The sequence below is a fragment of the Ruditapes philippinarum genome, unplaced genomic scaffold (assembly GCF_026571515.1).
Source record: "Ruditapes philippinarum isolate M1 unplaced genomic scaffold, ASM2657151v2 ctg1271_1_1_1_1, whole genome shotgun sequence".
Lineage (NCBI taxonomy): Eukaryota > Metazoa > Mollusca > Bivalvia > Venerida > Veneridae > Ruditapes > Ruditapes philippinarum.
In genome coordinates, this window is record NW_026862369.1 from 271341 (window position 1) to 332288 (window position 60948).

At 32.5% G+C, this 60948-nt stretch overlaps 4 protein-coding genes across 4 annotated transcripts; 3 read left to right on the top strand and 1 right to left on the bottom strand.

Annotated features, from left to right (window-relative positions):
• Nucleotides 1-60: 60 nt before the first annotated feature.
• LOC132718847 (acetylcholine receptor subunit alpha-1-B-like) lies at nucleotides 61-2177 on the top strand. Its single transcript, XM_060702585.1, has one exon. The coding sequence runs from the start codon at nucleotides 107-109 to the stop codon at nucleotides 1370-1372; it is 1266 nt and encodes a 421-aa protein (XP_060558568.1). The 5' UTR covers nucleotides 61-106; the 3' UTR covers nucleotides 1373-2177.
• A 2808-nt stretch (nucleotides 2178-4985) lies between these two features.
• On the top strand, nucleotides 4986-6002 carry LOC132718840 (acetylcholine receptor subunit alpha-1-A-like). Its single transcript, XM_060702579.1, has one exon. The coding sequence runs from the start codon at nucleotides 4986-4988 to the stop codon at nucleotides 6000-6002; it is 1017 nt and encodes a 338-aa protein (XP_060558562.1).
• A 2648-nt stretch (nucleotides 6003-8650) lies between these two features.
• Nucleotides 8651-9916, top strand: LOC132718841 (acetylcholine receptor subunit alpha-like). The gene has a single exon (XM_060702580.1). The coding sequence runs from the start codon at nucleotides 8651-8653 to the stop codon at nucleotides 9914-9916; it is 1266 nt and encodes a 421-aa protein (XP_060558563.1).
• Nucleotides 9917-16218: 6302 nt separating this feature from the next.
• LOC132718858 (atrial natriuretic peptide receptor 1-like) lies at nucleotides 16219-59731 on the bottom strand. Its single transcript, XM_060702597.1, has 23 exons — nucleotides 59451-59731; nucleotides 46484-46595; nucleotides 44652-44796; nucleotides 43611-43798; nucleotides 42832-42972; nucleotides 35726-35877; nucleotides 30824-30896; nucleotides 30032-30167; nucleotides 29048-29134; nucleotides 28407-28550; nucleotides 27483-27604; nucleotides 27018-27241; nucleotides 26320-26433; nucleotides 25521-25640; nucleotides 25012-25102; nucleotides 24558-24645; nucleotides 23240-23379; nucleotides 22605-22754; nucleotides 21825-21923; nucleotides 21109-21200; nucleotides 20017-20401; nucleotides 18290-18421; nucleotides 16219-16300 (listed from the first exon to the last, which is right to left on the bottom strand). The coding sequence occupies exons 1-23, from the start codon at nucleotides 59481-59483 to the stop codon at nucleotides 16263-16265; spliced, it is 3006 nt and encodes a 1001-aa protein (XP_060558580.1). The 5' UTR covers nucleotides 59484-59731; the 3' UTR covers nucleotides 16219-16262.
• Between the last annotated feature and the right edge of the window lie 1217 nt (nucleotides 59732-60948).

The window sequence follows — 60948 nt, forward strand, 5'->3', positions numbered from 1 at the left end:
GCCAAATGTTTTTGCTTAATGACTGAAATCCACATTTCATCATTTTGTAAATAGCTATGATAGAGAGAGCACGTTGAATAAAAATTATTTTTATACATTGTACAAAATGGATTACAAATATCTTCTTGTATTAAACGCATTGTGTCAATGCTTGGCAGAAAATCCTCGTGAAGCACTGGAATCGCCTCTAATATCAGATCTTTTTAAACACTACGATGTAAAAGTTAGGCCTATATATAATTATTCGGAGCCAGTTTTTGTCACTGTAGGTCTTGTACTTAGACAAATTCAAAATTTAGATGAAATTCGACAGTCACTGAAAACAACAGTTAACCTACAACTGTTTTGGAAGGACGAGTTTCTGACTTGGAACGAATCAAATTATCATGGGATATCTAAGATCATTTTTCCGTACAACAAAAACATTTGGATTCCAGACTTGATAATAGTCAATGAAGTAAATACACCTGGTATGATTGGATTAAAAGATGCCTTTGTACGGATTTACAGCAATGGACAAGTTTTTGTGTGGACTCAAATCAACATAGAAACTTATTGTGAAATTAATACAAAGCAATATCCATATGATGAACAAACGTGCGATATTGCTTTTAGTAAATTTATGACTTCAGATGATATTGTAAAGCTTCAACCCAGGATAAATGGAATTGATTTAAGTTTCTATGCTGAAATAGCAGAGTGGAATGTCAAAAATAACTATGTTACACCAAGATTAATTCAGATCAATGAATCAGTAGACTCCTTAAATATTTTGTCTAATTATACACGTATAAAGTTCTCAATTACATTACAACGCTCCTGCAAACTTTGCATTCTGAACGTTATTCTACCAGTGCTGGTCCTTGCTTTTCTAGACTTGCTTGCATTTTTTGTACCATCTGAAAGCGGTGAGAAGACAAGTTTTCCCTTATCTCTTTTTCTTACATTAGCTGTTTTTCTTACGATAATTACACAGTCATTGCCGGAATCTGTTGATGGAGTGTCTTATCTTGGATCATATGTGACGTTCCAACTAGCTGCTAGCGGAATAACCCTAATGTCGGCAGTGATTTCTTTGCAGATTCATTACGGCGCACACTGTTCCACACGCATGTCTAAACTACTTTCGTTTGCTGATTGTCTTGAGCAATTCGGAAACCGGACGGCTCTCCGAAAGAAACATGATTCGAAAAGTAATGTATACGATCTTCAAGATCTTAAACGTGAACAAGAAATTTCAAAGGAAGTAAACGTAGAAGCTGAAACTAAATTTAAAAATGTTTCAGCACAGTTTGACCGTTTAATGTTCATTGTGATTCTATTTTGTCAAATTATTGCTCTTACAATTTTTCTTGCTTGTGTATTTTTTTAATTTTATTTCATGCATTTGTGAAATAATGTTACCAATTTCAATTTTTTATTTATGTATACTCAGTTGCAAAAACGTGTGCAGTTTGTTACATGTTTTGTTCAACCAATCTATGGATCAACGCAAGTGTTTGAGATTGCAAAGAACTGACGTAACGGCATATAGAGATGGATTTGAATGTTGTTCTATTCAAAAGTTCAAGTATTCAAAGACAATAGGCTTTACTTACGCTTTTTCATAATTCATAAACAAATCATGATAAAATAATCAAAAGTAGACAACAACTAGCATTTAATAGCAGAAACAATGTAGAAAACGTGTTTTTAACATTTGCAGTTGAAAAACCAACATTTGCAGTTGAAAAACCACAGAAGACTTACTCAAAAATATACCAATGTCAGCCTACAAAAACGCAATCTTTAAATAAGTAAATTGGGAGCCCATCAATTTGTTTTCAGGTTCAAATTAAAATCAAACTGTACTTTTCACCATTTAAATTGTGTTGCCATTGGTTTCGAGGAATTAAGTATTTGATTAAAAAGAGTTGATTTTCAATTTTTAACCAATCCTTAAGAATAGCAAATAGATTCCTGTCGAAAATGAGATAATGTATTAAACTTGATGTATAACAAGCTTATGGAAATATTTCAATAAGGATAGCTTTTGGGCCCTATAAGATCAAGTTCAACGCCACTCTTATTAAAAAAGAATAAAAGGTTTCCAGTCGATAACTAGAGTAAGGAATCATATACTGTAACAAAACTTGGTATCTAGCAAATTTATGTGGATACCTCAGTTAGGATAGCTTTTGGGTCCTCCAAGGTAAAAGGTTTCCGGTCCGTTGTTAGAGTAAGTAACGTGCTATATAGCAAGCTTATGTAAATAATCCACTAGGAAAGATTGTGAGTGGAATGACAGTCGACGTCTAGCTATGTAATTTAATTTTGCGGAAATTGCAATAACTTTATTACTTTTGGATACATTTCAGCCTCCACTTGCTATTGCTCTCAGTTGAAAACCTGGTTTATTGGCATTGCCTTGCCTTATTTTTCTAAACTATTGTCTCGTGTCTCGTATTTGGTATTTTATGAACACTTTATAAAGCTAGATAAGTTCACAGACTTAAACCTTATTTTTACCCACGTGTTATTTATACCCCTTACGAACAGTTTGTTTAATTATCTTTATTGATAGGAGCTTAATAGCAAAAGAGCAATAAGTACTTCAACGTATTAACAGGCTCGGCAAACTTACTCCACTTCAAAATTACGGTGTACTGAAAAAAAGCGGACGGCTGCCTTTATAATCTGAATACTACTTTACTGAAAAGATGAGCGTTAGGCAATTATATGAGATTTTCTCAATGAGATTGAGTGAAAGTATAGATTCTGAATAAGGGCCAAAGTATTGTTTTTATTTGTTTGGGTCGTCAGACCAAACAAATAATGGTAGCGAAATTTCTGACCCTGATGTTCTTATTTGCAAATGCCGAAAGTAGTCCAAACTCCTCGAAGCGGTTACTTCCCTTCATATGTACATTAACGCCTAAAAATTTAGGGGAGATCACTGCGTAAAGATTGTCAAATGACATGTGCATAAATTTTCGTAACAAAGAAGTAGTTCCCGATTGGTCGAAGATTTCTAATATTGTTTTATTCTTTTAGATATACATGCTTATATTGAGCTCCATGATTATTTACTTCAGTGTTACCGTAAACAAAATTCATCGAAATTAATAAGGGTTACAAACTCTAATTAAGAATAATATGGTATTCTTTAGGCTGTTATCTTATAACTCCCCGTGGTCGAGGGGTTTACACGCTCGCTTTAAAAGCGAGAGGTCCGGAGTTCAAATCCCAGTTCAGACATCTCATGTTTTTGTTTGTGTTTTTTAATTGATTAAGCCAAATAAACATTGAATTGAATACCAGTGTTGCAATTAGTCTTATAGCAATTTACTATTATAGTTATAACACTGGAAACAGAATTTGGTGACACTTTACAAACAAATTGGTTGATTATCTCACAACCTTCACCTTTCTGACATTCTGAGACCCAAACATATTCAGCGCCTTCTGTGCTTTGATTGTGTTTGGCTTCTAGTCCTGAAGTATTTTATTTCACAAATTGATCAATGCAGTTCCGTGTAGGATCGATGAAGGCTTCAAATGAACTGCTATTGCGAAAAGAAAATTAAATTAAACACGAGAAAACTTTTTCCCATAACGAAGTGAACGACGATTTTTTGAATGTTGAACTTCAAAATCATTAAAATGATATACCTTTCGGATTTATTGAAAAAGTGTACAGAAATACATATATGCGTCAAATTAATATACAATACATTAAGGCGACTCCAACCAACCAACCAACCAACCAACCAACCAACCAACCATACAACCAACCAACACATTTAACATTAAACGACAAAAGTTTTAGTCAAGATTTACCATTTTGTCAAATAGATGACTTGAATCAATTTTGATTTCTGTCCACTGGGTGCCATATATATTTCAATTTACCGTTCCTATGTATTAAATATAATAACATTTTATTATTTTCTGTGATCTTGGATTGATGTTAACTGTGTCATAATTATAGTAAACTAGTAAAACTTTACACATAAAGCAGTTGGCTGAAATGAATATGACAGTGTCACACTTCCCAAAATTAGCTTGAGAAATACGATACAAAAATAAATCACTCAGAATTGCTAGATAATGAATCATAAATGATTGAAGCTTAAAGTCTTAAAACTTCATAAAGAAGTAAGTTGTTGTAATCATAAAACATTTAGGAAAGTATCAAAAATTGTCATTATTGTTTAATAGCAATACGTTTAAAACAAATTTATAATGGAGTATACTTTACAAAAATTGCCACTGTGATGGAGATCTAATGAATTTAATAGATGTAGGAGCTTTCATGTATGTAGTCAAACCGAGTTTGAATTTAAAATTTTATTTCCACAGTTAAAGGTTATCTTAGCGCTAGCGTTGCTTATCTTTTTTACACATATAATAAATATATTCACCTTTTGAAAATAAAAATAATTCATACATGGAGTGTAAAACTACAAACTATTTAATAATGAAGCGGGATACAAAGTGATACAAATAAATAAATGATTCTTGTTTGAAAAGAAATATGATAATATAATTGATTCCATAATGTTTTCTTTCCAATCAATAAAATGTATTATAAAAATTAGAAATGATGATGAAAGGGTTTGTAAACTGAGACATTTCAATAAAATTGTTTGTTGAACGTTTGTATGTGTAGTAATGGAAGCTTAAACTAATAAAGGATTCAATTAATAAAAATCTATAAAAGCTTCGAGTATCAATTTGAATTATTTGAAAGCTTATTGTGATACTTTGGTACATTAACCAAGGTTTTTGTTTACTATGACATATGTTTTTCCCTGAACTTATGGGTTGTATTTAATGAGAGGGCAAATAAGATATCCATGTAATTGTTTGTATGACCAGCACTCAATCGCAGTTAGTTAAAAAAGGAAATCTTAAAATTTACAATATAAATCATCAGCTAATGTGTTGAGAAAACAATATAAATGAATGCCTAATGTAATTGCATGAATTAAGATTAATTTAATATGAAGATTCATATATTCGTAGCGTTGGCAATGGTCATGCAAAATACAATATTGGCACTAGAATATCCAGAACTGGAGTTACAAAATAAAATATTCAAGGGATACAACTCGAATGTAAGACCAGTGAAAAATTGTTCTAAACCAGTTGTTGTCACCGTAGGATTGGCGTTAAGGAAAGTTCTCTATTTAGATGAAATGAGACAGTCATTTAAATCTACCATGAACATTAATCTTTATTGGCATGATGAATCACTACAATGGAATAAATCCGAGTTTCATGGGATAAAGAACGTTGAAATTCCCTACAATAAAAATATATGGATACCTGATTTAATGGTTTTAAATGCTTTGGATAGGCCGGAAAATCTTGGCGTACAGGACGCTTTTATTAGACTGAATGATATTGGACAAGTTTATGTGTGGACTCAAACTAACCTTGAGACAGCCTGTGGAATTAGAACTAAAAAGTATCCCTACGATTTGCAGGTATGTGACATAGTCATCACAAAATTCATGAGCTCAGATGCTAAAATAGAAATAAGACCTTTAGAAAAACATGTTTACATGGACGACTACGTTGAAATAGCGGAATGGAAAATAGAGGATACTTCCGTTGGAACAACAGTTATTCCATTTAATATGACGCTGTCCGCGGAAGCGGATTTTCTTCTTTTTGATATTGTTAATTACACATCGATTACATATACTTTAACACTAAAGAGGTCTTGCAAATTGTGCTTTTTTAACATTATCCTACCGGTATTGATATTAGGAGTCCTTAATTTTCTCACGTTTTTTGTACCTTGTGAGAGTGGCGAGAAACTGAGTTACCCGATAGCTATGTTTCTGACCTTAGCGGTATTTTTGACGACCATTACACGATCATTACCAGAGTCGATTGATGGTGCATCATACCTTAGTTTATATGTTACTTTCCAGTTGGCAGTCAGTGCAATGATACTTCTATGTGCCGTTACTTCTCTGCACATCCACCACAAAAAGAGAAAGTCATATTGACACTATATAGTATGTCAAATTACCAAATGTTTCAGACGTCAGCAAACGCAAAAAAAAGGATGCAAAAATATGAATTCTTCTTCCGGGAACAATCATATGGAAAATGGTCGTTCTAAAACCTTATCCGAACGTAATGAGAACTTTCACTCGGATGGCTTGTCAAAAGCATTTGATATGCTTATGTTTTACGTGTTCGGATTATGTGAAGTCATTGCGACAATTACATTTAGCATATTTATTTGGAATTAAGATGTCGTTAATCAAACAGAAATCAGAAAGAAAATCTCTTTTACAATAACATTTGTATTGTGATTAATGATAGTATCAAAGGAAAAAACTGTTTATAAAATGCCAAGATCCAGATCAATAAAAATCGAATAATATTCTGTACATTACAGTGACTGGAATCACGCGAACACGATTTTACTCATGTGTTTAAGAAACTTGATTACCTCTGTTTGAATGGTTCAGAGATCGTTACACTTGACTGACTATTGGAAAGATTAATAACAGATTTAAAATGTATTAGTTTCATACTTTCTTCTTATTGCATTCAAATAGCAACGTATTTAAGATTTTTATATACAGTTCACCTAATAAAACATAAAATGTTAAAATTATTTTTATGACTAAACATTGAGGCGTGACATATGAACTTATTAAAGATTTGTTCTATCAAAGTCAATTATATTTTACTGATCCTTAGAGAAAATTGACCCCAAAAGTGAGAAAAATGAGTATACCTATAGATATGCTGCACTTTATATTGCATTATGTCAACAGACATATTTTGGGATGTGTCTTAATTCAGAATTTCACCATTTTCATGTATGTTTAAAGCAGCATGAGCCATATATTTCAAATAAAATGAAACTTGAGAAAAAAGTACTGAGAATTTTGGAAAAGAAGAAAAATTCAGAATTACAGTAATACTTTATACGTTATAAGCGATTAATGGTTAATGTTTCATGATGTGTACCTGTATTTCTACTGCGTTACTAACTTGAATCTTGAATGTATACGAGCTTTTAATGGGCAGCCATTGTAAATCGAAAAGTGCTTGCTTGGAGCGATCAAATGTTGATCTATTTAATACAAGTTTAACACACATGTGTTGGATACGTTAAAGTTTAGATAACTCAGTTTGCAAAAAACCGTACAATATGACGTTACAGTAGTCCAAATGAGATATAACAAGAGATAAAACAAGTGTTTTAGTGGCATCAGAAGACAAATACTGCCGAATGCTAGTGATCTTTAAATAGTTTAGCATAGCAGTTTTACATTTTCTTTTGATATGTTCTTTGAAATTTAAAGATTCATCTAAGAAGGCTCCAAGATATCTTATACAATGTTGCGATTCGATCTCATTAACACAAATATAAATTTATTTTGTGTAACACTTCTCTAATTGTTGAGTGCTTCCATAACGAATAAACTCAGTCTTTGTGTTAATATTCATTTTCAATTTGTTTCCGTTCATCCACTCATTGATGTCGACGGTGGATTGTTCGAGGTCTTGAACTGCAGACGCTTCTTCGAATAGTGATTTAAAGCGTTTGTTAGCCGTGTGGTCATCGGCAAATCCAAACACGGGAATAGAAGGAGACACAATGTCAAAATATCGTTCCAGCATAGGTCAGGCATGGACGTTTCTCTCGCTCTATTCATTCCGTTCATTGTATTAATAGAAATCATTCAAAATAATTGTCATTTGGTGTATACAAATAATCCGGTAATCAACTAGCACACAGTGACTTAAAATTTGTTAACATATTATTTGACAAAATATATAAAAAATAGTCCAAGCGCAGCATGCTCTCATATGATGTGAGAGGTCCGGGGTTCGAATCCTAGTCAAGGTAACAAAATATTTTAAGTGTCTTTTTTAGTGATCTATCATTTCTCTTTTTCATCGAATAAATTGTAGCCCATGCTACTTTAAAACAATTGTTTGTAGACAAAATAGACAAAAAACGTCCAAAACGCCGAAATTAAAAAATGTTGCACACTCGGATTGAGTGAGTTTGTTCATGGACTGTATTGAAGAGTGCAAGCTTTACTTCACGGCTGTTTATACAACGTTTATTATTAAACCTTTTATGTTACATGTCAGTGCCGTTCTATGAAAAGCGATGTACGATCCAAAATAAAAGAATGCATATGGCCTAAAAGGAATGATGAATAGGCGAAACTACATAAAATCGAATTTTTTGAAGGGGAACGACTCCCAAATGAGAAAATAGAATAATATTAATGTGAAAGCAACACGATAATGCCACGTCCCTTGTGAGGTGTTAAGTAATTTTGATAAATTTTGATATGTGCTATGCAAATGGCGCTAATGTAATATGATTCCGATAATGCCCATCAGAAAAAGTCATCCGGCTTGAATATTTTAGTAAAATATCTATGCAAATGCTTTAGTATACTTAAAGGTCAATGTCTGCCGTATTATTTATTCGTTTAATGAAGAAATTATAGGAACATTGCTATGGTTCGGAAGTGATTGTGTTAGCAGCTTTCTAACTCATTTCGATCGTATGATTAAAAAACGTCTTATATTTGTCAGCAGGAGCTTTTGCAAAAATCACAATTTGTTGTCTGAAAAAAGTGACTGCCTTGAAAAAAATAATAAATAAATAAACATGACTTTATATGTAATTTTAGTATTCACGTTTTTGATACAAACGGCGGTATGTGAATTAGAATTCCCGGAGTTGGAATTACAAAATAAAATCTTTAAGGGTTACAACACAAATGTAAGACCAGTGAACAATTATTCTAAGCCAGTTATTGTCACTGTTGGATTAACGTTAAGAAAAGTTTTGCATTTAAATGAAATAAGACAATCATTTAAATCTACCATTAATGTGAATCTCTACTGGTACGATGATTCACTACAATGGAATAAATCTGAATTTAATGGAATAAACAACATTGAAATTTCTTACAATAGAAATGTATGGATACCTGACTTAATGATTTACAATGCTGTGGAGAAACCAGAAGATCTTGGCATAAATGATGCTTTTATAAGATTAAATAATAACGGACAAATTTATGTGTGGACTCAAACCAATTTTGAAACAGCTTGCGAAATCAAAACTAAAAAGTATCCCTACGATATGCAGGTATGTGACATAGTCATCACAAAATTCATGAGCTCCGATTTGGAAATAGACATTAGACCTTTAGAAAAATATGTTAACATGAACGAATATGTTGAAATAGCGGAATGGAAAATTGAAGATACTTCCGTTAAAACAACAGTCGATCCAATAAATATTTCAGTTTTCGTGGACACAGATATTTCATCTGTCGATGTTATAAATTACACATCGATTACATATACTTTAACACTGCAAAGGTCTTGCAAATTGTGCTTTTTCAACAATATCCTACCCGTCATGGTACTAGCAGCATTAAATTTTCTGACGTTTTTTGTACATTGTGAGAGTGGCGAGAAACTGAGCTATCCGATAGCAATGTTTCTAACATTAGCGGTCTTTTTGACGATCATAACACGTTCCTTACCAGAGTCAATTGACGGAGTCTCCTACCTGAGTTCATACGTTACGTTTCAGTTGGCAGTCAGTGCAATGATTCTTCTGTGTGCCATTATTTCTTTGCAAATCCACCACAAAAAGAGAAAGTCTAAGGCACAAAATAGAGCATGCCGACTGACAAGATGTTTCAGACATCAGCAAATGGAAATTAAAGAATGTAAAAATTACAATGCTACTCCCACGGAAAATCATACGGACACAAAACAATCTGAAACGGCTTCTCAATGTAATGAGAACTTAAAATCAGAAGATTTATCTTATGCATTTGATAAACTAATGTTTAGCGTTTTAGGATTGTGTGAACTTATTGCTACAACAACATTTATCGTTCTCATTTTAAAATGAAATTCAAGCATTAACATGAAACAAAACTCTGCAACAAATGTTTTTGTCTTGTATGTAAAACTTTTACTTATTACAAATTATTAAACAGTTTATATTAATTAATAAAATAGGCATATTTCAAGTAAACATGCATTTACATATACTTATATGCGATACATTTTTAAATTAATATACAACGATTATATAATGAACCTCGTTAATGTTAAATGGATACTCCCAAATAACAGAATGTCATTCATTCCATTCACAGGAAGCTTTGCAAGGATCGAAACACTGCTAATGACACATAGGCTGTTGATACAAATAAATGTCCTGGTAATAACACGGAAGATAATTTCGCCATGAAGCGTTTATAGCGCTCTTTAACTTAAAACACAAAAAATTGTGTCACTGTAGTTCCAGAGTAAAATATAGCCCTTGAAATGTAGTGCAGCCTCCACAGAGTGACACGTTTAAAAACATAAACATCTTTATAAACATTTTCAGTTTTTCCTAAAGTAAGACTGAACTTTTATTTCAGAGCAACACCTTCATATAATAATAAAATGCTTTGACTCCCAAAAGGTGTTGTTGAGAAATTGTTTAATGTTTAATTAGTAAATAAAGCATGCAGGTGAAATCATTTATGTTAATTTTTTGTTTACGTAAATGCAATAAAAAACCTTGTCAGTCACATGACATGTCTGATCCGGGACTCTCAGCCTGCTAGCGTTTACGCGATTGTACCAGATGTTGATTTCTGCTTAAGCTAGCATTAATTTGGGTGTTGTAGACTACAACAGTAGGTTGCGTTTATCCCTGCTCAATAAAAATATTCTGCAACATTTTCAGTTGTGCCCTGTTGTTGAATGGCAAACTTTCTGCCTTCAAGGAAGTTCGCGTCTTTGTAAATGTGTGAAAAGATATAAGCCCTACAGTTAATGTCATCAATTGAATCAAAGGCAACATTGTCAACATTTGCGCTACGTTGCATTTAAATCCCCCAATGTATGTTAAAGTTTTGCTTCGGACAACAGTTTTTCAATGAGCTCTAAGTGTGAATTTTAGATTTAACCCAGACACCTTGTTCATGCGCGCGATACGGCTTCTGATAATGGTGGACATTTCTTTGTAGTATTAATCAAGTCCCTCTATGCTCCGGACAAACTTGGACGCCGCCCGTCCTACCGCCCGCCAAACCGTCTGCCCGCCAGGGGCGTTTCTATGATACGACCCGTTTTTGAAACGGACGTATAAAAAGCAGAGGACCAAGAATGGAGCCTTGAGGTACGCCACATTTTACTCACTTCTGCAATTGATGAATATTTGCCTGATAAATCAATGCTTTGTATTTTTCTTTGTATATTATTCTTGTAAAATCAGCGATGATTTGTTTAACATTAAATATATCAATATAAGACTGGAAGGGATTAAATAAAAACATTTAGAACTATCTGAAACATCAGTGCTAAAAATCACCTACAAGTGTACATTCTTTTTCATTAAAACAGGAACTGAAGAAAACACATTTTCTGAAATAAAACTTAAAGTTACTCTGCTTTGAAGGTCTGTCGATACATTCGCAAATAAAAAGGTTTGGTTTAAAAGATATCAGTTTTATCACTATAGTTTTACTTATCATATCGGTTTTGATCGATTGGCATTGGAAAACATTGACCAAACTATCTAGAATTACCGTTTAACCACCATTCATTTAGGTTTTAAAATAAGTAATTCTGAACTTTTCGGCAGATGATGACATGTTGACGTAAGCGTACATTGTTTGCATACAAGAAACAATAGACACACAACAATGCATAAGCAGTAAAACTCTTTTATTTACTAACTGAACAATTATTATCTACATAACCATGATATTCTGATAATCATCAAATGTACAACATATTTTTACACTGTATTCTCAAATTGGCAGTACTGCATGGAAGTAACAAACACAAAATAAGATTATTGTACAATTATGAAACGTCATTTGTAAAACTAAATTTATTTTTGGTTTAATAAGTCAAACACATTTATTGTGTTAATATATCAAAAATATTATGCTAAAATTTGATTGCTAAAATTTGATATTTGAAATTGCTGATTCATGCTATAACCGTTCCTTTTTAATGTAAAATACATGTAAATACTTTTGAGTACACACAAAGAAGTCATAATACGTTTTAACTATACACACTATAGGAAAAACAGTATAAATACACCGTAATATGAAACACCTATCAGATTTTATTTAAAACAGGACTAAATTAACTCGACCAGTAATAAGAAATGCAGATTACTAGACATAGTTTGAGCATTCTTTATGAATTAGACAAATACATTCAGAAATTTCTAGATTTCAATAAATTCTTACAATTAAAGTATTTTATCCAATGATGAGTACAGTGTATGTATACCTATGCCATGTAGTTTCAGTTAAATATGCTATAAATAAAAAATATCGTGGCAACTATTTCAATAATAATTAGTAATGTAAACATTGACTTGTCAAATATAAACGAAACATCTAAATCATGTTCTTCGTTTTGAATTTCTAATATTTTGTCTTCTTGTTCTTGCTGGTCATGTTCTAAATTCAATGTTTCTGCTGCCGTCTTTTTGTCTTCCGTTGTCAACAAATTTTTGCGACATTTGAATTTACACATTAACAGATGGATCCATTTGGGCATCATTACATTTCTTTTTTTGTAATGGAGATGCAACGAAATAAAATTTCACAACAAAAAGTTAGCACTACATAGAGTTGAAATTTACTAGGAACAAATATTTTCACGCCATCCCGTTCTGGCAAAAATTTTGTAATAAATTTTAGGAAAACTGCCAAGGTTAGAAAAATAGAAATTGGGTAACTGGTTTTCTCTCCACTTTCGCAAGGAACAAAAAAGGTCAACAAGTTCAATGTTGCCAGAATCAGAACTGGGATGATCGCATTATGAAAACACAAGTGACATGACCGTCGGATTTGTACAGTATATGTTATCATCGTATAGTTAAAGGTGTTAATTGCCGACTCGCCTGCAAGAATATCAGAAGATATGTTAAATGGCCATAATTGTGTGGTTGCTTGATTGTGTGTTATCTCCCATTCAGCGATGTTAACATATTCTGATAAATCAATGGTCTCTGACAATGGTTGTATAAATACCTTGTCGTCAGGACTGATGAATTTTCCAAAGACTATATCACATATTTGTACATCGAAAGGATATTTCTTTGTCTTAATTTCACATGCAGTTTCAACGCTAATTTGTGTCCACACAAAAATTTGTCCGTTGTTATATAATCTCACAAAGGCGTCTTTTATGCCAAGTTTACCCGGTTCCCTTAAAGCATTGTATATCATTAAATCAGGTATCCAAATGTTATCGTGAAATGGGAATTCAATGCTTGATATTCCATTACAGTGTGCTGTATCCCAAGTAAGAATTTGATCCGTCCAGTAAAGAAGAAGATTTACAATTGTCGTAAATGCTTGGTTAATTTCATCGACATGCTGAATTTTACGTAATGTAAGTCCTAACGTGACATTAACTTGACTATAGAAATTAGTTACTGGCCTCACGTTGATGTTATAATCCTTGAATAAATGTCTTTTCAAGGGCTTCATCACAAGTAAATTATTTAAGTTTATGTCGTTTGGAAAAATTTCCAAATTTTATTTTGAAGGGGTTTTACTTGACGAGTTCGCTTTTGGAATGTTGACGATTCTACATATTTTGCAGTAGACGAATTAGTAACTGACATTTCATTCAATGTTGTAATATCAGTTGCAAAGTATGACAATTTTGCTTGTCTTAGAATAGAAAGTAAAATCACGAAACGGAAATGTTTACCGATCATATTTCATTCGAGTATAAATAGAATATTAAATAGTAGTAAATGTGTAAGACTCCATGCCAAATTTCAAACTGTTGTCTTTCATATATCCCAATGTTATGATAAGTTGTTCAGACTTAAAGGTTTGCATTTATCCGATAAATACTTCGTGATATTTTGCTTTTGGTATATAATTGACATTTCGATGAATGCTAAGTGATTTGACTTTACTTTTTGCCGTGAATTATTTAAAAGCCAATAACGATTGAATATTACGCAAAGCACAAAACGCACAAACAACATCATTATAAAAGTATCATGGGAATATATATGAGCAAAAACCGTGAAAGGTTTTAAGATAGTTTCCATTATGTTAATGACTTACATCTGCAAATGTGTTTCAATAAAGCTTGATGGTCCCTAATGATTTATGTGATAACATTAGCCAGACGCACATAAATATTTTAATTGATATTTCAAATAACTGTATTTATCTACACAATTTACTGTAAATTATTCAAGGGAATATACCGCATTTGACATTTCAGATAAATAATATTTTATTGATACATATCTATTATATCGAGTTGTGCCGATGGCATTTTGTCTTTTTATGACATTGAGTTTCAAAGGTTATACATTGAACAATTTAATTCTTGTAGATTCCAAATATTGTCAAAGCCAATAATCAAATTAATAATTATATGGTTAAGAAAATTAATCTCAAAAAGACCCCCAGGTACCTCATTAAAACATTTTTATTTGTTTTGGTCGTTAGACCAAACAAATACTGGTAGCAAAATTTCAGACCCTGATGATCTAATTTGCAAAAACCGAAAGTAGTTAAAGCGGTTAATTCCCTTTATATGTACACTAACGTCGAAAATGACAGGCGCATTAATTTTCAAGCTTTCTCGAGGGAAAAAAATAGTTCCCGAATGGTCGAAGATTTCTAATATTGTGTTATTCTTTATAGATATACATGCTTATATTAAGCTCCATGAATATTTGCATAAACAACAGGTGTACCGTGAACAAAATATATCGAAATTAATAAGGGTTACGAACCCTTATTTAGAATAATATGGTTTTCTTCTTGCCGTTAACTTAAAACTTCACCGTGGTCGAGGGGATTACACGCAGGAATTTTGTTTTTAAAATTGTTTAAGTCAAATAAACATTGAATTGAATGTCACTGTTGCAATTAGTCTTATAGCTAATTTGCTACAGTTAAAACACTGGAAACAGCATTGGTGGTACTATACAAAAACAAATTGGTTTATAATCTCACAACCTTCACCTTTCTGACATTCTGAGACCCAAACAAATTCAGCGCCTTCTGTGCTTTGACTTTTTCTTGTCATATGCTTATAAAGGATTAAAAAAACACTAATATCTTAATCTTGTAATTCACCTGTACAGAACAGTTACCCGTATATACCGTACTAGAAACCGGTCTGCATAGTATTTATATACTACGACGGCGACTACAAAATATTTTATTTTTATTACACGTATTATTTATTACCTTTGTCTATATTTGTGCTGTTTTGACATATAAAGTTATGGAAATATACTTATTTAGAGGCGCTTCAATTAAAAAATTTCATTATTGCTATTCTCTTTAAATCAGTGGTACATGTACGTCAAAAAGATTGTAATACAGCTACATCGAGAAATAGGAAAAACGAGAAGCAAAGATAAAAGATACATGTAGGTGTTTTTTTGATCTACTTGTCGAAAAATTCATTGAGCCAATAAAATTAGCAAGAATTATCAGCATACCATTTATCATCCAACACAGATGTTGCAATACAATAATTACCGCGTGTCACTTAATATTTTTTTAAAACAAAATGAGCTACCAGTAAGGTACAGTATGAAGCTGTACATTTGTTCTATTTCCGGTAACAAAAAATGTTGTCATTGGAACGTTTTACAATAGAGAGAAATAAAAAAATCCCTAAAGAAAGTTAAACACGACAAAATTGAAAAATGTTGCAGGCTCGGTTTGATTGAGCCTGTTCATGGACGATAATGGAAAATGCAAAATTACTCCATAGTCAAGAGAAAAGTGTAATTTTGCTCTCCTAACAAGATATCAGCAATTTACAATGTATATACATTGCAGTTTGACATTATGACAAGTCTTCAATGTAAAAACACCGAATACACCAAACGCACACTTATCATATTTTATTTATCAATTTCCACGCTACCTTAGGTAACTCACTTTTTCTTGATTATGCTAATTAAAAATAAAATTGAACCTTCTTGTCAGTGTATTTGTTAGTAAGTTTCATATCTTAGTACAAATCTATGTTTTTGTCATGTAAAGAAGAAAAAAGAAAAGAAAACCAACGACTGATGTTAGAAAAATGTATTACAGCTATCGTCACAAATGAAAAACTATTAAAATAACTTGTGAGATAACATTAAATTATTTTCCTTGTTTAATATACATTTAAATCAAATATTGTGTTATCTTTGTAATGATTGTATTCTCATTTTCAAAAGACTTTTGAGATTATTATTCATAGGGCGTTGAATTCGATTCTTCGTCTGCATCTGAAAATTAAAAAAATAAAACATAAGAAAACGTCAACACTATTACATTTATCTGTCACAAGCAACCATCAGTTTTACCTTCAATCATTTATACCCTCATTTCCCTCATTGTAATCATCAGCTATCATAAAATTATGATTTTGAGTTATCATCCACATCATCATCATCATACTCATCGTCATAATCACCGTCGTCGTCATATTCGTCGTCGCATTTGTGAACATCTCCCAACATTACCAGTAATTGACGTCATTGCTATCAGATAAACGAAGCTGTTCTTTACAATATGTAATGTTTTGCAAATTTTAGAAAACAAAACACTTTTGGAGTAACGATTAAATCATAAAAAACATGTTAAGAAACAAAGCAAGAAATGCTTTACGTTACCTCGCAAAAATTTGAAACTGCACATTGTTACATCTGTACTTAAGCTTTACGTTACCACGCAAATATTCGAAACTGCGCATTGTTACATCTGTACTAAAGCTTTAGGCAGCACACCACACTAAAATGGATATAGTGACTATTGTAGATGTAAATGACTGGTTGTCTTTATAGTGCATTTTCAGCATGGAATTTGTTTTTGTGACATGTAATATGATCATTGGCAAATTCGAAAACATGGTTAGAAATCACATGCTGTTAATTATAGATGTCAAGGCCGCAATTGTTTGTAAACAGCATGCTCGGTGAAAACAAGTAATTTTACAGAGGGTACAAACTTTCAGCAATAGCAAAAAAATTTACAAGGCCAAGCACCTATTTCTTTGTTATATTTTGCATGTACGAGGGGTGATCAAGAATTACGTAGACTGGTTCAATATCTTTGAAACGGACCCATATAAAATATTTTTATTTATATCACTGTCGTGACCTATCTCTTTGCCATTTACAAGGAGCTGTAAATCAGTCATGCATTACTCAGAGCAGAATAACTAGCATAATTGTAACTATAGTAACGCGTTACCGGCCCAGGTGCTATTTTTATATATAATTGCTTTATTCAATGCATTATAGTTTCGACACTGTTTATCAAAATAACAGAAAAATGCGGGAATATGTTTTCGGACGTTTGTATGACGTCGCATAAAAATTTGACGTCATTTGACGTTAGATAAGGAAAATAAACAACGTTTAAACCATAGTAGTCCGTTACGCAGCTACGTTAAAAATGACATCACAAGAACGCCTTGAATTGCGTGCCAACATAAAGTTCTGCATGGAATTAGGTGAAACGCCTACAGACACATATAAAAAGCTGCAGAGGACCAGAGGAGAGAATGCTGTTTCTCGAGCACTCGTTTTTAAGTGGTTCCGGCGATTCTCTGAAGGGCGGAAGTCACTTGAAGATGATGAAGGGCGTGGAAGAAGGTCGAGCGTCAAGCCGTCAGATGTGACGTCAATTGAAGATATTATCAAGGAGGACGCAAGAGTCGCCGTTCGAGAGATATCAGAAGTAACTGGGATGAGCTATGGAACCACGCACACAATTATCTGTACCCCGTGTATTTGCAGGTATTTTTTGCCAGAGGGACGAAACATATTGTTTTGGGTCTCGGACCACTGTTGAGTTTTGGCTTTTACGGAATGTATTTTAATTTTCACTGATTTCATTATAGATTTGCAATGTTATGACATATATGTTCTTAACAAAATGTGTTTTCTTTTTCCAGGTTGTGTAGTTTGGGATCAGATTTATCAAAAATATTGCTTGTAAGACATTGACGGCAGAAACTTGAAATTAAGTGTGGAGTGCTACCTTACGTTACCTTGCAACGATTTGAAACTGCGCATTGTTACATCGGTACTAAAGCTTTACATTACCTCGCAAAGATTCGAAACTGCGCATTGTTACATCTGTACTAAAGCTTTACGTGACTTCGCAAAAATTCGAGTCTGCGCATTATTAGTTCTGTACTAAAGCTTTACATTACCTCGCAAAGATTCGAAACTGCGCTATATTACATTTGTACTAAAGCTTTACAATACCTCGCAAAGATTCGAAACTGCGCATTGTAACATCTGTTCTTTCACCACCTGCATCATCAGATTTATCGGTGAACCCTGAGTCACTGGTCAGGTTGCTGATCTTGCTAATTTTCCTGGTTTTAACATTGTTGTCTTCAATTATATAACATAATGCTTTAAAGTAAATATCGTTAACATGATTACATGATTATGTAACAATGAAACACCGGTATATTTGATGGCATTTAAATCTTTATTGTACAAGTACATGTTTATTTTACATGATATATACAGTGTACTCCTCTAAAAATTTCTTTACTGTGGGAAAATATATTCAGAATATGAAAAAATAGCAAATTCAATTTCAATAGTTATATCTCATTTATGGTACCAGATGTTTAATTGAGAATTTTTCAAAATGCATCTAAACTTTTTATTATTTATTACTATAAAATAAATAACTTTATTATATTCTTCACATAAATACAAACAATAACAAAAGTTCAATACTATGTTTGAAAAAACTTGACGACTAAAGTTAAATTTTAAAACTAAAACAGTTTAAAACATAAGAAACACAATCAAAGAAAACATATCTGTTGTTTTTAATTGCTATTAAAACAGGTATCTGAAAGTTTCGATGGAACAGTTCAGAATAACTATCATATGTTGTCATTTATCAAGGATCATCGATTTATTTTACAACAACAATTATCTAGATACAGTGCAAAATAAGGATGTTTAGCAACCGGATTTGAAAATACAAACATTTAAAGTGGTAAAGGTACCATATTTTCTCTAACTCTACACTAAAATTTACATAAAATACTATAAATATTTCTTAATTAAAGATTATTCCAGAAAAAGAAAACCGTAATCTGACCTAACAAAAAGAAGAAAAAGGTGCACAAATTGAAAAAATAAGTTTGCCCCTAGTTGGGCTTGAATCCCGCCCCTTGAAAAAGACGGTTTCCTTACTGAAAAAGAAACTCTTCAGAAAAGAGGTTCTGTATTAGGAATGTAATACCCTATTTCATTTCGTTGCATAAATGATAGATTCTACAGTTTTCCAGCTCTGGTAACAAGGAATGGCGTGTTTGATAAAATAGATCTAAACTACGGTTAATAAAGATTTCGCAAATATGAATTAAAATAGAGTTATACATGTCCCTAAATGAGTCAACAATTAATAGAAGCTATTCTGTTGTTTTAAACTATAGGTCTACATTTGAGTCTACACAGATTTTATTCTATTTCGGGATTGGAAGCGAGACAACTCCGTATAAACAAGTAGGTGTCAGGTAGTCAGAGTAAGTAAAAGTTTGAAGTCCAAGTGAACAGTCTAAAGACAGTTTGAATAACCTTTTAGAAAAGATTTGTATTTGGAAACAGTATCGTATTGTTTAAAATATGAAAGAGTAATATGACTAGTTTTTTAAAAAAATATATATATCTTATGACATACAACAGTACATGAAAGGAGCTGTAAATGTTGAAAACATTACATATTTGTTAAATATTTAAACAAGTAATGATAACATAATTTTTTTTTAACATCACCAATGTATTGCACTTCAAAAAAATATATTGATAAATCAAAATTATGTTTTATGGCCAGTATTTTTTATGATTTTATGATATTTTAGAATCTGTATGTGTGTTTGTATTAGGACCTTTAACAGAGATATCTACAAGAGTTCTAGAGAGTTCAGCTCTATCACACGTTTTTTCTAAGTCACACGTTTCACCTGCTTCCGGTATTTCAACAGGTGTAAACTGGTTGTCAATAAGCGGCGCATCTGAAAACGCAATTCGTTTTCCAATTTTAGCAACATCTTTATCGTTTGTTTCAGTATTAACCCCATTATGATCTACCGACATTATTTTCTTTGAGTATTCAGCGGGTGGGGGAACAATGCCATTTTTAAGGTTTTTCTCTTTCACAATGTCGTCTGCTGTTACAGGTTTGATGCCTGAAATATCTTCTGTGCAGTTGTAAAGTTTGGTTCGGGATTCCCGAACTGATATTAAACTGTTTTGGTTTATGTCTTCATTTTCAGTTTCTTTGGATTTTTCATCAACATATGCCGGATCAATTCCCGTCAACCACCATGTTAGCATTTCACCTTTACCCTAAAATTAAGGAAACAGTTACATAGTATATTATATCTATTTATGTCTAAAATGGCTTTAACTAGCAATTATTACATTTTCTGTTAAACTTGACGTTAAGAAATATAGGTAGCCACCTAGCTGTTACGCTCTGAACATTGTTTCAGGATGCTGATTATTTGTGCCAAATTATTATAAAACATTTCCAAATGAACAAGTTATGGCGTTCATACCAAATGTTGACTTTTGAAATTTAAGTATGTCGTTGTTCTTATTGGTAGCGATTGTTTTTGTTTTTGTTGGCGCTCTACACATCACGGTATATTTGTTATCGTTTGTACAAAGCTTATAAAAAATTCTGCTGCTTAAAGTTACTGAGCAATAACGAAATGGTTTTGCAACAGGGGATTATGAATTAGATTTATTAATGATTTCAAAAGTCTTATATTGCATGATATTGATCATAGCTAAAACTTCTAGATAATAAATCTTATTGTACATTTAACCTTTAAATCCTAAAACATGAAGAAGAATGAAGACATAGATCTAGACACAAAACACTCATTATTTTATTCAGTTTTATGCAGTACATTTCTGGTTCAGCATGCCTAATGGTTACAGTACTGTACGAGCAACGTTATCGTGAAGTACCAGCTTCTTAAAGATGATGGTGCATAGCATACTTATATAATATAATTTTAGTGTCTTTAATTTGTATCTATACTTGCCTTTACAGGAATGGTTCCTCGTTTTTCTAGCAAATATTTGCCAAACTGAACCAATTCTACGTAAGTGAAATTACTTATATGTATCTTGTATGCTAAAATGAAAACATAGAAATATTCGATCATTGTGTTAAAAAAGGTTCAAAATTAAAAAAGAAGCAGCAACAACAAAAAAGAAGAAAAAGAACAAGTACAGGTGAATGATGACGTTATAACTTTACAGCAAACGAATCGTTTTATCTTGATAACATTCAAATCTAAGGATACATTTTGTTGTCACTGGGACTGAACTCTGAAAATCTTTTTTCGTATATGTATTCATACATGTTTAACAAAATCCTATAATTATATATCCATCTTTTACTTTTCCGATGATTTTGCATTTGTTTTAATATTTACTTTTGATAGTATCATAGATGTGTTTTATAATATGAAGTGTACATTTCAAGACTTTACATCTCGTTTCAACACTTTTGTATTGCTTTTTCGCAAATGTAAATGTATCACAACCACAAAGGATTTGACATAAGAGTTTTTTTATCCAGTATATATGTCTGGTAAAAGTGTACCGTATAACTAACACATCGTCTATTTTTTGAAGTAAGATGTAGTTTAATTTAGAAAAAAACTTACATGGACATTAATAAAAATTGATAGATTATATATTCTTAAGAGCGGAAAAAGAAATGAAAGTCAAAGAAATAAAATGTATAGTTTACCTTCACCGTTAGATTCCATTCGGCTTGCAGTGTTGACAGTATCCCCAAATAAACAATACCTGGGCATTTTCAGGCCAACTACGCCAGCGCATGCAGATCCTGCAAATGATAATAATTAACACTATTTAATTGATGTAGTAAAATGTTATAAATGTCAGTATTGATGTAGTCAGTGCGCTACGAAACCTTTTATAATATCATCTAAGCCGGTGCCAGGGAGGCTAGGGGTCGAGAGATGTTGCATTTTCTATCCTGTCTCGTGTATAGTCTCAATTTAACACATTCTGCCATTTTTAACTTTTATTTTTTTTGTTTTTCATATCTCCTGGGGATCTCTTTTCCATTTTTAGTAACCTTTTTTAAGACTAATTTTCAACCAAATCAACGATATCATTACATTGTTTTAATGTCGTAATATGTTTGTCTTCAGATTACATTGCAATTATAGTCTACAATCAAAGGGTTAGGATAAGTCTACCCCAAAACAGAACTGAACAATAAAAGTCTCGAATGTTCGCCATATATTATCTATTACAAATATGAATGTGTTAAATTATATGATAAAGAAACGTTATCTGTTGAAACTAGTGCTATAAAAATTGGTATTCAAACAAAGGTCTCGAAATCAGACAATATCTGTTGTTGTTGTTGTTGTTTTTTAAGTTAATTTATCGACATGTATATCACAGTGACATTGTAAAGTTTATTTTACAAAATTAACATCAAATAATGGAAAGTAATTATATTTAATTTCTTTAATATTCTATGATATGAGCTTACCGGAATGTAATCCTACTCTTATTTTGAGAGGCTCTCCAGGCATATGAGGGATGGTGAAAATCTCACAAGCTCTGACCAGGTCTATAGACATATCAGCAATCTCTCGTGCATGAAATGGCGTGCTTATAGGTATCCCAGAAACCACCATATCTATTTATAGATATTCATAATACATAACAAACATAAAACATAACGTTATACTTGAAATCAAATGAAAACAAGTAAATAGAAAGTAAAAATTGACTCTGACGACAAAAACCAGTGTTGACACGAGTGTTGTGGAAGGAATTCTTTGTTGAGAAATTTATAATATGTCGCAACAAGCATATATTTCATTTATGAAATAAATTTCTCACAAGCATGCATTTTTATTGTGGTGTTTGCATGCGATTCTTATCACTTTATTGCTCGTGTAACTGATTGGTTTGTGTGTTGTTTCTTCATTTTTTACTTAAAATGGTCACTTTCACTATTGTAAACGTCGCACAATTTGCTTTCCTTTTCAATCTGTTCTCTTTGAAATCATAAGAACAATTGTAAATTGTTGAGTTATTTTACTTTTACTTATATTTCAAAAACACCTAATGTGTTAGCTAACATATGTTAACTAAAAGGTTGACATGAAAATGGCGTACATGCGTCTCCTATAGTTTCCACCTTGTATACGTCATATTTGTCGATGATTTCGTCAAAAGTGATGTATAATTTATTCAACAATGCTACAACTTCCAGCGCTGTACTACCTCCTGATATATTCGTAAAACCAACAATGTCACTGAAGAAGAAACTTGCCAGTTTTAACGACTATAAATTACTATAATATTAACAGAAAGGAAAACGAGGGATACAAACAAAGCTTGGTGTTAATTTGAGATCAAGTATGCTGTGTTGAACTGGTTTGTATCATAGTTTGGGGACTTTTCTGTTGAAAATGTGTCAGAGTTAAATCGTATACATATACATGCACAGTGCGTTAACTGGAGTGCAGGTATTATTTACCCGCACTGCAGAGCATGCCCATTAATTGGCTCATTTTTGCTGGGGATTACTTATTGTGACGGCAGAGAAAGTTAGCGATAGAAATATCATATTCAGATGCTTGTTCAGTGGTGATTTTTATCTGGGGTTTCATCAGGGAATGTGTTTTATGTTGACTATGATACAAAAGAGAAAGAACATCGAAACACTCGGCAATCTGATTAACACTCGGGGGCTACGCCCCCTCGTACAAATCAGATAGCCTCGTGTTTCGATGCTTTTTCTATTTCTTGGAATTCCGATACTTAAGAAAACAAAATTAAAAGCTCGAAAGCATGAATCATTATGGCTAAATTCTTCGCAACAAAAACAAATGAAAGACTTTCCAGCTGTAGTGGTGGAGCCCATCAGTGCATTAGTTCAGACACGAGCGGGTACCTAAGTATAACCACCAACGTTCCGTAAGCTAGTTGCATCTGCACCACATAATAATTATGCACGATAACTTTTTACACTTACATCAAATATTGCGCCTGCTACCTAAATGGCTATTAACTTGAGATTCTTCTCACTTTTTTGTTCTTTTAGACATGAGAGACGGTTCTAAAAGGTCTAATGACATTTTTCCTTTTTTGTTTAAAAATTTATGACCATAATAATTAAAATACAATCATTTAAATTGAAAGAAGAAACATTATGAGCCAATTTATGACAAAACCAACATAATGTGTTTGCGACCAGAATGGATCCAGACCAGCCTGCGCATCCGCGTAATCTGATCAGGCCTACAAACCCTATTACAAGTAAGAAACTGATAGTAAACAGCATGGATCCTGATCAGACTCTGCGCGGATGCTGGTCTAGATCCATGCTGGTCGCAAACGCATAATGTTGGTTTTGTCCTGGCGCAGCTCATATTTGCTTCATGAGAGATTATTATAATATTTGATATTATAATAAGTTTATGATCTTTACCTAAAATATATTGTACATCCGTCATGATATTTTGCCTCCACAGGACGACCATGCCGGAGATCGTCTGCTACTGCCTTTGGTAACATACCTGCAACATAATTAAACTCTCATATGTAATTTATTTGGTGAAATGTTGTAGCAACATTTTAAAAATGTATAAAAATAATACATTTAATATTTACATTTTTTGGGGATTATAAGCGTAATAATGGTCTTATGTATTCGAGTAAAATCGTTTACATCCCAATTTTCAAAAAGAATCACATTATAGAAACGATAACTGTTAAACTCTTTAACTTAAGTGTTCCAATATGACAGAATGCGAGAATGTTTGTAAAGGAAAATTCTTTTAAACTGTTAGCAAGACGAGAAGATCAAAACATTGTAAAATTGGGCAACATGTGTAAATTAAACATTAAAAGATGGGCACAAATTACGTTTAAAGTTGACTGACTAAGGAGTCTGTCTGTTTTGGCTTTCTCTGCAACAAGGTCTTGTGTTCGATCCGCAACTATTGCTTCCAAATGTTTTGAGTACTTTTCCATCTATAACCATTATGCATGGAATAAATGAAAAAAAAAACATGTATATATCAATAAAGACATATATAGACTCGGTCGTTTCCTTTTCAATTAGAAAAACCCAATGCCGATCATTAAATATCCTCAACTGTTGTAAATCTGAGATATGGATGTTCCCAGCCTAGTGTAGAATTTTGTACCTAATTTTATTTGTATTGCTTGTTATTCTTTTCAATTATTCTTATTGTTATTGTTTATCTTGGATATTCTTGCACACAACTGGGCGTTTCTCATACTCTTCACCGCTACGCTGCGTTAAAGAGTGTGTTACTTTAAAGACGAAGTTTAAATTTAAAATTATGCCATTAACGGACTTATTTAGTAAAAGCAAACAATTTTCCCAAAAAGTAAAACAGATGAAACCAGTTTAAACATAACTCACCATTGCCATCATCAAATCTACTGGACTAAGTTTGTTTGGGTTGATCTTGTGTATTGTCTTCTTAATCTCGTCAAATGTTGGGCGATAATCAGGTACAGTATCCCAACATTCACTCAATAACTGTTATAAACAAAATGTAATACGTGTACTCGTATTTGTTTAAATTTTCAGCAATATAAGAGGTCTAATACTACTATTGTTTATAATGGAAAAGGGAAAACTCATTTCATTAATATTAAGCTATCTTGCACATTGTATTTGAAAATGCAAAATGATGATTGTGCCTGAACATGGACGGCACTGTCAGGTATAACCTACCGTCCATACCACCTAGCAACGTCTTAACTAGCATTTATTATTTAAATGTGGAATGGTTAATTTTTTATATGTTTTATATTCTGTTTTTTTTTAAATTTATTTACACATATTTTGGACATTATTCCCTGGTTAACAAATGAGAGTTTCTCTGCAAGTGACCTACTACTTATCCCTTATAATGTTTGAATCAGCGGTGACACACTATTTGTCCGAGATTAATTTCACAAACAAAGTACGTCTTGTCCGAGAAACGAGGCCGCAGCACCTGGATTTTAACTCTGATGCTCTCCTAAATGTGCTCAGTGGCTAGAATTTTAAATTTTGAAATATCCGTAGATGTGTTGACACGGTGGTTATCATGAAACCTTGAATGTGACACGTTTGTGACATTCCATGTAAAGCGCCGCATGGAAAACATAGGCTAAAAGTTTCATACAAACGAAACAAATGCGTAGATAAGCGCATAAAAAGCAATATTTACCTTTGTATAAGCATCGGGGCACGGGCATATGTCGTCCTTACTCTCACACATATCTGGGTCAAAGTCCGGCATTGGAGGTTTCCAACCAGGCTTGACGCTAAATGCATCCTCGTCCTAAAATATTTAAATATTCAATATAAATTTAACAACATTTGAAAGCTTTGTATTATTTGTGATTCAAATATTTATTATAAGTAATTCTTATCATCATTCATTACAAAAAACTAAAGGTACGGGGTGCCCAGGATCGAATTACTCCATGATAATGCACCTGTGCACGGGTCAGCTTTAGTTCAAGCTTATTTAGAGGAGCAGGCAGAGAATTGACTTTTTGCTACACCCCGCTTATAGTCCTTGTGACTTTTGGTTAAATCTGTACATCAAATCTTACCTTCGCGGTCGCGGGTTCGAAACCCGTAGTGCAGTCGGAAAGGCTCTCTACCATTCTAAAAACAGTATAAGATAAAATGCCTTTTCGGAATGAATTCTGAGGCTGGAAAAAGTGTGTAAAGGTCCATGGTGATTATTTTGAATGACTCTAATAATAATTTTTATCTGTTATCTAATCATCAATGACGTCGGCGTAAGAACAATGTATGTCAGCTCTTTATTAATTGGGAAAAAATGAGCTAAAATCTTTTATCAATAATATTAAGACACAATCATGATAAATGTTTTTTCAGTAGAAATATCCTAACCCCATACGGATCATTCCTCGTTGCTATTTCAATTAGAATAATTGCGAACGCGTACACATCCCCGGCCGGTGTCGGTTCGTACGCTTTCTGGTCGAGATATTCCGGCGCCTTGTAGATTTGAGCTCGCTTTTCTTGATAAAACTCATCTTCATCGTCTTCAAAATCATCGTCCTCGTCAGCAAGTGTCACTTCATCGTGGGTTCTCAACGTTTGAATACCAAAATCTAGCATGATATTATAATTACTATAATCAAATTCTCAATATTCTTGAATGTTTTTTGTTGTTGTTTTTAATTGTAAGTTTATTATTTTGTTTGTTTGTTTGTTGTGTTTTTGTTGTTGTTACAGAAGCTGGTTATCATATTTTAAAATGAAAATTTGTGTTTACAACTGATTTAAAGTGATAATGAGTTATTCTAAATTCACGCATAATTAAATTTTGATTCAAAAGGGTTTCATTTTTACCTGTTATTTTTACTGTCCATCTGTCATCAACAACACAATTATTTGACTTTAATCGTCCATGATATACCTTCCGATGGTGCAGATATTGCATACCACGTGATATATCCGCAGCGAATGAAAACCTTCAAAACAGAATCGATTATTACTAAATATATAAGAGCCCCAAACCGTTAAAGCCTTTTTTGAACCAATTTTACCAAATTCATTTAAATTTGAATTTGAAATGAAATATACTAACATTATAATGCCATATAAGTCTATTTTAAGGTAGAAAAATCGCCTTTTGAACGTTTAATGTTGTAACGACGCATTAAGCTAAGAGAATTTTTACGCATACATGCTCAGATCTCACGAAAGGCATAATTTAGCATTTTATTAATGAAGCAATTTTGTTAATTCTTAATGATAGTAGATCTGTTTATAGTTCAAACCATGTATTTTCTGATTCCGTTTGGTGAATTATCGGCGTAAGTTGATTGTTATTGCAGAAAAACGTTACAATGTATAATTATGTTGGCGGCGTCCCTATAATATTTTAAGCTGTTTAGTTGAAATTGAAAAATTATTGTACAGCAACACCGAAAAGAAAATAACATTCACATCTTTTAATTCTCATAGGTTTTTAATGAACTATAAACATGACTGGATAAAAACCGTTTATATCTAATTTATAAGGTCTAACGTCAAAATATTTTCGCATAAAGCTTTCAAGTGGCACAAAATTCAACTTCAAAGCAAACCTTTAATGATTATTATCATTACTTGTTTGCTGAGCAAGAGACATTTCAATTCTCAAAAAACATCACGTGACTGCCACAAATATCTTTCATGAACTTGTTTATTCTATATAGGATAAAAACATATGAATATAACACAAAAGTTAGCCATTTGCAATGACAAAGAATCAAGTATATAATATTTTACCTGAATGCCCAGTTAAGCGGGACATCATCATTTAGAAGAACATCACTCAAACTTCCTTTAGGACAATATTCTGTCAGAATTCGAATATTTGGAGCCATAATACTAGCTCCGATAAATTTACATACATTCACATGGTCGCATGCTCTGAAAAATACAAATAAATTGCGTTTTAAAACTGCCTGTGATAAATTAACAAAATGCACATGACCAACATGATCCACAAAATACGAACCATTGCCATTTTTAACTACATTGATGTACCGATTCATAAATTTACCCAATCCATTGTCACATGGTCCAAAAATGCGAATATTTCATTGGGTACTATAATACTAGCTCCGTTAAATTTTCAAACATTCACACAAAGACATGTTCTTTGAAAAATGCGAAATTTTGGGCCAAAATAATATCTCGTATACAAAAAACGTTGAACATCACGTGTTCATGTTTTAAGAATGTTTATCAGTAATTAAACGCAAATGAATTTTATAGTAAATCATAAAAACGTTCCAAAACAAAAGATTCGTCTGGCAGAGTTAGCAATGATTTTCTTCCCTTATATACTCGCTTATTGTAAATTTACATTTCTTTCAATTTAACGGTCGTTACATTCAAAATTCAATATATAAAAGAAAACTAACCTGACTTCCCTGACTTCTAGACGAACAAATTTTGTCAATGAAAATTCTACTTTTCTTACTGCTCGCATTGCACAGGTTCTGCCTTGACTAAAATAAAAGGTATTTATAAAGAATCTGGAAAAATGGTGATCCCTAGGAAGCATAAATCACAACAAAATTACATGAAAATTGCAAACCCGGTTCGATTGAGTCTGTACATGGGAGATGTAAAAGTGTAAAAGTACTCAATTTTCAACAATTTAAAGTGCTGGAATAAAGAAAATATGAAGAAAAAAAATAAATGAAAGAAAGATATATTGGTATTTAATTCATGAACAAACAATATGACTGTAATGTGCCCTCCTCTTGAATAATGTATCAATATAAGGCCAATAATCAACGTGTTTCACTACTCTTTTCGCTATAAATTTTAAACATGCAAAAATAGAACAAAAATAAAGCTAAGGGACAAGCTGTTAAACTGAGCCTGCAATTTCGTGAAAATAATATCACAGTACACATGCTTTTTACATAAAGTTATTAAATACAAATATAACAACATATTTGTTTACTTGATTTTTACGAATCAAAATAAAACTTATTAACACAACTTGAAATTAACTGCTTATAATAACAGCTCCTTCCATATGCCAAAATAAAAAGCATTCCATAGGAGACGACGCCGCTCACCAGCGTCGCCAATCAAGTCAATGTTTGCGACACGCTCAACACATAACAGCAGGAACGATACACAAGACAACTTGAATGCATGAAAACAACAGGAGTGTTTCCATTAATCTGTAGTACCTCTACTTCTTCAAGTTAAATGCCTTTATCACTAAACATGACAAAATTACTGTTTGTTGGGCCTTTAACCTTGACCTTTCGCATCTTTCCTCCACAACATGGCAACTGCACATGTATAACATCTTCTTAAAAATACATTTTAATTAATAGAAAATATTTCACATTTATAAATCATATAACAGAGAGACTGTAACTTACTATAACGCCGTTTTAACAAAGACTTGTCTCCGAGCTGCAGACTGAGCAAGACTTGTGTTTCCATCACTGTTACCGGAAGTGCTCAAATCCATAGTACTCCCTATCATACTGCCAAATGCTGCACGCAATCCGTCATCTGAAATTTGATTCAAAACATTTTTCAGTATCCGAAAGTGTTCGACTACTTCAGGCGCATGCCTTCTTGTGCATGGAACATTACCTTAATCTTGCATGTATCAAAATAAGTTTATATAATAATGTGAAATAGGCAGGGGGAGACAAATAAACAAACTTGAAATCAAAGGGCTAAGTAAGCAAATATACAGTCACGGTTCGGGTCTTTGATTTTCCCGTAAAAAATGAAATGTTTGAAACGTTTGAAATATTATCTTAAAAATGAAAATATATGAACAGAACATAGTCTTTCCTTAAATCAATTTATGAAATCTGTCTTTTGTTTTATTATGATGACATAATTTATTTAATCATCGTTAGGCTAAGCTAAGATTATAAGAATTATATAACACATGTATAGTAACAGGGAATTATTTAATCAAAACTGTTTTATAATCTAAAGTACATGTTCAGTGCAACCTCTACAGAGAGGCCCCTTTGTAGAGCATAACAACAATATCAATTCTTTCTAAAGTAATACTTCATAATTAACCGAGCATCTCAAAAGCAAAACCTCTCACCAGCGACCAAGATCTTTGCCTTCCAAAGGGTGTCACAAAACAGAGGTTTATGCTGGAATGAAAATAGATGCAAACAAAAATTGTGGTGAGCTCTTACCTTGCTTTATTTCTTCAAATGGTATAATCCAACTTTCATCCCACAGCATTTTTCTTTTTTGGTATTGGAAATACTGTGTGAACATAATTTCGAAATTATTCAAATTTTACTCTTTTCACGGAAAAATTATATTTAAACATGTTTTAAACTAACGTTACGAAATATGCTTGACATAAGATTAAAAAGATATTTTTTTGTCGATATTTATATTTAAGAAAAAAATATGTATCATTCATATTAAAGGTGTACATTTCCAGTGAAACTTATGATTTCAATAACAAATAGGTTAGGCTCGGCACGTGACCAACTTGGATTTTTTTTCTTTTCTTTTTTTTGGTTATGCTCATATTTCGTTTGATGGTAGTAACATAGTATTTATACAGCTTGACAATGCATGTTAGCTAAAAGAGGAGAAGAGTTTCTGTGATATCAAGCTATGCAGTAGTCCGAAAATTTGTTATTATCATCTTTTTTGCCAAACTCATCCCACCTGGTCTGTTCTATCATGTGTCACCTATCTATTACAATTCAATCACCCAAAGAAGATAAAAAAGGTCAGGCTACGCAATGGTTAAAATCAAGCCAATATTTAAGATGATAACATTAAATAGGGTTGGAAATTAAGAATCAAAAGTTACAAACCTAATCATAATTTTTAATTACTTTTCTTTCAGTAGTAGATGCAATTAAGTTACAGTCAGTGACTTAAAGGGACTCCACTGAGGTTTTTAGACATGATAGGACTAGGTTTTCTTTTGAGATTGATGTTCCATTTTATTTAGGACTAGACCAATATCTTGAGTTTAAAATTTCAGATCATTCTCTCCCTCCTTTTTTTCAAAATAATTTTTATACCTGTCGAAAATGACCCAAAATTGAAAAGCGTTCCATAGCTTTAAACCTAAACCGGGATAAGAGGTGCAACAAAAATACAATTTTCAATTAACTTTTGAGCATATTTCTTAATTGCCTTCGCATATCTTTATGTTTTTAAGTGCCCAAACTGTTCTAAGTAAGAAATTCAATTTTTATGTCTTTATGCTTTTAAACCTCAATGGAGTTCCTTTAATTCGAATTCATTTGCAATGAGATAAACCTAATATGATTTTTAGTAAATTCATAGTTTGCAGATTTGTGTCGTCGCATGTCTTTAAACAATGTTATTATTACATATATCATATTTATGCTATCCGTATTAATGATATTAAATATATAATCAAATGATATTAGACCACGCTTGCTCCGAATTGACCAATCACGGCTCATTATTTCCGTTGAATATATCGTATAGACAACGCTAAACCGTTGTCTATTTTACACGATTTATGCTATCCATACTTAAATAAAATGAAAATAACTGTTTATAGTCGCCACCTTGTCCGTCTGTGCGTCCGTTGTCTTGTCCGGAACATAACTTGAAAACCTTGGAGATAATTTGTTTAAACTTCATACAGTGGTAGAGGGCATTGAGGGGGTGTGCAGTGTCAAAGAACCATAACTCTATTTTCCCGGTTTTTAAATTATCTTCCCTTTTAGAAAAATATTGTCCGGGACATAACTCTTAAACTATAAGAGATATCAACATGAAACTTTGTAGGTAGATGCACAAAAATCATAACTCTGCCTTGACTAATTTTGGAGTTATTGCCCTTTGCTTATTTTTACTTTTTGAACTTTGTCTGGGACATTACTCTAAAATTATAAGAGATATCAACATGAAACTTTGTAGGTAGATAGATCTCATTGAGTAAAAGTACAGTACAAGGTTGTAGGTTGATAGAGATCACATTTATTAGAAGTGCAGTGCAAAGATCAGTAACTTTGCCTTGCCTAATTTAGGAATAATTGCACTTTGAACTTTTTCCAGGGACATATAACAGGTGTACTTTCCTGTGTCCAAAACCTATTCGGGGAGCATCACCCGGCTCAAACCGGGCTCTTGTTTATAATGGTGTTCAAAAATCATATTAAAACGTCGATAGCATTTGAATACATTTACAATCAACAACGGTTTTATAACACATTTGTCATTGTTAAAACTTTTTCAATAATCCCCTATCCATGAAACATTAATAATTTTGCATACAAAATGTCCATTTCACTTTATAATGAAGCTACGTTGTTATTTGTACTTGAAACGTGACACTGTTAAAAGTTATAAATGAGAATCGATTAGAATAAAATGCTTCATATGCAACATCTTGCAGGAAGTTTAAAAAATAACCTTTACATATGATATTTTATATAACAAATTACTCCATTGCGTGGTCTAAAATCAGACCAATGTACACTAATATATTTTATTACGTTTTGAGAGCGTTTGGTAACTTTGGATTGTCTATCAGTAGGCGCATTAATATTCAACTCGACTGGAACGGTTCCTACATGTTTAATATTTTTGTAAATGAGACCGCTTGATTTGTTCAATCAAATAACTGTCGATTGATTCTTCTCGATTTTTACTATATTTAGCTCCCCTGCCAAAAATGGCGGCAAATTTGGATGTCACAATTCAATTAACAAAACAAAACCGACAAGTCATAAATGATTTTTAAAAATGTGAAAATAAACATTATTATAGTTCTAATATCACAACTATTTCTGCTCAGAATCTCAGATAAAGACGATATAACAAGAGTGAGTTTTATCTTATCTTTGACATAGATATTTATTGATATTGGAATTAGTTACTATAGTAGGTACATTGTAGTACATGCAATGAAAAGCAGCAAAAATGTTGTTTGAGCTAAATTACCCTTTCCTCTTACATACATACATGCAATAAATAAATTTGAATCCATGTTTGAATGAATGAATAAATCGATCCATCGACCGACCGATCGATCGATCAATCAATCAATCAATATAAATAAAAGGTATTTTTCATTCATAGTCCCCCTATGAGCAAACTGGATACATGTAATTAATTATCGCATGGTTTGGAACCTTTCCTTTGTTCTTACAAACCCATTATACTCAGTACACTTCAATGAGCATTTCAAAACTGTATTGATATATAACAGTACAGTTTTTTCATTGATTCATATAGGAAAAAAACTCGACTGTTATATATCGGTCGAGTTTTTTTTCGCACCTTGTATATATCAATGCAGTTTTTTTTCACAGAGGCTCCAATGGGGACAGTGGTAACGACCATTCCCAGTAGAAAAAAAAATTAAATCAATATAATAAAATAAATATATAAATACAATGAAAAATATAAACAAAGATAATTAATGAAATGAAATTTACTCTTATTTAATCAAAAGGCACATCCGCTGAATGAATTATTTCCACTGAAAAAAGGCCCTTTAATCTTGAATCAATCTTGATATCAGTTTACAATCCGCCTCTAACATTGGATGTCTTTTGTATATATATATATATTTTTTTGCGGCAGCGAAAGCAACTTGAAAAAACTGCCCTATCATAAATAACTGTAATGTAGCTAACGATTTATTCATTTATTTGTTTCTATTACAAAAAAGAAAACATTATGTCATTGCGATAAAACAGTTATAGTATATGAAACTCGTTAGTTACGGGGGTATAACACTGGCTGGGGCGACATCTCGGGATGTTTCTGCAAAAAAAATTGTCTCGGCCTAACGGTCTCGCCATTTTTTAGCAGAAACACCCCTTGATGTCGCCCAAGCCAGTGTTATATCCTCGTAACTAACTCGTTTCATGTACTATAACTATTACATAACGAGATACAAAAGCTTGATATGCGTGGAAGAAAATATCCGGTTGTCTGAATCGTAAAAAATACAAAAACAAAAACACTTCCACAAGTGTCTTTTATGTATTTAATTATTTCGTTGTGTTTTTCAAGCCTAACTAAATCACTACAATTTTCAGACAGACAATAAAAGCCTGTTAAAACCCGATCACGGGTCATAGCATTAGATGCTAAATAATGTTGTGTTTACAAAACAACAGGTGGGGCAACTAATAATCCAATATTTATACAAACATTAATCTATTGATCTTTATAATGACAGACACATGTTATCAATTGTCTTCTGTCACTAATTACATGTGACTATCGAACTAAGAGACATTTTGTACGCTGTTTTTACATAAAGCTCATGTCAGTTGGTCCTGAGTGCGGAAGTATTTCCTGAGACAATACGTTTCATTAACGCTTGTTAATGGGTTACTCGGTGAGAATTTTCCTGTCCGTAGAAATACAATATATTGGTAACATGTATCAGTTTTATTCTCGTGTATTTATTTATAAAATATGCACCTATTGTTCTTTAATAGGAAGAATTCTATGTTTATGGGCCTATTGATGCAGCACTATTTCTAGAGTAAAAGCGAATAAGTTATTGAAATAAAAACTGTTTTAGCATAGTTATACACAAAAGAACGCTGCTGCAGTATTTTTGCATAACTTTTTATCAATTGATAAAATATCCACGGCGCATCTGAGATTTAAATAAAACATAATGCGGAACTGGAGAATTTGTTTTGCAGAGCATAATGTGTTTTATCAAAGGGAAATCCGGTCGTTGTTTTGATCGTGACTGCATAAGAACGCGTAAAATGCATCTCTTTTAAGTATATTTGCGGGTAATAATAATTTAGTTAATAAGTGCAATTAATTAAACTTGGGTATAACTAACTTAATTATTTTTAAAAAAAGAAGAAAAAAATGACACTTTATAATTGAATTAGCTACCTACTATTGTATACGAAAAACGGATTAAAGTGCCATGTTTATAAATAATGTACAAAAAGCAAACCAAAATTTTAGTTTTCATTAAAGGGATATACATGTATAAGACTTATTTCATTGGAATAATAATGTAAGTTTCGAAAAAGAAAAAAGGTACAAACAATATCAAGCTGTTTTTCTAAACTTGGGGCTTTAATGTGAGAAGAAAAAATTCTTACCAGAACAACAACTATAATTCCCACTATTACAAGGAAGCCAAATATGCCAATTAAAGCGATCTGCCAAGCTTTAAGGGGACATTTCCCGCAATCCTTCGGACAACTCTCGCAATCTTCGCCTTCATTTTCTTCACACACATCATCTCCACATTCTAAAAAGAGACGCTATATGTATAAGAACAACATGTGCAAAAATTGTTATGACAATACTTTATTAGAGAACAGAATTCGACTGTTATGACAATAATTTATAAGAGAACATGTCAAAACATAACTTAACTGTTATGACAATACTATATTGGAGAACATATCAAAACAAACTTAATTGCTATGACAATAATTTAATGTTCGTACAAAGAATGAATGGCAGTTATAACTTTCATTGACGTCATAGGTTTCTTAATGACATCATGGTTCGTTTTCGACCATGATCACTTTCATATTCTAAAACATCTGATCAGCTTAGGCTTATACTTAAAATATTTCATGTTAACTTGAAAAGAGGTCTTACAGTGACAAAATACAAGTTAATTTTAGAAAAAGGTTCCTTAACTACTCGTAGTTTTAAGGTATTTGGTGTAAAGAGTTGGTCCAAACTTCTTAGAATACATCCTTATCGATCAAACTATCGATAATTTTGTATTATTCCTGTTCGATGTCGTAAAAGAAAATAGTCGGTTTCATTCAGATCAGCAATTTTAAGCATATTTAGTTTCTTCCAATGCGTAATAGAATTAAATGGCCATTCTTTAATGTTTTTTAATACCTATGTTACTATATATAGTAACAAACTCTAGGGTATTTCAGGGCCATTATGGCAAGATCTAGGTCATTATGCAATTTCGGCCGCCTTGCTACTCGGCATTATTTTTCCATAATGGGCGAGTGAATGAGCGCACGTGCAAAATGACGTAATCAACTTTCAGTGACGTTCAAGATGGCTGCTGACGTTGAATGAATTGTAGTCATTTGAACACAAAATTTTAAGTTTAAATGACGTTATCAATCTCAATCAACAAAGCTTAACAAAGAAGATTTATAAACTCAAAACAATAACTCTACCAAAACAAAACATGGCCCTCAGAACTTCCAAAAAATTATTTCAATTTGACGGTAGAAAAAAAGATCGGATGGATGGCAAAAAGAGCAAGACATCGGTCTCGGAAACCGTTCTTGAAGGCGCAAATGACCATAAAAAACTGGCACTAAATGTTATTCTCACAAAAATATATAGAGTATTTATAGATATCAACATTGTCTCATATTATTTTATTTTGTCACGTTTTCAAATGTAATCGAATGACATATGCTTGTTTACATTGAAAACTGTCCGTTTCTTAGAAAGGGCGAGAAACAAGAACAAGAATTTAGACAAGTGGCGATGTCTAAATGCCGTATTTCGGACATAGGTATTAAAGACGGTAATACTTGGTTGTTGCTCGCCATTATGCGATAATGGCCCTCGAGTCCATAATGTCCTTCGGGCCTGCGGCCCTCAGGCCATTATGCACATCTTCGAGCCATTATCGCATAATGTCGAGCAGCAACCAAGTATTAACCTCTAAATACATTCACTGTGATAAAAGAAAATTGAGGTTGGCCCTGATTGTGGCGCCGTTTTTATATGTCGCAACGCCGTTTAATGTCGCACTTGCCGCTAAATGTCGCACCATTGTCGCTAAATGTCGCAACGCCGCTAAATGTCGCACTTGTCGCAAAATGTCGCACCATTGTCGCTGAATGTCGCAATCGCCGCTTTATGTTGCAAATCGTCTGTCGTTAAATGTCGCAATCGTAACGTTAAATGTCGCACGGATTTCACTTCCCGTCAAATGTCGCCACGCTACCGTTAAATGTCGCAGGATGTAAATTCATGTTAAACTAGTTGCATTAAATTTGTCTTATGTTAGTTATATATAAAATTATGTTACTGATCATTAATAAAGCAAATATGAATGAACCTGAAGATAGATTTAATATACTTGGAAGCATATTGTAGAAATATTGGATTGAGATTTTATATTGTATGTCCGCATTTTCCCTAAATCTTCAACTTTATAGGTTTTGAGATATTGTCACTATCAAATTACGAATGACGGTCTAAAAATTTCATTGATGCAAAAATCTGTATACATTTATAATCTAGCACAACTTTTATTGTTTTTACTCGATGGTTACGACTCGTGAAAATATATTGAATTTTATCATATTTCGTGAAAATACATTCCATATATCTTTAAAAAATATCCTCTTAATAGTACGTGTATTTGCCAACAAGGGCATATTTATGTTAGTCGCATTGTGACACGTAGGAGATTGTTCAAATTTAAAAGTTTTTAATGATTCTTATAAACACTTTTTGGTCTAGGTGGTATTTATTTAAAATACTTTGTAGCATACAACACTTGATTATATCGGAAATTATGTAATATACAGGATATGTTTTATTCATTTTCCATTGAATTATTTTCATCAAGATTAAAAATCATGAGATACTGTTTTTTTATAGGTCTATTTTATTCTATATCAATAATGAAATGTACAAAAAAAAATGTAATTGTTAACACAGCAAAAATTGTATATTCAGCGGATGCAATTGAGAATTGAACCTACGTCATACATTTGTTTGAACACTGAAACATGATTTATTATGTATGATACTTTTCTGCAGTTTGTATTGTACCGCCAAACAGTTACTCGGAGATAAACATGTATATGTTATGCCAATCAAATATTTGATTGACTATATTTGTAAATGTTTTCTATTTTCAATGTTTAATCAATAAATGATTTCATATACTAAGGGCATGATAATACTATATAATTTATACAATAATTAGGAGTTGCATGCAGAATTGCGTTATAAGGAATTTTTGATTCTGATTCTTTTGATTTTGAATCTTTGATTTTAATATTCTTAATTAGCAGAAAACATTGAAAACTTTATATAAGGAACTTGAAAAGAACATTATGATATTAATCACTGACATATCAGAAAGCATAATCCAATCGGTATCTACCGGTACCGCATTGCCCTACCGGGGCATTGTAATAAGTGGAGAAGTTGTGACGCTAAAGGCATCCTCCCCTGGCATCACCCGTATATCGCATTTTTATGGAAATACCGCGATTTGGACTCAAACACGTTCCTTAATGACATTATTATATCTTGCGGGCTGATGTTTATACGTAATCAGTGTCAATCATTATGTTATTTGAATGTTGTTACTTTGTTTACTAAATGTGTTTGCTAGTATAACCCAAGCACCCGCTTAAGGTATTTGCAACCAGCAAAGTGTTATGAACTCGTTGAGTGTTAATAAGCTGGTCATTCACCACAGAAGAGCAAGAACAGTCAATTTGAATCGCAAATTAAGTTTTTATACATTTAAAGAAAATATGTTAGAATCGAACACGTAAAGTGTGAACGTTTGAAAAAAAAGAAGCCTTTTTCTCACCAAAGTTACTATGTGACTTGGTCCATATACACTTTGGTTTACAAATTCAATTGGGTCTAGTTATGATGCAATCAATATGTCTGCCAAGGCTTCCATATGTCTGCGACAAGTTCACTCATGAGCAAAAGAAGAGTGATCATAACCATTTTGCCACGACAGTCCCCTCATTTATTTTGAGTAAAACAGAAGCGAAAACTTATTTAATATAAAATGAATAAAATCACATATGTCATCCCTGCCCAAAGCCAGAATTATGCGAGCCATTAATAGTGATTGCAATTAAGTTTTCACAATCGTGACTTTGTTATTTCGAAATTTCACCATTGCACTTCTGACTTTCCATCATCCTACCTTCGGCTTTGTACCATCGTAATTTCGACTTTTCACCATCGTTTTTGTTTCGCGATGACCCTAACGCGACACCGTACGTTTTCATTGAATTACTGCTAGAATTCACCATCGAAATGCGATTGAATCTGGACGTGTGGCACATGGCTGGTTTCTAAACGCACAGCAATCTGCTATTACATTGGTTGTTGCCAGTTGAAAAACAATCGTAAACCAAAGATGCTAGAATCAAACGATATTATGTTTGACATAACATATTATGTTTATCTTGTATAAAAAGCGTCATTTCGCAAGGTAGGGTAATAAGGAAAATGTCTGCCATTTATCCTCCCTCGTATATGTAGATGATTAATGTGGAAAAGTTCAAAAGCATAAACTTGTCATGTAACAATTTTTTACTGGGAATGAAAGAGAGTAAAAAAGCCCAGATTTTTGCATCAGTCGAATTTGATATAACTGTAATCTGACTGTAACAATATGATAATACCTATAGTATAATACCTATAATTCCAAGACCTTGTAACAGAGTAACCAACGACCTCCGCCTAAAGGAAGTTTTATATGAAGCACACAATAGTATTATTTTGAAAGTATGAGTGTCAGTGCAAAATCTTGATGAATGCACAGGCAACAATAAATTCATCATAGAAATATAATGAAATAACTTCTGTGTATGTGTCAATAGAAATATATTTGTGGGGTTTGTTTCACTGAAAATAAGTACATGTACATACAGAGAAACAATTAAAAAAATATTCAAGATGGAGTTCCTCTCCAGATCCTCCTGCAATTCCCCCCGCTGTTATCTATATATATTTAAAGTTTCACTGGAATCTCTAATGCATTTTTCCAGATTTTCTCTTGGCAAGGAAAATAAGACCATGTTTAGCTTTGAACTCTTAGTGTGACGTTGACCTTGGTATAGGTCAGAGTGTCGCGCAAGACTCATTGTCTTAATATGGTGTATATTTGTGCAAACGTTTTTCAAAATACTTTGATAAGTGAAAAAGTTGCGGTTCTGACACAAAAAGGCATTATACCAGAACACTAATCTTTGACCTCTAAGTGTGACCTTGATCTTTGAGGAAGGATTCTGAGTGTTGTGTATGACATGTGGTCATATTATGATAAACATGTGTGTCATATTATTTCAAAATCCTTTCATGGATGAAAAGGTTATGGATTAGACAAGAAGTAGACAAGAAGACAACAAACAATGTTGACGGTGACCATTGTAAGCACGTTGTCTTAAATAGTGAGCATTTGTGCCAAGTTATTTCAAATACATTGATGTACAAAAAAGTAATAAACCGGACACGAATTGTATCGTCCTTCAGACAATTTTGACCTTTGATCTCCAAGCGGGTCCCCGTGGAAGTCTGGTTGTTTCGCATGACAGGTCGTCCTAATTTGGTGAACATATGTTATTTCAAATGATGAGTTACGGACCGGACAGACGGACGGAGCCTTTTAACATATCCCTCTTTTTCTTTGAAAAGGCGGGAGACAAAAACGTAAACAAATGTGTTAAATCACCAAGGGGCTTTTTGGCATAAATTGTGGTCGTCAATTTATAATACCGACTAAGATTACTTCATTCCAACCTTTTAATCTAAATACTACAGCAAACCATTTCCTACATGATAAATAGTTTGTACCCAGATTACACACATAATGATGATAATAACATATTACTAACAGCTACTTGTTTTACATGAATTAAAATTTTGCGACATTTAACGGTAGTGTTGCGACATTTAACGGTAAGGGAAAATCGTGCGACATTTAACGTTACCATTGCGACATTTAACGACAGGCAATTTTGCGACGTTTAGCGGCAATAGTGCGACAATTAGCGGTAAGTGCGACATTTAGCGGCGTTGCGATATATAATGGCGCCACACTGATGAATCTGGCCTTTGTGAACGCGACACAGTGAAATATAAATATCTCTCGTTTCAATTCGGGATCGTAAAATAATCATACAGGTATAAATGTATTCATTTTATTCATTGAGCGAAATGATAAAAGAACATTCTTATATTGTGGCTTTCCACATTATTATAATATACAATATATAAGTAACTGTACAATATATTTAGGGTCATGTCTATTTAACATCAGGGCCGTTTGTATTGAGTTGTTTAAACTATCATAAATTCGTAAATTTTCGTTAATTTCCTTTGCTGATAAAAATAATTTTTATTTTTATTTTTTAATTAAACTATTTCCAACAAAGATGCATTATTGTATACATGCCAGTTAAAGGACGGATGAATAACCTTATGTGCTTTATATTCGGTCACTTAACAGTGTTATAAAATGTTTTTTTTTCTTTATCTTTACAATTTACATAGCTTTTATGTTCCTATAAAAGATCATGTGAATTCTGTTGAGAAACACAAACAAATGACAAAAAATGTTTTAAATCATTCAATTTCCTACAAACACATATCGTTTTGATTTGACACGACATATTTTAAACAGTATTCAAATGTTTCTAAAGCATCGGCTATTGACTAGACAGTGGTAATACTTGAGATCTATAGTAAATTCAACACCGGTCACTCGTTAATGACCTACTATTGAGTGCTTTCCTGATTACTCCATCCTCACGACGTATTGACCAAATTAAGCGAAAAATCACTATTTAAGCGAATACAGACATTGCCTTTTAATAGTATACACTAGACCTTTGAAAGAACGCCGACAAACATTGTAAATCAAACAACCCAGACAGGGAGTGTTTGCTTAGCTGTAATTGAAAGCATAATGTTAGTTTAAATCGCAAAAAAGCAAATTTGAACCGAATGACCACCCTTAATATTTGAAAATGGTATAATACGTATCTAATATAGTTTTGAGACCTTTCTGTTGAAAATATCGTATACCCATAAATGCGTAGTGCTTTATTTGTATTACTTATCTGCACTTCAGTTACCCTACTGTCTGTCGGGATTAAAAATAAAGCGTGTTCTTCTTTCCCAGGGTTTACTTATAATGACGAGAAGGCAAGGGGTAATGATTCAAATGCTTGTACATGGGTTCATTTATTCTGACGTTTTATTTTGTGACAGAGGTCACAGGGAAATTTATTTTAATTTTATTTTTGCCCATGATACAAAAGATAAAGAACGTGGAAACATCCTGCAATGTGATTTATGGTCATTTTAAGAGCTATTTTGAAAATCAACTAATATATCAAAGTTATACGCACGTGGTAAGACTAATATTATTTATTAACTGATATGTCAGAATAGAACAAAACAGAACAGAAACAGGAATTTTATGTCAGATTACCTGCACGCGGTACGACATTTGTTTGTGTTTCAAGCGCAATCTGCATTCCAGCTATTTTAAAATGTGCAATTAATGACGTCACTCCTAGTTGGTACAGACCGGCTACCTCAGATGTCCAGTTACCCGTGTTTATATCACCAACTGAAACATACCATAAGCTTAAAATATACCAATTTTAAACATACACCAACGTTGGTTTTTGCTTGTTTAAAATATACGTATCAAAAGTCAACAATTACTGTTTTTCAACGATGATAAATAATTTCTTAAGTAATAATTGAAGCAGATTTTTTTTATCTCAAATATTCAATCTTTTGTTCCATTTCAAATATTCATTAGAAATATTATTTCTTTGTCTTTCTGCATTTTGTTTATTCAATTCTCTTTTCACTGCGTTTGCTTTCTCAGAAATTTCGAAATTTCAAATAATAAAGAATGGTTGAATACTTACTATTTATGTTCATAATAAAAAGTTTTTATGCTAAATACTTATACCGATTCAACATGTTTCATACTTTAATGGTAATGTACTCGAAGATTTACTAATATTGACTCCTATAAGTTTACTTACAATAAATATAAGATTAAACTAAAGTATGATATTAAATAAATAGAACTTTTGAAGCTCAGTTTTACGAACATATCAAGTTTGAAACACAAAGATGAAACGTGCTTGTGTTGGATTCAAACCCACGAACACAAACTTATATTGAAATAAACAATACTCTTGGCAACTGAAAAAATATAACACTAATAAGCAGTAAGCCTGAGTAAACTACCTATGACTTCTGAATGTGTAAAGGTAGCGCCGCTAGGTTGGATCCATGGCCCACACAACCCGCCGACTGTGTCCTCCAGTGGACACGAGTGTACGTTAACGTGCCAAACACAACAATTTGTCGTAGTGGCGCTAGAGGCCGCTGGGCACACAGTCGTTTCACACCATGTCTTCGCTTGTGCGGCGCTTCTGTTACAAGATAGAAATAGTAATCATTACAAATTGATTCAATTCAGTTCTTGCAGTCGTCTACGAAGACATTTGAGCCGCGTCACAACAAAACCAACATAGTGCGTTTGCGACCAGCATGGATCCAGACCAGCCTGCGCATCCGCGCAGTCTGATCAGGATCCATGCTGTTCGCTTACCAACTCTATAACAAGTAGAGAAACTGATAACTGATAAAACAAGTTTATATTTGTTTAAATATCTTATCTTATCTTAAATAGGCTTTTAAACAATAATCAAATCATGACTTTAAGAATATCTTTTTTTTACATTAATTTTCTTATAGGCTGCTTGTTGTAAAATACTGTTAAAAAAGTTAACCATTTCAAATTTCACCAATACTTGTTAAAGAATCCACTCAAAATAAAGCAATGGATCAATTAGGCGTTCACCAGAAACATGCAAAAGTCTCTTACAAATTGATTGATCTTTGATTCGTAATTTACAAAATTAGCATGTTCTTTTGAACACTGAAATTATGGGCGTATGTTTTAAAAAATTTAACAAGCGTTTAAATGTTATCACAACGTAACTTGAAAGTAAGGCAACAAAATGTAACCGAAGAACAATTCTACATATAAAAGAAGTTCTTTATAAAAGTATCAGAAACGTGATTTATGTCAATGATAATTTAATTTCATGCGTATTAATATCAGATAAGTTCACTTATTTTATTAATGACATTAATTCCATAGTTTATTTTATGTACTTCTCGTGCTAACACGGTCTCACGCAATTATATTTTCACAAAGTGTATCCCTAAAAATAAAAATCTCTTAAACTGGTCGTAATTAAGACACTAACGTTAACTTACGTTACACCACCAATTCCATTAAAGTAATTATTGTCAAATGCCCATGTGTAAAAGCCGTCATTCACAATTAGTTCATAGGTCAATGTAAAATGCTCCTGGACTGGAATCGTATCCCCAGCGGTCGTTATCCACCTCAGATCAAAACCTGTCACGAATAAAATCAAAGCGCTTAAAGTACTTCATGTCATTGATATCACACGAACAATTAAGTAGTTAATATGTACTTAAAAATATCATATAGTTATACATTTATGCGTCCGCAATTCTATTGATGAAGAAAATATGTTTTAATTCGGAAGCAAAAGAATTGTTGTCATCTGAAATAGTTTTTTCATTCATATACATTGTACTTGATTTGTGCAAAAGTCTGATCTATCAAATCCATTCGGGCTATAATTGAATAATGGTGCATAATTTACTCATTTAAATAGAGAAATAATAACAAATCTTTCTTTTGATCAACTGATTATTTCCTTTGTTACGGTGTGGAGATTTTTGCACTTCAGTTAAAAAGTACGGTGACCTTTTTAATCTTAACTTATTTGTCCCCATAAATTGTAAAGATACAGATAAACATATTTTAAAAGAACATGTTAGGTTTGGAAAAAATATTCATGCCAATGCAACACCTTTTTGATTGAAGTAAACAACACCCGAGTTCTTCATTTTCTGAAACTGACGACTTAATTTCATGATAAAAATCAGTATTCAATCGTATTCATTTTCATGATGATTTACCTTGAACATCAAACTAACATTGTTATCTGATAACTATTAAATCTGATCAGAGAAAAATATCACTAAATGCTTTTAGTCTAAAGGATAAAAACCATCACAAAGAGATATTTTTGATCATTTTATTCACTGGTGGAATTAATTTATTAAGAGGAAAAAGCGACACGCATTTAGCTTTAGAATAAATCACCCGACCAATCGATTAACAGTGAATTAATCCACACCAAATCTTACCATAAAGTCGATTGTTCTCGTTTCTCAATATCTAATTGGCGTAATTAGGAAAACAACAACTATGACAAAACAACAGTACGGAATTCCGTTAGGGCCATCGTGGTTTCGCGCTGTCGCCCTGTGAATAAAATGATTGACGCGAAAACACGATAGACGATCGCGAAAACACGATGCGAAAACATCGCGTTTCCGCGCTATTAATATCGTGGTTTCTCCTTTTCGTCCTTGGTTTTCCATCGTGTTTTCGTGTTTTCGCCTTCGCGGTCAGTAGGGCGAAAACGCGAAAACACGATATTGATAGCGCGAAATTTTTCGCATCGTGTATTCGCGATCGTCTATCGTGTTTTCGCGTTTTTGCCCTACTGACCGCGAAGGCGGAAATACGAAAACACGATGGGAGATCGAGGGCGAAAACGCGAAACCACGATACTTTTAAAAAGTGCGATATAAAAACATCATGTTTTCGCGCTTTTGCCTTCGCGGTTGAGAGGGCGAAAATGCGAAAACAAGATATGAGATCGCGAGAACAAGATGCCAAAAATATCGCGTTTTCGCGCTAATAATATAGTGTTTTCGCGTTTTCGCCCTTCTGACCGCGAAGGCGTAAACACGATGGGAGATCGACGGCTAAAACGCGAAGCCATGATATTAATAGCGCGAAAACGCGATATTTTTCGCATCGTGTTTTCGCGATCTCTTATCGTGTTTTTGCTTTATCACATCGTGTTTTCGCGTCAAGGTATCGTGTTTTCGCGATTTCGCCCTTAGGACGACAGCGCGAAACCTCGCTGGCCCTAAAGGAACACCGTACAAAAGTGAAAAAATAAAGGATTGCAATTATGAGATTAATTGTAATTAGATACCTTCACATGATATCGGTACAGTATTTGTAGAACTAGCCGAGAGGTCCCAGCAATGGTAATCTGTGTTGTCAAAAGCATGCCAGCCCAAACTCTGCTCTATGCATAAAAGACCCTGAAAGTAAAAATAAATATGTCTAGCATCTACTGTAGATCAGAAGACTTAAGTTAAAGGAAAAAGGAATAATTCCATATAATGGATGACAAATTAACGTCTGTGATAACACTTCATAATATTTGGCTGGAATAGACGATATAACAATTGAGATATTTATAAAAGTAATAAATCATCATCATCAGCATCATCATCATCATCATCACCATAATCATCATCATCATCAACAACAACAACAACAACAGCAGCAACAGCAACAGCAACAATATTAATATATGTATCTATATAGATTTTTATGCCGCTATAAATTTGAACTAGCAGTGCACAATTGATTTGAAATAAGCTATATTATGCATTTGATTAAAATTTTCTTCCCATGCCAAAAAAATTTAAGATTCTCAAAAAAATTACAAGGGAGAGGTAAAACAACAACCACAAGAATTACTTGTAAATAGCAAACAACAAAATGATTGATCCTCATTGTCAAACGTCATAAAATCATCATAAACGATAACTTGTTCGCATTAATTTAGCAATATGTTTGACATGTTATCAGAAAAATAGATTTTAAACAGTTAAACACTTGATAAATGATAAAAAAGGGTCACCCTTAAGACATCAAAGTGGCCCAGTCCTGTTATCTTTAATGGTCGTATGAAATAGCAGAATTTACAAACAGTCACATCTGTTTTACAGTGTAAAGCTAGACCAAGTTTCGTCAGTTACTTTTTATTGGGAAAGAGCTATGAACGCTTTATGATAAATGAACGGAGCTCATACATGTATTTGCTTCTTTAAAAAAAGCATGAAAGGGGTTCTTTTATGCAGCTGTGGAGGATTTGCTTATTTGGTCAAATAGCGGAAAAATAAGAATTTCTGATTGGTCGAATTGCATCTGCGAACAAAGCAAGCGGGGCATGCGCATAACAATCATTCTCAACACTGTGGAGAGATCTGATGATCTCTACAATGAGATAGCCAAATAAAATTCTGAAAGCATTAATTTTCTAAACTCTGTGATTCTTAAGCATGTTTCATTCACCATCCAGTTATATTACTTATTTCAATTCGTGAATGATACTGATAAATCAGGGCGTTTGTCTACTGTAACACGCGCATTAGGGCACTTTAAAATTACTTTTACCAATGTTATTGAAAGTCAAGGTCTGTTTAGAAATACCCTGTTACAGAGAGTTTAACTGTAAGCCAGCCGGTAGCTAACAGTGCAAACCATGATCAGACGGCTCAGATGTGACGGCTGATATTGGACTGCACTGGTAGCACGTCTGCTCATGGTTTGCACTGTTAGCTATAATCCGTTCCCTGGAACTAACAATTGCAATTGACAAATAAGAAAACTTGGAAATTACCGAGTAGAGTTCAAACCAACAATCACCCTGACACCCTGACTAATTTATTCCAATTTTGACTAAAATATATACTTTTAGGAAATATATTTTCAATTAATTAATACAAACTAATCTCCGAAGCGCGAACCAAATGATGTTTGAATGAAAAAAAAACATATTAAAGTTTAAACCATCTATCACTGAAATTTACTCTATAAAAGCATAAAAATGGTTTATTAATTAATTCTTACGCGACCCGCATTTTTCGTATTGACATGGAAGAACCGAAAGTATGTGTAAATATGCAATAAAAGCACTGTTTATATTTAGACTTATAGTATTGCACGTTTGTAACATCACTTTTCATTGGATAATCGTGACTTTAATATACACGACTGCTGTCGATTTATAGGGAAATCTCGCTTCATTCCCATAAAAATGATGCTTGCTGTATTATAAATTCGTAATAAATATTTCTGACACGTTACATGGCCTAGCGGCTCGGGTTATATTTACAAGCAACCGTTTATATAGGGTCATATAACCTGTTAAAACTCTTTATAATTAATAATGTGAAGTAACCATTAAAATGCAGCGCGCTGAAAATAAATACGGAAACAAATTAGGGACAAATTAGCTTGATAAAATGTACAGCAGCATTTGTTTGTTGATGTGTTAGAATTGAAATATTTTATCCTTATTACTTAATAAAATATTTTTGCTGTTCGGAAGCGCTGCATTATATCACTCCTGGCTTTGACAATAAAATCACTGTTGGGTATATATACCTGTATAATTTCTGTAATATTCCTTGTGTAAACATTAACTCATAACTGTTGATAAGAGCAATGAATAAAAATTATAATTCAACAACACTTAATCTCATTATGTAAGATTATAAAACCATAAATGCTAAAACCTTCTTTAAATTATTCATGCGGTCAATCATATTAGTAATGACCTTAAAGCCACACTTGTCATTAAATGTACAATGGTATTAAAACCATTGTTTAAACTAAACATTGTGATAGTTATCTTAGGAACGACATTGTTAACTGTATAAATTGTAATAGGATTTAAACAATAGTCAATATTTTATAATTGGAATGAATTCCTGATCTTTGCCAGTATTTGTGTAGGGGTAATATGACGCCATTGTTAAAAAAAGAAATTGTGTTAGTTCCAGTTCAACTATAGGTGGGAATCATTTATTTTTTTCTAACGCTGGTGCAGATTTTTGTAAACCACAAAGAATAAGTTAAATGACACGACTAAAAGCACAATAAATAGGGTCCTAAAATTAGGTTTGATATTACCATCAACATTAATGGTTATATTTATGGACAAAAATGATTTTTATAACCATAATCAATGTACATTTATTCTTATGCCAATACAATTACAAATGTATGGTCGTAAAGGTTATGTACAAAGTGTTTTTAATACAATGTTTTTTTTCTCTTTGAATTTCTGCATCATAGACTGTTACAGGTATTAACATTTCCAAAACAAGCTAAGATTTGCCGTTCAGCCGGGTATTCGATTTTTGTGTGGGCGACTTGATGCTTTAGCATCAAAACCTCTTCTTGTGTCGTTTGGCGAATTTAACATTTTCGCTTGCTGTAGGACTCTTGCAATAGTTAATGCAAACGCATGAGACAGGGTATATCTATTTAGATTTCAAACATGCTGTATACGGGAAAATATACCCTACTAACTAGACATTGTATAATACAACTGCAAAAAATTCAAATGAATTAATCACATTCTATTTAACTTCCTATACAGAAATATCGATATGACAAACGATATCATCCCGCGTCTATCCTTTGAAAACAGAATTAATTTTGTTATTGTATATACCTCGTACAGTTACATGACAAACAAAACTATGCCAATAATTAATGCAACACGGCGTAAAATTGTCTCTCATTCACCGGTGATATATTTCCATAAGCTTTTTAAAGTTATACAATAGTTATACAATAAATGTAAATTGCTGAAAAGGAAGAAAATTGAAAGCAAATAAAATTAGAGCAGGTTTTTGTTGTTGTTTTTTGTGTGTTTTAGCTAAATATTGATACATGTAGTAAAGTTTAAGTACATGAGTGTATTACAACAGTAAAGGAAACGTTTTAGTTGTCTTAAAAGTACATGTACATGTATATAAAGCATTATAATCAAAAGTGTAACAACTTTATAGTTTGTTCTATAGCTTAAGCAAGGACTGTTTTTATGAGAATGTAAATAACTACTTTTCACAAAATTTTAAGCAAGTAAATGAATAAAAAACCAAGCCCCATCTTTTTTTCCCCATGTGCGCAGAATGTTTAAATGAAAATTTTTGATTCGGTTTTTTTTGGGACTTGCGAAAAATTTATGATTATAGGTTAGTTACCCCAAAAAACTGGTAAACTGGATCGATCGCCAAAATTTTTTCGTTAAAATCGGCTTTTAAATCCAGAAAAACAAATTTGTTTTTTAATTATAAAATGAAAATCCCCCGTAAACCTTTTCTCAACAACAAGAAATATGCGTTAAATTCAATTGACATATTAAGTTAGTTAAATAATTGTTTCGCAAATTTTTATTTTACAACACATTTACCTTTTTCATGACCAAACATATGTAATCGAAAGTTAAAATAACCAATATTTTTTATTCAAATTAGGCAAAAACAATTAATTGCTGTTTGTCATCAAAGGGTTTTTATGCTATTTATCTGTTATTCTCTAATGCCTGTTCAATAATTGATTTATTTTTTAATGGTTCATGCACTTTTACATTCTCTTACAAAACCTATTTATACAACAAAGTCAACCTCGTTATCCCTTTTATCAAACCGCTCCATTAATTACAATATCAATTAAAAGAGAACTGTTGTTGGTCGCAGTATACCATTAAAATATAAACGATAAGAAATGACATCTGTAGTAAAAGTTATATTGTGTGTCACTCATTTTTTCCCAATTACGCACATTTCTTTAACATTTAGTCTGAATGGATAGTCATTCGTCTCGCTAACATGATGATGATGATGATGATGATAATGATCTAGTAATAATAATAATAATAATAATAATAATAATAATAATAATAATAATAATAATAATAATAATATAAAAATAATAATACAAATAATAATAACAATAATAACAATAATAATAATAATAATAATAATAATAATAATAATAAAGAAAACAGATTGTGAAAACTATATCTAAAATACCTAACTTTTATTTTAGTTTATACAGAATTTATTTTTATGGTCTATTATACATAACTTTAATGGTGGTAGGTTCTGCTTTTCATGATAACTTAAGAAAAGTTGTGTCAAAAATTGTACATTGTGTACCTATCGAAGAGGGGATACATTGGATTTAAACCTTACTCGGAACTGTTTATGTCGTTTGACGAATTTAACATTTTTTCGCTTGCTGTAGGAACTCTGCGGTGTTCCGTCTTGATTAGTAAAATATAAAAACGTGAAACAGGGTATATCTATTTTAGATTTCATACATGCTGTATACGGGGAAATATACCCTACTTACTGAGACATTGTATAATACAACTGCAAAAAAAAAATTAAAAATGAATTTAATCAAATTCTATTTAACTTCCCTTACAGAATATTCGATTATGACAAACGATATTCATCCCGCGTCTATCCTTTTGAAAACAGAATTTAAATTTTTGTTATTGTAATATACCTCGTCAGTTACATGACAAACAAAACTATTCCAATAAAATTAATGAAAAACACGGGAAAAATTCCCCTCTCTTTTAAACCCGATTTATATTTCCAAAAGTTTTTTTAAAGTTAAATAAATAGAATAAAATGACAATCTTCAATATCATGTAAATTGCTGAAAAAGGAAGAAAATTAAAAGCAAATAAAATTAGAGCCGGTTTTTGTTGTTGTTGTTTTTGTGTGTTTTAGCTAAATATTGATACATGTAGTAAAGGTTAAGTACATGAGTGTATTACAACAGTAAAGGAAACGTTTAAGTTGCCGTAAAAGTACATGTACATAAAGCATTATAATCAAAAGTGTAACAACTTTGTAGTTTGTTCTATAGCTTAAGCAAGGACTGTTTTTTATGAGAATGGAAATTACTACTTTTCATTGAAGCTTTAAAGCAAATAAAATGTAATAATCCACCATCTTCTCTCTGCCATGTGCGCAACAACTGCTTAATGTAAATTTTAATTACGGATTTTTGATCGGTCACTTGCGAAGAATTTGATGATTTTAGGTTAGTTATCCAAAAAGACCTAGTCAAATGGATCGATCGCAAAATTTGACGTTAAAAATCGGCGTTTAATCCAGAAGGACAAACATTTTTTTTTTAATTATAAAATGACAATCTGTCCGGAAAAACTTTTCTCAACAACAAAAAATATGCGTTAAATTCAAATGTTATATTAAGTTAGTTAAATAATTGTTTTACAAATTTTTATTTTCAAAAAGCACATATACCTTTTTCATGACCCAAAATATAATCGAAAGTTGACATAACCAATACTTTTATTCAAATTAGGCAAACCACTGTATTGCTGTTTGTCATCAAAGGGGTTTTTTAAAAGCTATTTTATTTTTATTCTCTATGCCTGTTTTTAAAAATTGATTTAAATTTTTTTTTGTTCTGCACTTTTAATCCTTACAAAACCCTTTTTTACCAAAGTCAACCTCGTTACCTTTTTAAACAACCGCCCATTAAATTTCAAAATCAATTAAAAAGAACTGTTTTTTGGTCCAGTATAAAACCCTTAAAATATAAACGATAAGAAAAACATCTGTAGTAAAAAATTATTTGTGTGTCACTCATTTTTTTTTCCCAAATTTAAGCACATTTCTTTAAATTTAGTCTAATGGATAGTCATTCGTCTGCTAACATGAGTGATGATGATAATAATGATTGAAAAAAATAAAAATAAAAAAATAAAAATTTAAAATTAATAAAAATAAAATATAATTAAAAAAAAATAAAAAAAAAAAAAAATAAAAATTTAAAAAAAAATAAAAAATTTTAAAAAAAGTAAAAAAACCTTTAAAATTTTATTTTAGTTTATAAGAATTTTTTTTTAGGTCTATTTACTAACTTTAATGGGGTAGGGGTTTTGTTATGATAACTTAAAAGTTGTGTCAAATTACATTGTGTACTATCGAGAGCGGGATACATTGGTTTAACCTTACTCCGAACTGTTTATGTCGTTTGACGAATTTAACATTTTCGCTTGCTGTAGAACTCCGGTGTTCCGTCTTGCATTAGTAAATATAAAAACGTGAAACAGGGTATATCTTTTTAGATTTCATACATGCTGTATACGGGGAAATATACCCTACTTACTAGACATTGTATAATACAACTGCAAAAAAAATTCAAATGAATTAATCACATTCTATTTAACTTCCTATACAGAAATATCGATATGACAAACGATATCATCCCGCGTCTATCCTTTGAAAACAGAATTAATTTTGTTATTGTATATACCTCGTACAGTTACATGACAAACAAAACTATGCCAATAATTAATGCAACACGGCGTAAAATTGCCTCTCATTTCACCGATGATATATTTCCATAAGCTTTTAAAGTTATACAATAGAATTAAATGACAATCTTCAATATCATGTAAATTGCTGAAAAAGGAAGAAAATTAAAAGCAAATAAAATTAGAGCCGGTTTTTGTTGTTGTTGTTTTTGTGTCTCTTGAGCCAAATATTGATAATAAAGTTTAGGTATATGATTTTATTGTATCATAGTTCGGAGACCTTTCTGTTGAAAATGTGTCAGGGTTAAATCGTATACATATACATGCACAGTGCGTTAACTGGAGTGCGGGTATTAGTTACCCGCACTCCAGAGCATGCCCATTGATTGGCTCATTTTTGCTGGGGTTTACATATTGTGACGGCAGAGAAAGGGAAAGCGACAGAAATGTCATATTCAGATGTTCGTTCATTGGTTCATTTTTGCCGGGGTTTCATATTGTGACAACAGGGAACGTGCTTTTATATTTGACTATGATACAAAAGAGAAAGAACACCAAAACACTCGGCAATCTGATTTATACTCGGGGGCTACGCCCCCTCGTACAAATCAGATAGCCTCGTGTTTCGGTGCTCTTTCTATTACTTACAACAGTAAAGGAAACGTTTAAGTTGCCTTTAAAGTACATGCAAATAAAGCATTATAATCAAAAGTGTAACAACTTTGTAGTTTGTTCTATAGCTTAAGCAAGGACTGTTTTTATGAGAATGGAAATTACTACTTTTCATTGAAGCTTTAAAGCAAATAAAATGTAATAATGACACCAATTTTATGACAGCAGCCACCATCGTTTCTCTGCCATGTGCGCAGCAACTGCTTAATGTAAATTTTGATTACGGATTTTTTATCGGTCACTTGCGAAGAATTTGGTGATTATAGGTTAGTTATCCAGAAAACCTGGTCAACTTGATCGATCGCCAAAATATGACGTTAAAAATCGGCGTTTAATCCAGAAGAACAAACTTTTTTTTTAATTATAAAATGACAATCGGTCCGTAAAACCTTTTCTCAACAACAAGAAATATGCGTTAAATTCAAATGACATATTAAGTTAGTTAAATAATTGTTTTGCAAATTTTTATTTTACAACACATTTACCTTTTTCATGACCCAAAATATAATCGAAAGTTGACATAACCAATACTTTTATTCAAATTAGGCAAACCACTGTATTGCTGTTTGTCATCAAAGGGTTTTTATGCTATTTATCTATTATTCTCTGATGCCTGTTTAATAATTGATTTATATTTTAATGATTCATGCACTTTTATAGTCTCTTACAAAACCTATTTATACCACAAAGTCAACCTCGTTATCTCTTTTATCAAACCGCTCCGTTTATTACAATATCAATTAAAACAGAATTGATGTTTGTCGCAGTATACCATTAAAATATAAATCATGAGAAATGACATCTGTAGTAAAAGTTAAATTGTGTGTCACTTATTTGCTTTTTTCTAACTACGCACATTTCTTAAATATTATGTCTGAATGGATAACAGATTAGTAACCCTCTACGCCATCATCATCATCATCATCATCATCATCATCATCATAATAATAATGATAATAACAAAATAATGATAACAAAATAATACCATCATCATCAGCGGCAGCATCATAAATTTATCATCATCATTATTGTCATGATGTCATCATCTTCATAAAAAAAAGCTATCACTATATAAACAAAAATATATAACTTTTTATTAAATTTTAAAGTATTAAAGTATTAAAGTATCTGTTACACATATTTTTTTTGAAACCCAATTAATGTTTAACTATCTCGCTTTTTGTATTTAATTTTAATATGTGGGGTAAATTTGATTTTTGATGAAAATAAAAGATTATTAGCATTATGTATACTTTCTTTTTATCGTTAAAGTGTGTAAAGCTATATCTCTGATGCAAAAAAACATTGTTTGGATTTTAAAAAAGAGTACTTCCAAAATGTTTGTATGAAATAAAAATGGCATTTAATTGCCTTAACCCTTTCCCCCATGAGCATATCGTGAAAAATGGCCATTTTAACTGAAAAGCCTCCTCTTACAAGTTCAAACTGCTATGAAACTATGAAAAATGCTTCAATACTAATCAAACTTGGCACAAATGTTGACTGGACCATTGCCTTTGTAACGACATGCTCAGTCTTAAATTTCCTGTTACCATGGCAACGAGGGGACATCTCAAAATTGCCAAAAATCACTATTTTGCCTCGATTTTTTCCATCAAAATTTATTTCAAAGTGCTGCAACTTCTCAATGGATTGAGATAGAGTCAAAGGCTTTTCAGCGTTGGTTACACGTTACTTTATGATCAACCTGGGGTCATTTTAAGCCTCTCACAAGTCCAAAATTTTCTTGGCGATGGGGGACTCCGCCCCCCTTCAAACCCCCCAAACAGAAGGGGGCACATCCCCCTTCTGGCAACCCCCTGATGTATTATTTGGATGGGGGACGGCGCCGAAAAAATGGTCACTTTTTTTAACAACATTTCTCAAACGAAAAACAGTGTTTGGGGTCTAAATAGGACATTTTTTCACTGTTTGAGGCCTCAAAAGGGGGGGGGGGGCAAAAAGCCGTCGAAACACGCTTATATAAGGGAAAAGGTTAACAAAAAATGATGAAAAACCTTGGAATCACCCAAAATCTAGTTTTTCCATGTAAACATGTGCTCTTTTACCTAATTTTGGTGAAAAATTGTTGTTTTGTAACATTTATATTTTTTTAGTTAACCCTTTCCCCCATGAGCATATCGTGAAAAATGGCCATTTTAACTGAAAAGCCTCCTCTTACAAGTTCAAACTGCTATGAAACTATGAAAAATGCTTCAATACTAATCAAACTTGGCACAAATGTTGACTGGACCATTGCCTTTGTAACGACATGCTCAGTCTTAAATTTCCTGTTACCATGGCAACGAGGGGACATCTCAAAATTGCCAAAAATCACTATTTTGCCTCGATTTTTTCCATCAAAATTTATTTCAAAGTGCTTGCAACTTCTCAATGGATTGAGATAGAGTCAAAGGCTTTTCAGCGTTGGTTACACGTTACTTTATGATCAACCTGGGGTCATTTTAAGCCTCTCACAAGTCCAAAATTTTCTTGGCGATGAGGGGGACTCCGCCCCCCTTCAAACCCCCCAAACAGAAGGGGGCACATCCCCCTTCTGGCAACCCCTGATGTATTATTTGGATGGGGGACGGCGCCGAAAAAATGGTCACTTTTTTTAACAACATTTCTCCAACGAAAAATAGTGTTTGGGGTCTAAATAGGGCATTTTTTCACTGTTTGAGGCCCCAAAAGGGGGGGGGGGCAAAAAGCCGTCGAAACACGCTTATATAAGGGAAAAGGTTAACAAAAAATGATGAAAAACCTTGGAATCACCCAAAATCTAGTTTTTCCATGTAAACATGTGCTCTTTTACCTAATTTTGGTGAAAAATTGTTGTTTTGTAACATTTATATTTTTTTAGTTAACCCTTTCCCCCATGAGCATATCGTGAAAAATGGCCATTTTAACTGAAAAGCCTCCTCTTACAAGTTCAAACTGCTATGAAACTATGAAAAATGCTTCAATACTAATCAAACTTGGCACAAATGTTGACTGGACCATTGCCTTTGTAACGACATGCTCAGTCTTAAATTTCCTGTTACCATGGCAACGAGGGGACATCTCAAAATTGCCAAAAATCACTATTTTGCCTCGATTTTTTCCATCAAAATTTATTTCAAAGTGCTGCAACTTCTCAATGGATTGAGATAGAGTCAAAGGCTTTTCAGCGTTGGTTACACGTTACTTTATGATCAACCTGGGGTCATTTTAAGCCTCTCACAAGTCCAAAATTTTCTTGGCGATGAGGGGGACTCCGCCCCCCTTCAAACCCCCCCAAACAGAAGGGGGCACATCCCCCTTCTGGCAACCCCCTGATGTATTATTTGGATGGGGGACGGCGCCGAAAAAATGGTCACTTTTTTTAACAACATTTCTCAAACGAAAAACAGTGTTTGGGGTCTAAATAGGACATTTTTTCACTGTTTGAGGCCTCAAAAGGGGGGGGGGGGCAAAAAGCCGTCGAAACACGCTTATATAAGGGAAAAGGTTAACAAAAAATGATGAAAAACCTTGGAATCACCCAAAATCTAGTTTTTCCATGTAAACATGTGCTCTTTTACCTAATTTTGGTGAAAAATTGTTGTTTTGTAACATTTATATTTTTTTAGTTAACCCTTTCCCCCATGAGCATATCGTGAAAAATGGCCATTTTAACTGAAAAGCCTCCTCTTACAAGTTCAAACTGCTATGAAACTATGAAAAATGCTTCAATACTAATCAAACTTGGCACAAATGTTGACTGGACCATTGCCTTTGTAACGACATGCTCAGTCTTAAATTTCCTGTTACCATGGCAACGAGGGGACATCTCAAAATTGCCAAAAATCACTATTTTGCCTCGATTTTTTCCATCAAAATTTATTTCAAAGTGCTGCAACTTCTCAATGGATTGAGATAGAGTCAAAGGCTTTTCAGCGTTGGTTACACGTTACTTTATGATCAACCTGGGGTCATTTTAAGCCTCTCACAAGTCCAAAATTTTCTTGGCGATGAGGGGGACTCCGCCCCCCTTCAAACCCCCCAAACAGAAGGGGGCACATCCCCTTCTGGCAACCCCCTGATGTATTATTTGGATGGGGGACGGCGCCGAAAAAATGGTCACTTTTTTTAACAACATTTCTCAAACGAAAAACAGTGTTTGGGGTCTAAATAGGACATTTTTTCACTGTTTGAGGCCTCAAAAGGGGGGGGGGGGCAAAAAGCCGTCGAAACACGCTTATATAAGGGAAAAGGTTAAAGCGAGTGGTACATGCATAAAATCATTGCTAAACGGATAAAACCTACTTTAAATAGCAAAATAATATTTTGTGTCGGAACATATTATTCTGTTTATTCGAGACATTCTATGTTACAACTTTTTTGGGAACCAGCCATATAATAGTGGCACCAATATAGTTTTCCTGTTGATAAATTTTATGAAAATATTTCATAAGATAAAGATTTATACCCTTTAATAAATAAAGTAGATAAAGATAACACTGAATTATGGTACAAGTTCGAATAGATACCTCAGAAAAAATAGATACATTTAAAACGAGATAAGAGTACCGACAAATTCAATAATATAAGTAAGTATATGTCGATATTTTCGTGAAAGATGTTACATATATAGAATATGATAGGATTGCAAATCCGAAATGCACAAATATTTTATAGAAACAATGTCAAACATAGATACATATTGCCTATATGCAGGTATAAACCTTTAATGAATATGTTATAATGAGCTCTATTGAAAGATGGGGATTGATAAAATACATGACAATTAGCCTAACTGTGTCAAGAATAGTAAGATGAATATAAAAATAGAACTTTATATACAATTAACCCTTACTACGATAAATGGACTTGCTCATCATTCAATCTGGACATAACCATTCATCATTTTTAGGGGCAATTGAAAATATATATACTGAGTAAATAGCGAACAATGCAGACTGTATCTAGACGGCACATATGTGCCGGCTGATGTTGGTCAGAACTGGTCGCATGGGAAGAGTCTAATGTTGACAACAGGGTAAAGGTTGAGATGATTGTCAATATGACAGTTGCATTTTATTTTAAATAAATGTAATTAATGATAACATTCATGTTACTTACATTTATTTAAAACATATTCTATTGATAACAAATGTAATTAGAATTATATTGTTTTGTTATCTAAGCATTAAATCTGACATGAAGTTAAAAAGAATAAAATAATCTTCAAAATAATAAAATACAATTTGAAAATGAAGCTTGTGAAAAAATACTGTTGCTAGTGCAATTTTACAACTAAATTATATCATTATATTTTTAATAAAAAAGATATCATTATATTTCAATTACTTACAAATATCAAACGAAATGTGTGTGAATATTCCATGAATAATTTCAGATATAATCCTTGTCTCTTTTTGTTATCTATGTCATCTCCACAAATTATTTAAATCACATATCACTTTACAAGAGCGTTCAATTATGAAGCTGACTTTCATTCCGAGAATCTAGTTTGAAAAATCGATCCTGATTGGTCCAGCGGTTCGTGGCACGTGACTTTCCTCACTAATGAACTGACAGTGTTTATGATTTGATTAATGTATACAAACAATCGTACTGTTACTGAATCGCCTCTTGTTAAAAGCTATCAGTATTATGATATTCTGAAAGAGGCTTAAATGTTTATGTTTGCATTGTCCGCAATATTGATATAGGACGAAACAGAGCGATTCTTTTGTAGTGGAAATAATCGGTTATTTTGAAAGGTATAACATCACGCGGTAAAATAAATAACTTTCGACATTTCTAACGTCAGCGTGTTTACATAACTTACTGCTAAATATACAGCGCTATTTGCATTAGCTGTTTGAAAATGTTATTTAAACCATACATTTAACTTTTTCAATCAAAATCTGACCGTTTACCATTATAAAGCTAAAATCTGTTAAAAGTTTATACATACAAATATCAATTCAAGAATCTCTTTTAAGACTTACATATTTGTTCTTTGCAAAATGACCTTAAAATTGTATGAAGAGTTTAATATAGCTCTTTCAGCATGCTTCAAATATAACATCTTATAAAGATAGGTCACGTGATTTCAAGTGTAAACAGATATTTTTGGCGGAGAAAAAAATATTTTAAAAATGTGAAATGTATATGGATAAAAATGATTTAATATGTTATATCTTTTAATGGATACTTAAGTGTTGAGTGTTAAAAATGCTCGATGGGTAGAAAACAAAAGAATAAGCGTAAAAAGAGTGATAACAGTGACAATAATGACAGTATATGTAAGGCGGGAAGATATGCAACTTCGCCAGAGCAGGTTTGTGTCAGTAGTATTCTAAAAACGGCGAATTCTGTGCTATTTAATGACAGAAGTGATACAGAAGATAGTTTAAATCAGAGTAGAGACAGTGTGATAAATGAAAAATCGTCAATTAACGGAAATATGGCAACAGTGCATACCCCACCCACTAATACGGGACATGATATAAATGCTATTGGTGAAACATGTTCGCCCACAAATGCAGATTTGTTAATTTATTTGAAAAAGATAGATGAAAAAAATTTGTAAAATGGAAAAAAAGTTAGATAAACTAGATGTTCTGGAGCAAAAAGTAAATAATTTTGAAAAAAAATAAACAAAGTGTGGACAAATATCCAAGACCAAAATAAAAAAATTGAAGAAAGATTCATGGTTGTTGAGGAAAAGGCAGAAAGTTCCGATTTCAATTTAGGCCTAATGAATGATAAACTAATTTCAATGCAAAGAGACAACAATGCTCTAAAAGATGATATTGTATATTTACAACCGCAGTCAATGCGGAATAACCTAGTATTTGCGA

Bases quoted from the DNA above. Each gene is read 5' to 3' on its own strand.
- LOC132718847 (XM_060702585.1), top strand. From the start codon at position 107: ATGGATTACAAATATCTTCTTGTATTAAACGCATTGTGTCAATGCTTG.
- LOC132718840 (XM_060702579.1), top strand. From the start codon at position 4,986: ATGAAGATTCATATATTCGTAGCGTTGGCAATGGTCATGCAAAATACA.
- LOC132718841 (XM_060702580.1), top strand. From the start codon at position 8,651: ATGACTTTATATGTAATTTTAGTATTCACGTTTTTGATACAAACGGCG.
- LOC132718858 (XM_060702597.1), bottom strand. From the start codon at position 59,483: ATGGAATATTCACACACATTTCGTTTGATATTT. The intron at 42,973-43,610 runs GTAGTTTACTCA...GGTATGTTTCAG, and splicing joins TACACATTCAGAAGTCATAG to TTGGTGATATAAACACGGGT. The intron at 25,641-26,319 runs GTAAATATTGCT...TGTTTATAACAG, and splicing joins GCCCCGATGCTTATACAAAG to TTATTGAGTGAATGTTGGGA.